This window comes from Pinus tabuliformis, chromosome 2_1, assembly GCF_031772625.1.
Source record: "Pinus tabuliformis cultivar Carrire ecotype Pingquan chromosome 2_1, CPIR1, whole genome shotgun sequence".
Taxonomy (NCBI): Eukaryota; Viridiplantae; Streptophyta; class Pinopsida; order Pinales; family Pinaceae; genus Pinus; species Pinus tabuliformis.
The window spans coordinates 610,754,397-610,826,485 of record NC_142299.1 but is presented as its reverse complement, the minus strand read 5'-3'; the positions used below and the strand labels follow the sequence as shown (position 1 = coordinate 610,826,485).

The 72,089-nt window shown below is 34.3% G+C and overlaps 2 protein-coding genes across 2 annotated transcripts; both read right to left on the bottom strand.

The window, feature by feature from the left end:
* Positions 1–23,791: 23,791 nt before the first annotated feature.
* LOC149201992 (uncharacterized) lies at positions 23,792–24,281 on the bottom strand. Its single transcript, XM_089399876.1, has 2 exons — positions 24,129–24,281; positions 23,792–24,040 (listed from the first exon to the last, which is right to left on the bottom strand). Exons 1-2 carry the CDS (start codon positions 24,276–24,278, stop codon positions 23,864–23,866), a joined length of 327 nt encoding a protein of 108 aa, XP_089256002.1. The 5' UTR covers positions 24,279–24,281; the 3' UTR covers positions 23,792–23,863.
* A 6,709-nt stretch (positions 24,282–30,990) lies between these two features.
* LOC149201991 (uncharacterized) lies at positions 30,991–32,226 on the bottom strand. The gene is made up of 4 exons (XM_089401431.1): positions 32,115–32,226; positions 31,905–32,059; positions 31,741–31,816; positions 30,991–31,604 (listed from the first exon to the last, which is right to left on the bottom strand). The coding sequence occupies exons 1-4, from the start codon at positions 32,224–32,226 to the stop codon at positions 31,564–31,566; spliced, it is 384 nt and encodes a 127-aa protein (XP_089257557.1). The 3' UTR covers positions 30,991–31,563.
* Between the last annotated feature and the right edge of the window lie 39,863 nt (positions 32,227–72,089).

The window sequence follows — 72,089 nt, the reverse complement described above, 5'->3', positions numbered from 1 at the left end:
AATGTTAATATAATTTGAATGGACAGAAATGGCTACTTACCTCCAGCCTGATTAGAAGTAGTGTTATGAAGTGACAAGGGCCTTGATCGTGGATCGAACACATGATCCTTATATATTCAGTCTGACTCTATCAACAAAGATACAGATCGAACACAGGATCTTCATATATTCAGTCTGACTCTCTCTAAACGAAGATATAGATCGAACACACGATCTTCAAAGATATTCAGTCTGACGCTCTCCCATCAAAGATACAGATCGAACACACGATCTTCGTATATTCAGTCTCACGCTCTCCCAACAAAGATACAGAGGCAACAACATTGGCGTTACCAATGAAAACACTATCGTCGAACAATTGGGCATGACCATAGTTTCGAAATCATCACATATTGGCATATTGGCTGGGAGAGATTGCGATTGTGAAATCCGCCTATGAGAAAACGGCTATGAAGGGAACTGCTCGAATTCAAGAAGACAACCCACAGAAAAGCAAAAAGTTACCTAAATTTAGAAAGTATAATAGAAAAAGCAAAAAATAACTTAAATTTAAAAACATAATATAAATTACATTCGCGTTAAATTTAAAAAATACAAAACAAAATAATTTACTTTTAAATTTTAAAGAAAGCAAAGTAAAAAATTAAAGTTACAAACCAAAATAATTTACCTTTAAATATTAAAGAAAACAAAGTAAAAAATTAAAGGTTAAATTTAAAAAATTGCTTTTGAGGTAAAAGATTGGCGATTTCGCTATATCTCCCAACCCGTGTTTCGCTTGGATGATATCAAACTCAATAAGATCTCTCTTTTGAGTATGGGAAGGAAGAGGGAACACAAGAAAAAGAGGATGTGCTCATTTCAGAATTAGGACCTCAGGAAAAGGTAGGTTTGGCTAGTGATGCAAAGCTATATGATATGAAAACTAATTTTAATGTTAGAAAGAGAAAATAGTTGACGGAAAAGTAAAAAAATAAAAGTTAAATTTCAAAATAACATTTATTTTGTTTTGAAGTAAAATATGAATAGTTTCAAAGTTAGAAAGACTACCTATTTAATTGTTTTTGTAGTAAAAAAAACACAAAATTTCAAAGTTAAAAAAGTAATGGTGAAATTTAAAAAGGCAATGTGTAAATTGCTTTCTTCAGAGTTGCTTTCTTTCAACAGAATATGCACAAAGTTAATGCTTAAATATGAAATGTCAATCTTTATCTCAATGACTCACACTATCCAACCGCGTTTGAATTCACAATTACTAAAATGTGGTGAAAGTCATTATACATATTTTTTTGCTAAATAATAAAATTGTTAAAATAAAATTTGAAGATAAGTTGTTAAATAAGAAAAAAATTATTAGAATTCATATGGCTTAACAACATTTCTCACTAATAAAATAACTTTTTTAACTAATAAATAAAATCACATAGATTAATAATCCTCTTCATTAAAGTCATATGGATTAATAATCCTCTTCATTAGTAATTAAAAAATAATTAATTTATATTTTTTTCTAAATACTTTTAGGTTGGAAAATTTGAATGATAAATATATAAATAAAATATTTATTTCAAAGTTTGAGATAACCTATTTTTTTCAATATTTCTAAGAGCCTTGCAAAACTCTAGGAGTATCAAAAACTTAGCTACTAAATCACTGAGGGTTTTTTAAGTACAATCAATTAGTTATTGGATTAAAACAATGAGGGAAATCATAAGGAAACACACATTGGGTTTCATAATAATATTTTGATCTATAAAAATACATATTAATATATGTATCTATAAATTCACTAATTATAATGAATTTATTATTATATATTTCAATATATTGCACTATATATTAACCCCCACAAAATTGTTTCCCTTATTTAATGTAACCGTTGACCACTCTGACCATAATATCTTATACAATATGTGCCCCTTAACCAAAAACAAATATGAATGTCAAAACACTAATATGACCCATAACCACTAATTTATTGTGATCACTCGTACTCTTAGATAATTAAAAACCCTTCAATAATGCATCCTCTAACAACTATTACAATTAAAAAACAATGACAATGGTCAATTGATAACTCTTAAGGGACTAACTCTAAAATTAATTAACACAAGAGGACCTCACAAGTGCAGATCACCAGGAGATCCTCCAAGAAAAATGACACACTAGCTTCACATTAATCTCCAATATTAAATAGATACAATTTGTTAAGGACTGCAAATCATATCCTTGAATAATAGGAACTGAACGACTAAGAAAAGTATAATGCACAACTATGTAAAAACAATAACCTATTCTCCATTAATTCTAACACTCCCCCTTAATGGAGAAAGGGTTCTTAAACACACCTAACATGTCCTTAAACAACTCAAACTTCAGTCTTCCCAGAGGCTTAGTAAATATATCAGCCATATTATCACAAGAATTACAATATTCAACACAAATCTCTTTGGACTGGACCTTTTCCCTAACAAAATGAAGTTGAGTGTCTTTCTGTGTAGTTTTCTTATGGAACACAAGATTGTAAGCCAGTTTGATGGAACTTTGATTATCGCAATTGATAACTGTAGCTTCTACCTGTTCTTCTCCTGCATCTTGGAGAAGTCTGCGCAACCAAACTGCCTCACATGCTGCTGCACACATAGCTTGATATTTTGCTTCTGCTGAGGATAAGGCTATAGTATGCTGCTTCTTGCTACACCAAGAGATGACCCCGGACCCAATTCTAAAAGCGTAACCTGCAATTGATCTTCTATAATCTAAATTTCCCGCCCAATCAGAGTTTGCATAACCTGTCAAGCTAACATCAAATGAGTAAGAATACAAAATACCGAAGTCTGAAGTTCCTTGCAGATACCTCAGTACTCCTTTTGCTGCAAGCCAGTGGTTCTCATGAGGTTGAGTCATGAACTAACTCAAAACACTCACTGCATAAGCTAGATTTAGTCTTCTTGTAGTCAAATAGATAATACTACCAACTAACTATCTGTACAATGTTGCATCTGCATATTTCGAACCATCATTCACCTGAAGTTTGTGGTTTTGTTGTAAAGTCAAAAATGCAGCCTTACACTCATCCATTTTGTATTTGGTCAACAAACTCATAGCATACTTACCTTGGGACAAGAAAATTTGGCTTGAGTCTCTCCAAACTTCTAGACCCAAACAGTAATACATTTCTTCGAGGTCCTTCATCTCAAATTTTTGTGATAACTGCTGCTTGATTTCTTCAATGTGATTGTATGCACTCCTTATCATGACCAGATCATCTACATATAAAGAAATCAACACTATCTGCCCCTCATCATTAAACACAGTATACAAATTAGGATCATTTTTTCTCCATTTATAACCATGCATTAGGAAAAATGAATCAATTTTGTCATAGTAGGATCTAGGAGCCTGCTCTAAACCATATAAAGCTTTCTTTAATCTACATACTAAATTCTCCTCTCCCTTCTTAACAAAGCCTTCAAGCTGCACTAAGTATACTTCTTCTTTTAAATCACCATTTAAGGAAGTAGATTTAACTTCGAGTTGATTTATTTTCCAATGATTCTTAGTGGCTAAAGCAATAATCAATCTAGTAGTGTTTAATTTTGCAATAGGGGAAAATGTTTCCTCAAAATCAATACCTTATTTTTTGGAATACCCCTTTTCAACCAACCTTGCTTTAGACTTATCAATAGACCCATTTGATTTAAATTTCAATTTAAATAACCATCTGCAACATATGGGTTATGTACCATGAGGAAGCTTTAGTAGATCCCAAGTATTGTTCTTAATAATAGATTCATATTCCGCTTTCATTACTTCCTTCCAGTCACAACTCTTACTAGTTTCATGAAAATTAGAAGGTTTTGCAATATTTAACATACCAGTTATGAGTGGACAATCCCTTTACCGAGCTGGTAATTGTTTCGGCCTGCTAGATCTCTTGAGTGGTGGGGTGTCAACTATTTTGTTGTGTTCTTCTCTTTGTGGACTGAACTCAATTTCCTCGTCTTTATCCTCTTGTTGTTGTTGTTGATGTTGTTGTTCTTGCTGGTTGATCCCTGTTTCAACATCCTCATCTAAAAGTAACGGTACATGGCATTCTTCATTACCTTGAACATGATTTTCGTCATCAACCTGTTCATGGAATATTACGTCTCTACTAAAAAACACCTTGTGAGTAGAAGGATCAAATAATCTATAAGCCTTATCCTCATTGTAGTATCCAATGAAGGTACATTTAATGGCCTTTGAATCTAACTTCTTCTTGTTTTCTTTGGGAAAATGTGCAAAATATTTACAACCAAATACTCTAAGGTTACTTACTATAGGCTTGAAGCCAAACAACGCTTCAAAAAGAGTTTTCTAATCAATACTTTTAGTGGGAATCCTATTGCTCAAATACACTACAGTATTGACCACTTCTACCCAAAAACCATTAGTTAGATTCTTACCTTTCAACATACTGCGAGAACACACCACAAGTGTTTTGTTTTTCCTCTCAGCTACTCCATTCTGATAATGAGTGTAAGGTGTGTAAACTACTGATGTATCCCATGCTCCTTAGAGTATTTGTTGAAATCCCCTTTCTTGAATTGTATGCCTTGATTAGATCGAAGAATCTTGAAGAACTTTCCTATCTTCTTCTCAATAATGTTCTTGAACTGCTTGAAATAGTCAAATGCATGACTCTTTTATCTAAGAAAATACACCCATGTGAATCTTGTACAATCATCAACAAAGATTAGAAAATAATAGGCCCCACTTATTCGAGTGTATCCCTCTGTTTCCTATATTTAACAACAGGAAATTCATCTCTATGCTATTTACTAAAAACACATGCTTCACAATCAATATGCAACTTTTTCAAAATAGGAAGACCATCTACCATACCTTTTTTTGCAACAAAGAAAGGTCATTGAAATTGATGTGCCCAAGTCACTGATGCCACAAATTTTCAGTAGACTTATCTGATGACATTAATGCTTGCTATGGTGTACTCTTTAGATCTAGTTTGTAGAGTCCTCCTATATGAATACATGTAGCAATAGGCTTCATCTAGTCCAACAAGTCTTTAATAATACAATAAGATTTAAACAATTCTACCTTGAGATCCTGATGTGTAATCTTTGATACAGAAATCAGGTTCTTATTAATACCAGGAACATACCATACATCAAATATAATCTTGGTCTTTCCATCAGGAAGAGTGACAAGGACATCTCCGTGTCCCTTGATCTCATACCCTCCATTATCTCCAAGGTATACTTTAACTCCATTGTTGGATTCTCTAAAATTTGTGAACCATTGTTTTTTACCTGTCATATGTGAGGAGGCTCCAGAATCTATGAAGCAAATATCTGATTCATCCTCCTCAGTGGCTAGTGTAGTCTCAACCATAAATAGTCTCACATCCTGGTTCTAATTTGCATCATCCAAATGACCTGCATGTCTTCTCTGCGTGTACCTCTCCCCATCTACCATTTTCTTATGGAAAAATTTAGCAATATGGCCTATCTTATCACAACAAAAGCATTTAGTAGCAGAGTCATGTTTATAAGAGGTCATACCTTATTGTGTCCTTTTTCGTGATATGCTACCCTTCTTGTGATCAGCCACTGCTTCCCCCTTTGGCTTCAAATTTGTCATCAATGCAAGATCTGGATTTCGAGGTTTGAGAGAAAACCTCCTTTATTCTTCTTGTAGCAAGATCTTAGTAAGCTCTTCAAAGCCTGGAGGCTTTTATCTTACATTCAATAGCATTATAAAAATTTGATAATCATTTTTCATGGTGTTCATGATAATTATCACCAGATCATCATTCGCCATGGTCTGACCGATATTAGTTAGTTTATATTTGGCCTACTTTATCTGGGATATGCATGAAGAAACAGACTCATTCTCCTCCATCTTGATGGAGGGAATATTCTTCCTGACGTACAAAGTTCGACTGGTGTTCCTAATCTCGTACATTTCTTTGAGAATCATCCATATATCATTCACTATCTTGCAATCCTGAATGTGAGGGATGATGCAATCTTTGACTGATAACTTGAGGAGAACCTTTGCCTTCATCTCCCTTTTATCCTAGTCTTTAATTGTTGTATTCGATCCACATGTTGTAGTAGTCAGCTTGACCTCATCACCAGTGGCAATGCCATAAGCATTCTATCCCTCAAGCAGTGTCTAGAGCTTAAACTTCCAATTGGTGTAATTGGAACCATCAAGCTTATTACTGTCATTGAGATAATCTTCAACAATTTGATTATTCATCTTAAATGAAAAAATATTCAATAATTTAAACAAACTCCAAAAATAGCCTGTGCGAATTTCCTTTAAAAAAAATGACTCCCTTAGATCAAATAATAATTCCTTCAAAAATAATGCAGCACAATTTCTTTTAATTAAATAAACTCCCCTTATTTTTAATTAAAAAAAACTTTTAATTAGAAAAACTTCACTTATAGAAAAAAGACATGAGAAAAATGAATGAATAGCACTCTCCTACAATCTTAACAACATTAATGCTCCCCCTTGCGATATTGAAGCTTTCTGCACGCTGAAAAATGCAACACAACTCTCTAGGTTTTTTATCTCTTTAGCGATGTTGCCTTCTGAAAATTTGGCAGTAGTTCTCCACTCCACTGCAGCCTCCTTGCAGCCTTCTTCACAACCTACGATAGCTACAGCGACTCAAGCAGTCATGCTGCCACCATACACCCAAACGTGATCTCGTTTTGGTTTCCTCCATGCTAGCTGATCGTTCCAACTGTGATTCGGCAGCGATCCAACAATAGCCTCACATTGTAGCCTGAATCACTTGCTTTGAGGTTGGATGCTGCCACAACCACCAAACTCCTCTAAGTCAACACACTTCCTCTCCACAGATGGCAGAGCACCAAACCAAATCACACGTAGTGTTTTTGTTTTCCAGATGAGAAGAGAATTAAAAAAAATGCATGGCTCCCAACACGTAGTGTTCGAATGCCTCCATGCAACCTTTTGCACAGTGGGCACTTTTATCCACAGGAAGTTGTGAAGATCTTCGCAATTGTACACATCGGAGTCATGACAATCCACCAAAAACTGTCTTGTCACACTTTTCAACCCAAATCTCGTGACAACTCTACTACAGTTGTGCCCTCACTCAACTTACAGGATTAATATTCCTACAACTCTGATACCATTTCAAGAGTTGCACATGGAAGACATGAAATGGAAAACCGACACAAGGGGAGCTCACAGGTGCAGATAATGAGGAGCTCCTTAAAGAAAAATGGCACAATAGCTTCACATTAATCTCCAATATTAAATAGATACAATTTGTTAGTGACAACAAATCATATCCCTAAATAATAGGAACTGAATGACTGAGAAAAGTAGAATGCACAACTACATAACAACAATAACCTATTCTCCTTTAATTCTAACAGTTATGATATTGAACGAAAAAGCAATTTTCGTGAGTCAACATATGGTAATGATCTTCACGAGTACTCGCATTTCACCCATTAGATCATACAATGGTGGTGTATATTTTTTATATGTTTAAGGTATTAATGTTGGTGTCTGAAGTTCATTTTCACTATTATTCCTTCCATCAATTAATATTAATCAAGTATAGATATGTTTTTCCTATATTTATTTATATCTATTTCAAAATTAAAAAATTTCTAAATTTCTAAATTATGTATTTCTATATGGTTTTTTCCTATTTCCACTTTTCAATGCAATATGAATAATAAATATTCTTTATTCGATTCCTATTTATTCATGTTTATGTTATTGTATATTTAATTTTTTTTTCTTATTTCTAAATATTTCCTAATGAGAGAGAGTCATTTTGCATCAATAAGGAGAGTCTCTAACACTAAACTCACTATTCTACAATAAATTGGTCAAATGATCATGATGGGAAAAATATAGAACTAGGAAAAACACATTGGTGACATGCTGAATATGAACCGGTATGAATGTGAAATTTCTAGTACGTCCATTTGGTTCCCCCCTTTAATAATTTGGCTACACATGAAACAAACATCACTAGTTAGTCCCCCATAAATCTTTAAAAATCTTCCAACAGATGGAAAGTACCTCAACACATACAAAAAATGAATCCTCCCTCATCGCACATTCAATTGTCCCTACAAATAATTCAAGTTTGGTATGTTTACTCTTTAGATGTAGACCCGCAAGGGATTTTTCATCAGCCTACAATTAACCAAATATATATAGGATCAGTTAATAATGTAACATAATATTCCAAATTCCAGCACAAGCTTGAAGAGAACAAGGGGATATAATTTTTGTCCTTCTAGATGATGAAAAAGAAGAAGAAAGGGAAGCATAATTATACACAACCATTTAAGTTTGACCTTTTAGTACTTGTGACATAATCTCATAAGAGTATTGTAAGCGAAGACTCATGAAGTTGGAAAACAACAAGGACGTAAACATAGACAATAAATGGAAATGGAATATTTCTAGGTACTCAACTAGAAGACACACAACAACAATAGGATCTATGCTCAATTGCATGAAATTTTTTGGAGGATGTCATATAAAGGGTAGAAAATAAAATAAGCCTAGAAAATTAGAACAATTTCTAGAATAATGTTTTGGGCTTGACGTCTTGCAATTGCTTGGACATGGAGAATATGTATTCATTGAAACAAAACTATAGAAAATGATGGTAGTTCATAAAAAACAAAAACATAAAAAATCGACTCCAAACAAACTCAACATTGAAAGCAGCTCATTTTAGGCATAGGACCAGGTATAGTTGACTAAAAAAATATGAAAAAATAATAATTGAACATCAACTTGACTTGTGATTCAACCCATGTTACTACGATAATAATTATAGAAGAAAATGATGTTCAGGATAACACTCGATCCAAGCAGACTTATAGTGACAAAGTTTCATTCAAGTATTCTATGTTTGATGACATATTAAGCTAGATAGTAATAAAATTTAGTAGAGAGAAGAACATGAAATGGAGATTTGGTTGGAATGTTATAACTATGAAATAGAACACCATAATATAAAAATTCCAATAAGAATTAATGATCCACCTTTTGCAGTGCAATAATTAGTACATAAGTCGGTCGACCACACGTTATATATGCCTATAATTATGCTCATTTCCATAGTTATAAGTTAATTATTAGGTTGATAGAATATATCTAAATGCCATGGAATATGTTGGAACATTCATAGTAATATTGACATATTTCACTGCTAGAATTTTCCACTAAGATTTTTTGTTGTTTTTGAAATATGCATGCAATTTTTTTTTATGTAACATACCTCCATGGCCTACCAGGAAATAACCCCTAATTCCACATAATTTAAAAAAAAATCCTTAGTTATAATTAAGATTCCCTGTCCTCTTCTTCTAGTTGGACGGTCACATCACGTTCAAGAGATAACCTTATACCATAGACCCATTAATTCCTCTTCATCAAATGATTTGATAAATACAACAACAGTTGGAAAAAAAAAGGAACCCTAGCATGCAAGCATCAAGCCCCGCATGGTATCAATATCCTCGACCCTTAGATATACGATTATAATTTACTTCGTACTTGCTCTGCATGCCTCTATGCCAATAACTTGTCTCCACACTAATAAATCCTAGTTACTATAATGCGTGCAAAAACTTTATAAATTAACTCAGATAATAACATGTAACACTTTCCTCACATCTACTCTTTAATCAGATTGTTCAAAAGTGTTTTCATCCATTTAATAGGCCCTTCTGCTACATAAGGATTCATTAAGAACACATGCATAGTAAGAATCCATCATTTCCATCATAAATATTACTCTTACCTACATTATACTATGATAATCTATGATCATCTACCACTATCTTCCATGTTAGCTAGAGGCTTTATATAACAATAAAATCTCCTTCACTGACATAAGAATATTTCCATTAGATTCATTCTGTATCATACCCATTCATGTGTATAGAAAATAAAATAAACCAAGATTAATAACATATCCAATATTTAACCAAATAAAGTAATCACATGAAGGGAAAGTGACCGACATACAACCATTCCATGCAAATGACACCAACTAGATCTCACTTGGAGGGAGGATCACCACCACCCAGCCATGAATCACCTCTAATTCCCCCCGAGCCGAAGATCTTGCCAAGGATCAACTATCTCAATTGATCGATGCACTCAGTATTTAATACCCTCTTTCATGATTTAGTTACCATTAAAAACATCCCACTTTATGGATTTTTCGATTTTCCTAGATCTTATCCAGAAAAGCTTGTCTTTATCTCCCACGACGCTTTTCCACATAAAAGATTTCCTTTATCTCCCCCAAAGATTTTATGTCCAATGGATATTTATCTCCCATCCATCCGATGGATATCCAATCGATCGAAGCTTATCTAGAATCATATCTCGAAGCTTATCATGAAAGATTCATCTCTATCCCATTCCTTATGGGATTTGGCAAGCATCTCTTCTCTCTTGGTGCTCCACCCTCCAAGTGATTTATTTTATTGAAATATTTGATAATACATTTGCTTTTCATATTACATATTACATAGAATTCCTCAGCTTAGGTGTAGAATTATTTAACCCACAAAGGAGGGTATCAAACCTAGCTTTCCTCATCTTAGGTCTACAACCTTTAACACACAAGGGAGGATATTATACCTAGCTTGAACTTGTCTTAGGTTTACAATAATGTAGTACAGAAGGGAGGGGTGTTACATACACCACCCCTTATATTTTACACCATCCTCGATGTATCACTGCATCATATCCTCATACATAGGTAATTGGTTTCTAAATCAATAGCTTTCATGGCTCTGCCATCTGATGAAAAATTTCCCATGTACATTTGCCACAAGGAGTGCTCCCATCATCTCTCCTTCCATAGATACAACGGTCTCAAGGAGTGCTCCCAACATCTCTCCTTCCATAGCTACCTGTCACACATTCTTTTCAAACCATTTGTGAGAATTTATCGATGCAAAGTTTAACTATGATAAATATGATAATCTATTATTATTAAAGCAACTATTGCTTGTCTCTCTACATACAATACATCAATTAGCATATTTTCCACATTAATGTGCCTGCAAAGTTATAACATATTATTTCACATCACAATATATATTCATATACATATATTCATCATAATTGTATGTACGCCAAACTGCGATTAACCATAGTTACTTATACGAGACTTACTTTCCTTTTTCTGGGTAATCTTGAGGTTTCTTTACCTGGCCATACATCCATCCAATGACTATTGTATACCCTACACACAAGGTATGTTATACACACCAATACACATTTCATTTTAAAACCTTGTAGCATATGTAGTCATACCGTCACATACGTATTATTCTACATAGTCTAGGTGTGGTACAGCCTATAATACCATCCTTATGGTATCACCTACATGACATAAACTTTATCAACATATTTTTCCACCATGTTACTATCATACCAACATTCATTTTTCATGGTTCATCTATGTAATTAAGAACTTTTTTATGTCATGTGTAAGTCAATTCCAGATGTCATGTGGTTACAATATTAGATGCATTTTATTGGATTCATGCATATTTTCATATCAATCATACCTTCTTCTTAATGTTCTAAAGTAGATTATTAACCTGTAGTTGTTGAAGTTTAATATTCATGAGATCATTAGTTCGCCTCGTATATTTTACTCTAGTATTATTAATGCCTCAAAAACCAGTTGACCATACATAATTCCCTATAGTTGTACATAAAGAAAATTTAATACTTACGATCCTACACTCCTTGTAGTTGTAAGTGTTTATGATCTCGGGGTATTGACGTGTTAGCTCATTCTTAACATTAAATAACCCTTTACCAAAGTTGAGTTATCTATTTATGAATTCTTGTTTGGATCACACAACATTTCCTTATGTTGTCCAGACACCTTACAATTTCCATACAACTATACTTTCAAGGGCATCAAATGCTTTTAAATATTTCAAATATTGTACCTTGTTGGCTAGTGATATGTGTTGTAACAATTGTTGATCAACTAGTATTTGATGTCCTAATAGTTTCTCTTTATTAATAAGTCCATGAAAATAATCAATATAGTTGCACTTTATTAACAATTCCTTCTCTAAACCATTGTCTCTACTCGTGTTGTACTTGGGATTAATATTTTTCTCCTATAAAACGTAATTCTCATTGGTAGACTTTGCTCAAGGTTGAGTTACTTGTCGGGAGTAAAATTCTCAAATTAGAAATTATTGAGTTTATATCTAATCACATTTGGGTGATAAATATTTTGGGAAAATATTAAAAACATTGGGCTCTGTGATATAATGTCTCTTCTAACTCTTCCTTTTCTTAGGAAAATTCTTGGTGGGCCTTTCGAATTATAGTGGATATTTTCATTCCCTTGAACTATCACATTATCTTGAAATTTATTTACATGTGTGAATCATCAATTCTTCTTCGATTTTTGATATTAATTTTTTCTATTTCTTGGTTCTAACATTCTAACTAAATCTCCCTTTATTGTTGTTGTCTCTACGAAATTTGGCTACTATCCAACATCCTTCTTTTAAATTTTTTCTTGGTTGGTCTCATAGAATTTTCTGGGGCTTCAAATATTTGTTTATATCAAGCATGCCTTAGGTCAAGTTTCTTACTAGATGTTTCTTTTAGCCTTTCTTTATTTATGGAGCTCAAGTGTTACCTGTAGTTGACTCTACTAGAGGAACTTGTTTGTCAGTTCTAGGTGAGGTTGAGGTAACATCTATTTATAAATTAATTTTCTCAAGAATTTCCTTTAATATATCTTCTGACATAGTATTCTTGTATGGGACTTCCTGAGTATCAGCCTGCTTGGATGACCTTTTACCTTGATAATCATTTTATTCTGCAATTGTTGTGGTAGTCATAAAGGGTGAATTAGAAGTCAATTTGATGTCTAGCGCTCATTTTTTTTATCTCATTGCATTCACTCAATTGTCGTCAGTTCTATGTTTGTGTCGAACTTCCATTTTCTATGCTAACTTTGGTTGAAGTGAATAGTTGATGTTCCTATATTTTCTGATCTACCATCATTTTATATCTTTTTATTTCAATGAATACATATTTGACATGTCCAACTTACTACAAGGTGTCTCGTCCAATAGATGATGCTATAAATTGTTGCAATAATATGCTTATTTTCTATTTTACCCTTTTCTTGGGTATGCTCCAACACTTCTCACGAAATTGAGTCTAACTTTTATAGGTATTGTGGGGTTTTTATTTAAATACCATCAGAATTTCTTGTCAATCGGTTTTATATGTTGATTCCTGAATCTGTTTCGAACACTATGAGTCTTAACTTGCAATTTGCTTAGGAGATTCTATGATAGGTACTTAGATGTAAAATTTAAATGGCTTTGTGTATAATTTTGCTTTCCTTTCTTCTTCTTTTTTAGTGTCTAAAAAGGGTAAAATTATATCCCCCGACACTTCTCAAGCTTGTGGTGGAATTGGGAATATTTTGTTAGCCTATTGACTTAGTTCTATAAACATATGGTCAATTGTAGTCTAATAGAAAATATCTTGTGGATCTATATATAAAGAGTTTGTTGAGATTTAGTAGCTAGGGATGTACTTGAAGCCCTAGCGATGGGTGTTTGTATGGAGAAGCACAAAAAAAGTCATGTGGAATTGGAACCCAAGCTTGGGGCTTTTCACGTAAATGAATTGGGAAAAAACAATTGGACTTTGACTGATTTGACACTTGGAGGTGTTATATGACACTTAGAGGAGAAAACGATAGCGAAAGTCACTCAAAATAGAGGTCTCTAATAAGAGATATTAATTTTTATATGTGGTTGGTGGTTGATTTGTCTCGTTTGGATAAAGTATGTCTCCACGAAAAAATTTTGGAGACACATTTGTGCATATAGATAGAAGTTAATTGTTGGAGGTTTAGAGCACATCCAAAGTGAAAATCAAATTAGGTATACCTTTGAGATAGATAGTGAACTTGAGGCAACTCGCAATCTAGAAAGTAAGATGACTTTGGCACAAGATGTGGAGGATTTTCTCTTATGTTTTAGTGTTGATATCCTTGATGAACAATTCTGAAGTTCTAAGGTAAGTTTGGGTGATTTTTTGTGCTATGTTTGTGTGGTGTTTAGATCTCTATTCAGGCCATACGAAAGTTTTACTACAACATCAGTCTACAGACATAATTTGGAGGGTCGAGAGGGCTTGTAAAATATCTCTAGCTTAGCCACAGTTACTCCAAGGAGAAACTTAGCTAGACATTGGTGTCTTCCCTTCTAGAGAACTCAGATCACTTGTTGTTGTGAGACAGAGCATTGTATGGTATTTTTAGGAGGTTCCTTATGCCCAAAATAATGATCTAAAAGTCTAGAAAGGAAATTAAAGAAGATCATGTGTTTGGAGAAGGTAAACATAGTTGGGAATAGCCATTTAGGGTTGTTGGTGTGCCCTAACTAGATCTCAAGAAGCTTAGGTCTTGAGGACAAGAGGACAAGGAGTGTGGTGGAAAGAAAGGTATGTGTATCCTCCTCTTGATGTTAATTTTCTAGTTGAATCAGAGTTCGAGGTTGCAAATTTTAGTATTGGAGACATGTTGACTATTGGAGGGAAGCATGAGATTGGACCAAGTTGGCCCTAAATACATCACCATCGAAGGACTAAGGTGACTGTTACATGAGGCATAGATCAAAGGAGCTTAAGGTTTGATCAATGAGGAAGAGAAGTTGTACAACCCAAGTTCATTGTGGGATAAGGAAGTTCAATTTAATTATTTATTTATTTTCTTTAAAGTTTCATTGTTCATTCATTACCAATATCAATTTATTTAGACAAATTATCACCATTTTTTAATTTTTACTACATTCCACAATCTTTTTCTATAAATTTCTTTAAGAAGACAGAAAAAAATAATAACAAAATAACCATAATCATACTGGACATTCCTCACAGATAGTCATAGCCATAGCTATCTTGAGGTCTTAGAGAGAGGTAAAAGGCATTCCCTCAAAATAAATAGAAATCTTATTAATAAAAATTGTTATTGTTTAGAAATAATAATATAATTTACATATAAATAAACAAAAAATAAGAAATTATAATTCTGAATCATCTTCATTCTCCATCTCCATGCAAAAAAAATTAGAAAATAGGTATTAATATTAAGATATAGAGAAAAATAATTACATTGTTAAAATTTTGAAAAATAATTTACAATAAAATGGGGAAAAGAATAAAATAAATTATATCACATTATTATATGCAATGAGAAGAATTAAAATGACTTTCACCTAATATTTATAGAGATATTAAATTGAAAATATAAATAACATAAATTCCAAAAATTTTGAAATAAACTTAAATAAAATTTAAACAGAATATTAAATTTTCTTAAACCCTTTTACTAAAATTCAAACTCAAATATAAAATCTACAAACAAAAAAATTACACGAAGCTATCAACCTAATATCATCAAATATGCGGAAAAAGTTATTATAATGCGATTCGTGAAACAAATTGTTAATATAATATTTAATAAAACAAAAAAAAAAAATAATAGGGGAAAACTCACTTTCAATGGCTCAAAACCCATTCTCCATAATGGCCAGTGGCAAGTAAACTGTCCCGAAAGTGGAAAATTCCAATTCCTTTGGCCTCATTTCTTGATTCCACCGAAATTCCTTCGGCAATTTTATTTAATTGTTTAAAATCAGCGCGTTGTGGAGCTTTTGAATTTTCTGACAGATGAGGCAATGATTGACGACTGGGACGTTGAGCGATTGAGCTATTCAGAAAAAGCTTTCCGTTGTGGTCCTCACTCTATTCAGAAAAAGTTTTCCGTTGTGGTCCTGACTCTATCCGTTACGAAAAAGCTAAGGTAATGATGTTGTGGTCCTCACTCTATACGTTGGGAGAGTGTTGAGGAGAGTAAACGTTTACTTACGCCTCAGTAAAAATCCACAAGATATATGTAAATATTTATTTACACCTCCGTAAAATTCCAGCATACATATTGTACCTCACCTTGTTGGTTCGCATACATATTGTACCTCACCCTCACCACAATCTGTTATTGTTGGCAACATGAATTGATTTTAATTATGTGTGTGTCACCCTCACCACAATCGGTTATTATTGGCAACATGAATTCATTTTAACATGTGATTAATTATTATTTTATAAAGTTGTAGTATAAAGTGTTCTATAAATTATTGCCAATTTTATATATATAATTTTTTAAAATTTATATAGATATATATATTCTCATTATTTTAACTCTTATATATATATTTTGCAACATTTTTTTTTTTAAGTTTTATTTAAATTTTAGGAAATAATTTTCTATTATTGTAAATGTTTTTTTTAATTATAATTTAGTAGTAAATATTATATTTCAGTAATAAATAACTAATTTTAAATTTAATTATAATTGTATTTCGTATGGTTTTTTGAAGGTTATATTTTCTTCTAAAATGAATGTATATCTTCTTTGACGTTTCAAATAGTAATATTTTAAAGTTTATATATACATATATATATATATATATATATATATATATATATATATATAGAACCATGCATTTTAAAATTTTATTGTAATTAATTTAAACTTTTAATATAGAAACATTTCCAACATAACAAGAAATTTAATAATTTAATAATTTCTTTAAATAAACTGATATTAATAATGAATGAACAATGCCACTTAAAAAAATAAATTAATTTATTAGTTAATTAATTTTTTATGGTACATAATCTGTGGATTTATAACTTGTTATAATATCCCAAAAATATATGGCTATGGATTTTCTTTGTAAGCATCATCACAATTTTTTGTAAGATTGAAAATCACATGTTTTCGTGATTGCTTTTAATCAATATATACTTTTCAACAATACAAATAATCACAACATCACAAGTGACTATGACCATGATTTTTTTAAATCCACAATCATTCAATGAACATTTAAAAATATATCAAAAGTGGCTCGTGATGTTGATAAAATACAAACAAAATAAACATAGAATTTAAAAATTAATTTACAAATAGATGTTTATGATCATATAATTTTAAATTTATGTGCTTTTTGTTTATGCTATGTATTTTTTTTTGTTGTGCTCTTGTTCACCTTTGGTTGTTTCTTATGATTGTATGTGTATAATATTTTCACACATATGTAATATCATATACAATAATTATTTTTCCAATGTGTAGAATTTGTATACTAGAGTGTTGACATTTAATTTGTAGTTGAATTTAATAAAATGTTATTTTTCCTACAAATGACAACAACATCATGAATGAATTTTAATTTTTGTGAGACTCTTCATTAAACATTCTTTTTTAATTAATCATTTTTTATAATTAGATAGAATTTTTATGATAATAGAATTTTAAATGTTTGTGTTTTCATTTTATGTAATGTATGTGTTTGATTGTTTATGTTCTTGTTTGTGTATAAACTTTAGAACACGAGAAAGACTTTCATTAGAATATGCCGTATGGATGGTCATTGCCCAAATTGACTATTGACTTGATACAAGTCACATTTATCATGATTTTACACACATAAAATATAATATCCAAGAATTACACTTCAAATTAATTGAGTGTGTATTAAACTATATACTTTCACATTAGCATTTAGTTTAACAAAATTTCATTTATTTTTGCAGATTACCATGGATTTTTTTTGTAATTATCATTATTCAATGCATCTTTGAGAATCAAATTATTCTATAAGTATTTTTAATTAATATATCTATATCTATATATATATCTATATATATATATATATATATATATATATATATATATATATATATATATATATATATATATTATAATTAGTTACAATGGATGTTTCATGATGATAGGGTTTTAAATGTTTGTGTTTTTATTTTATGTAATGTATTTACTTGTTTGTCTTTGCTCTTGTTTGTGTTTCTATGTCTATGAATTCCAGAACACACAAAAAACTTTCATTATCATATCCTTGATAATGATAAGTTTTAATTAAGTGTTTATTAAAAGAATTTACTAAATTGTTATAAACCTTAAACCATATACCCTAAAACCTAATCCCCAAAACCTAAACCCTAAACCCTAAACCCCAAGCCCTAAACCTTAAGAATTTTATAATAGTTTAAGAAGAATTTTGTATCTTTTATTTAAGTGTTTATGAAAAGCATTTAATAAAGTGTTATAACCCTAAATCCTAAACCCTAAGAATTTTATAACATTTTAACAAGAGTTTTGTAACTTTTATTTAAGTGTTTGTTAAAATAATTTACTAAAATGTTATAAACACAAAACCCTAAACCCCAAACCCCAAACCCTAAAACCTAAAACCTAAGCATTTTATGATCTATTGAAAATAACTTTGTAACTTTTATTTAAGTGTCTACTAAAATAATTCACTAAGGTGTTATAAAACCTAAACCCTAAACCCCAAACCCTAAACCCTAAACCCTAATCATTTAATACCATTTTAACAAGTGTTTTGTAACCTTTTTTAAGTGTTTATTAAAAGCTCTTAATAAATTTTTATAAACACTAAACCCTAAACCACAAACCATAAACCCTAAACAATAGACCCTAAACCCTATAAACTAAACCCTAAACACCAAGCATTATATAACATTTTTAAAAGAATTTTGTAACTTTTATTTAAGTGTTTATTAAAAGAATTTACTAAATTGTTATAAACTTTAAACCATACACCCTAAAAACTAAACCCCAAAACGTAAACTCTAAACCCTAAACCTCAAGCCTTAAACCCTAAACCATAAACCCTAAGAATTTTATAACAATTTAAGAAGAATTTTGTAAATTTTATTTAAGTGTTTATTAAAATAATTTACTAAAGTTTTATAAACCCTAAACCATAAACACAAAACCCTAAACCCTAAACATGAAAACATAAACCCTAAACCCCAAAACGTAAATTGTAAAAGCCAAACCCCAAACCCCAAATGTAAACCCTAAACATTGGATGACATTTTAACAAGATTTTTGTAACTTTTTTTGAAGTGCTTATTAAAAGCATTTACTAAAATGTTATAAACCCTAAATCCTAAACCCCAAGCCCTAAACCCTAAACCATAAACCCTAAGAATTTTATAACACTTTAAGAATAATTTTGTAACTTTTATTTATGCATTTATTAAAAGAATTTACTAAAGTGTTATAGACCCTAAACCATAAACACAAAACCCTAAACCCTAAACACAAAAACATAAACCCTAAACCCCAAAACCTAAACACTAAACCCTAAACCCCAAACCCCAAAGCCTAAACCCTAAACCCTAACCATTTTATAACATTTAAAAAAATGTAACTTTTATTTAAGTGTTTATTAAAAGCATTTACCAAAATGTTGTAGACCCTAAGCCGAAAACCCCAAACCTTAAACCCTAAACCCTAAACCCTATAAACTAAACCCTAACGCATAGGCATTTTATAACATTTTAAAAAGTGTTTCGTAACTTTTATTTAAGTGTTTATTAAAAGAATTTACTAAATTGTTATAAACCTTAAACCATATACCCTAAAACCTAATCCCCAAAACCTAAACCCTAAACCCTAAACCAATCCTTAAACCCTAAGAATTTTATAACAGTTTAAGAAGAATTTTGTAACATTTTATTTAAGTGTTTATTAAAAGAATTTACTAAAGTGTTATAAACCCTAAACCATAAACGCGAAACCTGAAACCCTAAACACAAAAACATAAACCCTAAATGCCAAAACCTAAACCATAAACCCTAAACCCTAAACCATAAAAAAAAACCCTAAATCCTAAACACTAAACCGTAAACCTAAACCTAAAACCCCAAACCTTAAATCCTAAACCCAAAACCCCAAACCCCAAACCTAAACCCAAGCATTCAATGACATTTTAACAAGATTTTTGTAACTTTTTTTGAAGTGTTTATTAAAATAATTTACTAAAATTTTATAAACACTAAATCCTAAGTCTTAAGCATTTTATAACATTTTAAACTGAAAACCCTAAATCCTAAAGCCTAAACTCTAAACCGTAAGTATTTTATAACATTTTAACAAGTGTTTTCTTACTTTTTGTAAAGTCTTTATTAAAAGTATTTACTAAAGTGTTATAAACCCTAAAACCTAATCCATGAGAATTTTATAGAATTTTAAATCCTAATCCCTAAAGCCTAAACATTTTATAACATTTTAACAAGCGTTTTGTAACTTTTTTTATGTTCTTATTAAAAGAATTTATCGAAGTGTTATAAATCCCAAACCCCACAAACCCTATCCCTAAACACTAAGAATTTTATAACGTTTTAAAATACATTTTCTAACATTTTATAAACCCTAAACCCTAAACCCAAAGCATTTTATAACATTTTAACAAGAGTATTGTAACTTTTATTTAAGTGTTTATTAAAATAATTTACTAGTGTTATAAACCCTAAACCCCAAACCCTAAACCGTAAACAATAAAACATAAACCCTATAAACTAAACCCTAAACCATATGCATTTTATAACATTTTTAAAAGCGTTTTATAACTTTTATTTAAGTGTTTATTAAAACAATTTACTAAATTGTTATAAACTTTAAACCATATACCCTAAACCCTAAACACCAAGCCCTAGACCCTAAACCATAAACCCTAAGAATACTATAATAGTTTAAGAAGAATTTTGTAACTTTTATTTATGTGTTTATTAAAAGTATTTACTAAAGTTTTATAAACCCTAAGCCATAAACACAAAACCCTAAACCATAAACCTTAAACCCTAAAGTTTTTATAACATTTTAAAATTTGTTTTGTAACTATTATTTAAGTGTTTATTAAAAGCATTTACCAAAATTTTGTAGACCCTAAACACTTAACCCTAAACCTAAGCCCAAAATCCTAAACCTTAAACCCTAAACCCTAAATCCCAAACCATGAACCCTAAAACTTAATAATTTTATAACATTTTAAAAATAATTTTGAAACTTTTATTTAAGTGTTTATTAAAAGAATTTAATAAAGTCTTATAAACCCTAAACCCTAGACTCTAAACCCCAAACCCTAAACCCTAAACCATAAACCCGAAACCCTAAACCCCAAACCGTGAACATTAAACCCTAAACCGTAAGGATTTTATAACTTTTAAAAAGAATTTTGTAATTTTTATTTAAGTGTGTATTAAAAGAATTTACTAAAGTGTTGAAAACAGTGAACCCTAAACTATAAACCAGAAACCCTAAACCCTAAACCCTAAACCCTAAAACCTAATCCCTAAACACTAAACTCTAAACCTGAAATCATAAACCCTAAACCCTAAACCCTAAACCCTAAACCCTAAACGCTAATAATTTTATAACATTTTAAAAAGCATATTGTAACTTCTATTTAAGTGTTTATTAAAATCATTTACTAAAGTGTTATAAATCCTAAATCCTAAACCCTAAACACCAAATTCCAAACCATAACCCCAAACCCTAAACTCTAAGCATTTTATAACATCTTGAAAAAAAAAAAACTTTTATTTAAGTGTTTATTAAGAGGATTTACTAAATTCTTATAAACCCTAGACTCTTAACCCTAAACCCTAAGCAATTTATAACATTTTAAAAAGTGTTTTTTAACTTTTATTTAAGTGTTTTTTATAAGAATTTAATAAAGTCTTATAAACCCTAAACCCTAAGCATTTTATAGCATTCTCAAAAGACTTTTGTAACTTTTATTTAAGTTTTTATCAAAATAATTTACTAAGGTGCTATAAACACTAAACCATAAAAGCTAAACTGTGATGACCCCGTAAATGTAATTATTTAAAATTTTACTGTGGTAAAAACTGAATGACATTGAGAAACTTATTTTCTTTTAAATAGTAATTGTTAATTTTAAATATGCATTAAAGTAATGTTTAAAGAATTACTCAGAAAATCATTGGGGCTCCCAAAAGGGAAAGCAGTTAATGAAACTGAAAATAACCACCTCCCTTAACTGGAAGGATTTCCAGGAAAAAGGAAAATGGGTGGATAGTTTTCTTTCTGTGCTGTAGAGACAGACAGAAGAGGAAAAAGGAAAAACCTTGTTTTGGAGAAAGTCTGGTAGTGACCAGATAGTCAAGCACTGAGTGCTGTCTTACTAAGGATTGTGATCCGGTAAGGATAAGCTCGGGGGGAGGCTCAGGTCCCAGAGGACAAGTCTCACGGTTGGGTGGATAATGAGCTTGACATAGAGATTTAAAGGAGGTTCCCTGAAGAGATTTCCTACCAGCAGTAACAGGTAAGTAACTAGAACTCTGAAGTATCTGTAGTTGTTTATACAGTACAGGTAATTTAGAATACCAATAGCTAACAGCGACAGAATCTCTATAATATTGGTAGATAGTATAACTGTAGCTGCTTATGCAAGAATCAGAATGCAGACTGTTATGTTTGGATAAATACCATAGTTACCCGCATAACTGTAAAGGAAAATAAACTGTTGCAATAACATGAAATACGTTAGCTAGAGATAGGGTTAGAGTATGCAGGTTGGGTAACATGCGAACAGGCCCGAGGTCCTGTAGGAGGATCAACCCTACCATATAAGGAACATAGAAGGTCAAAGAACTATTAGCTGTATAACTATAATCTGGAAAAGAACCCCTTTAGATAATTCTTAGGTGGTTAGACCAGAGGGTCGGAGTGTCGAGATCAAACCCTTATGACTCAATTTGGGGTCGAGTCCGTGACAGGATTGACTCTGTGGATTCCTGTGGCAGGCCGTAGCCGGTCTCTGCCAATATTCCTTTCAAAGATAAACAGTTCGAAAACCTAGCTTAACCCGTGCATGGCTTGCAAATAATAATCAAATCTGAGCGGTAATACTGTAGACAGATTTTCATAGCCTTAAACCTGAATATGCGACAGCGTGATACATCAACGTATAGACCGTATTCGATCTTTAACAATGAAACAATATTACTTCCTCTATAGATAAACAACATTATTTTATCAACAGGTAACCAGTACCTTTCTATAAATCAACAGACAGTATCGTGTATTCGGACGGTTAGAGTCAAGCTATAACAACCAGAGGAATCATCCTACCCTAGTTCACGGGTAGTCATGTGTTAAATAGTGTAATCACGAAGAAAACCAGAACTGTTGTGACCGAAATAAAAGCTGGCTAAACCATAACATTCATAACAAGAGCTATAGAGCAAATCTATATAAGCGCACCGGATCTATTTCTCAATAATAAAGGAACAACATAAAGTTTATATCCAAAGTCTGAATGTAAGACCGAAGGTCTTTCTCTTGCCAGAACTCAACATCGAGTTCGTCCTTACATCTATAGAATGAAATGCAGGGCGAACTCGTTTGAAACCCTTAAGTCCGGCTGTAGAAAGGGACAAATGCCGTCATAAATCAAAGATATGGTAATACGAGATTAGAACCCAGAACGAGAACTTAAATAAGCAAACTGTATAATGTTCAAAGCCGACCCTTACTGGGAAATTTCATGTGGAATATGAAAATAAATTGTACAGTTAACATGGCATCATATTTCAATAAAGGACCGTCAAAACCATATGGTTCAGTTCCAAATAAATTAATACAATAGAAAACTTGATGGGTATGTAAAGTCCGCCATCGATATAAATGAGACATTACAAAGATTGTGCAGTAGTTACACAGGCACAGTCGAGCTGTATAGTCTCATGGACTTGAGACTCAGACTCAAACCGCCGTGGAAAGGAGAAAGATTAACCAGCTTCCACCAAGATCAAACCCTACGCATGGACCCGTAACTCATAAGGCCCTTGACCGCCATCTGCGTCAATGGTGGAGGAATAAGGCGGCTGGGGTTTACACATAAACCCGGAAATATAAAACACAGAAGAAATATAACCTGAAAAACGTGTAACCTTGAGCAATTACCGTAAGGTAAGTTGGGAATGACTGTGTACTTGTAATCATTCGGGAGGTAAACGCCGGCGAGGAGACCATACCGCCAAAGGAACCCTGATAGAGGATTACCTCCATCTGTCAAGCAACAGTATGCAATCGTTACTTCATGTATTAACTAAACTGCTCTAAAATCAATGAGAACAATTAGAGGTGTAGCTCTTACCCCGCAAATCCAGAGATTTACATCCACGGAGCGAAGACACCTTGGTGAAGATGCATGTAGACAAGAAGCGGCAGCAGAGGAATGGCGCCGGGATATGAGACAGACATTCAGATGCAATGGAGAAATGCTCAGAGCGTCGGAGCGCTGCATAATGACCAGCCAAATCGCAAAGAATCCAGAACATAGGGTTTATAAACGTGAAGTCTAAACCCTGAAACATGGAGCCATCTCCGCCCTCGATCCTTCCCGGAAATCTTACACCGCCGATTATGGCGGTAAGATCAAAGTGAAGGCGCGGGAAGGTTCCAGCCTGTAAAGCCATGCCAAACCACGTGATCCGGCTAGCAGTCTTAAAGGCAGGTCCAAATGTCCAGCGGAGGGAGCGCCAGCGTATATGTTGGTTGGATTATTGATAAACATATAATATATATTAACCTTGGCATAGTACCAACACAACACGGTACCATTATGATGATTGACATATAGGTTATACCATAACTTAAACCGTTGATTTGATAACAGAGGTAACTACATGCCAATTATAAACGATAATAGTTTATGTGACTAAGCTTATGATGGTGTAGATATCATAGTAATTGTTATGAATGACATGATTGCATACGATTAAGTTAATGGTGGTATAGACATCATAACGAAAATTTTTTTACATGCTTAAAGACAGGATAGATATGTGACAATTGGTATCAGAGCCCGGGTTGCCATACTGTGGCCTTTGGGATATGTATAGCATGTTTTCCTTTAAAAGAAAAAAAAAAAAAAAGTCCTTATAGTATTGATGTTTCTTGATTTGAGGTGGTAAAATTGTGCCAGAAGCTCACAATGTTGACTGTTTTATGATTAGAACAGACCAGAGAATACAGGGAAAAATGAATCCGGGGAACAACCCAGAGTTGTGGATACAGTTGGGAGAGGAGACCCGTAGTACAAATCTGGCCATATTATAAATAGTTCAAGAGCTGAAGAATGAAATGGCTCGGTTGCGTGAAGACAATGCACATTTGACAATGGAGCAGGAAAGGATATTAAAAAGTTTGTCTGACAAACAGAACCCGCCACTGGCCAACCCTAGTGCAGAGAAACAGAGAATGACAGAGGAGCAGCATTATCACGCAGAATCTGAGATTCCGGAAGATGGAGAAGATCAATCCGATAATGCCTCAGAACAACAGACTTCAAAATGACAGAAGGTGGAATTGCAGGGAGAATTCCAGAAAATCAAACCCCCGCACTACGATGGAGAGCAAGAGGAAGCAGCTGAAGCATGGCTGATTAACATGAATAAATATTTCCAGCTATATGAGTATGACCATAACCTGAAGGCGAGATTGGCCATTTTTCAGTTGTAAGGGAAGGCAACATTGTGGTGGGAAGAAGTTAAAATCGTAAAAGGGGTAAGTGAGTGAACCATAACATGGGAAAAATTTCAAAAATACTTTAAAGAGAGATATTTGACAGAGCGCTTTTATGATGAAAAAGCAAAGGAATTCCATGATCTGCGATTGGGACAGCAGACTATGGATGAGTTCATCAACCGTTTCACCTCCTTGCTCCGTTATGTACCCTACCTTAAAGAAGAAAAAGCAAAGGTGCAAAGGTTCGTTAGCAGCTTGCCCATGTATATGAGAGAAAGGATTGAATTTGACAATCCCAGAACCATGGACGAAGCTATTCGTAAAGCCAGAATGTGCTACCAGCAGAACAAACAGAAAGGGGACAGTTCCAACAGGAAATGGAATGAGAAAAAAGGTAGTAAAATTGTGGGAAACAATAGAGGAGGCCGGGTTGGTGGAGCTAAAGGAAGTGTCAAAGGGCAGAGTAGCAGAGCAGCACCAAGAAGCTCATTCAGGCCCAAGCCTGTTAGTGAAACTAGAATGGGAGAGCCATCCATCAAATTGGATAATAAGGGAGTAACCAGACCCCCAATACAATGCTGGGGCTGTGGCGGACCACACTATGTCAATAACTGCCCGTAGCGGAAGGGAACTGATCAGATCTCTCAGATTCATGAGGCATCAACCGTGGGCAATGTGGGACGAAGTGTGCACAAAATTAATGCAGCCTTGGACGACCGCCAGGCAGAATATCAGCCCACCATGGTAGAATTTGAAGCCTGAAAAATTCAAGAATCCGTGGCTGGTACAGCTAGCTACAGGGGCTAAAAGACGAGTAATGGCAAAAATCAGAAACTGTCCCATAATGGTGGCAGGACAGCCGGTGGTAGCAGATCTGAACATGCTTCCACTTGGGTCTTATGACATCCTGATTGGGATGGATTGGTTAGAAAAGCATTGGGCTTTAGTGAACTGCAAAATGAAAGCTATACGATTCAAGGATGACTCGGGAATGGAACAGGAGATGCAGGGAATTAAAAGGCCAGTGCAGGTCCGGCCAATCACTGCATCCCAGTTAGTGAAATGCATTCGGAAAAGATGCCAAGTGTATGCCATTCAGGTAAATTATGCAGAAACCAAAGATAAAGGGAGTCCGCTAGACCATCTTCCAATAATAAAAGAATTCGTGGATGTGTTTCCGGAGGAAATTCCTGGATTACCTCCGAAGAGGGATATTGACTTCACCATTGAGTTAATACCAGGTGCTGCCCCAGTTTCGCGGACACCTTATAGGATGAGTGTACCTGAGTTGACTGAGCTGAAAATGCAATTACAAGAATTGTTGGATAAAAATTATATCCTTCCCAGTGTATCTCCATGGGGAGCACCGGTGCTGTTTGTCAAGAAGAAAGATGGAACCTTTCGAATGTGTATTGATTACCGGCAGCTGAACAAACTCACAATCAAAAATAAATACCCCTTACCTCGGATTGATGAGCTTTTTGACCAGGTCAAGGGGGCGACAGTATTCTCCAAAATCGATCTGCGATCTGGTTATCATCATATCATAATTAAAGAAGAAGATATTGCTAAAACAGCCTTTAGAACCCGATATGGGCACTACGAATTTGTAGTGTTGCCTTTCGGATTGACTAATGCACCCGCCACATTCATGTGTTTGATGAACAACGTGTTCCATCAGTTTTTAGACAAGTTTGTACTAATATTCATTGATGATATTCTGATCTATTCTCGTTCCAGGGAGGAACACGAGGAGCACCTCCGGGTAGTGCTGCAAACCCTGCGAGAGCATCAGCTGTATGCTAAATTCAGCAAGTGCGATTTCTACAAAGAAGAGATTCAGTATTTAGGCCATGTGATCACCAAGGAAGGGATTGCAGTGGATCGTGAGAAAATTAAAGCCATAATGAATTGGCCTGTGCCTAAAGATGTGGCAGATATCAGATCTTTCATGGGGTTAGCAGGGTACTACAGAAGATTCGTGGAGGGTTTCTCGAGGGTGGCATATCCTATCACATCTTTACAGAAGAAAGGAAGGACATTCAAATGGACTTTGGAATGTCAGCAAAGTTTTGAACGACTTAAACACTTACTCACTACGGCTCCCGTTCTAAGCATAGCTGATCCTAATAAGGATTATGTTGTATGTACTGATGCTAGTCGGGAAGGTGTTGGGGGTGTACTAATGCAAGAAGGGAGAGTTATCGCATATGAGTCGAGGAAGCTGAAAGAACATGAGCAGAAGTATTCTGCCTACGACTTGGAGTTGGCAGCCGTCATACATGCCCTTAAAATGTGGTGACATTATCTTCTGGGTAAGAAATTTCTGTTATTAACAGACCATCACAGCTTGACAAACTATTTCAGTCAGCCCACTCTGAATGAAAGGCAAGCCCGTTGGGCAGATTTCCTAAGTGGATTCGATTTTGATATCAAGCATCTGAAGGGAAAGGAAAATCGCGTAGCAGACGCTTTAAGCCGAAAAGTACAATGTTTATATGAAGTTACTCTCAGCAAGTGGGAAAACTCCTTGCAAGAAAAGATTAAAACAGCAGCAAACCTGGATGCCGAATATCAGCAAATGAAGCAACAAAAGTCACTTTCCAGCCAGGAAAACCAACAAGGGTATGAAGTGAGCAAGGATGGAATGTTGTTTTACAAACAAAGACTGTTTGTACCAAATGACAATAATCTTAGAAACTTAATTCTAAATGAGTTTCATACCAGTCACTACTCAGGTCATCCTGGATACCAGAAAATGCTTGCTGCACTTCAGAAGGAGTACTACTGGCCAGGAATGAAAAGACATGTAGCTGAATATTTAGCGCGATGTTTAGAATGCCAGCAAATCAAAACAGAGCATCAGCATCCAGCTGGCTATTGCAACCCCTACCAATTCCGGAATGGAAATGGGAAATTATATCCATGGATTTTATAACTGGGTTGCCTAGAACAGAGAGGAACAATGACTCTATTATGTTGGTCGTTGATAAATTGAGTAAAGCAGCCCACTTTATTCTGGTGCAATCGACCCACAGGGCAGTCCAAATTGCACACATATTTATGCAGAATGTGTTCAGACTCCATGGGCTTCTGAAGATTATAATCTCAGATCGGGATGTAAAGTTTACATCTGCTTTTTGGAAAGCATTATTTGCAAAACTGGGTACACAGTTGAACTTTAGTACAGCATACCATCCCCAGACTGATGGACAGACGGAGAGAGTAAATCAGGTGTTGGAAGACATGCTGAGAGCATGTGTAATGCAAAAACCGACTCAGTGGGAAGATTATCTACACCTGGTGGAATTCGCTTATAATAACGGATATCATACATCAATCCAAATGTCTCCATTTGAAGTCTTGTATGGACGCAAATGTCGGACGCCCTCAAACTGGAGTGGCCCGGAGGATAAGTTAAGGTTGGGACCTGAAATGCTCAAAGAAATGGAAGACATGGTCAAAAGAGTGCGAGCTAACTTGAAAGCCGCTCAGGATCGGCAAAAGAACTTTGCAGATCGAAAAAGAAGATTCAAAGAGTATCAGGTGGGCGACCACATTTATATAAGAATACAAGCGAAGAAGAGTACTCTGCAATGGAGCAGTTGTGCCAAACTCGCGCCTCGTTATCTTGGACCTTTCCAGGTCTTGGCAAGAGTTGGGCCAGTAGCATATCAGCTAGCCTTACCAAGCCACATTAGAATTCATAATGTCTTCCATGTATCCATGCTTAAAAAGTATATTTATGACCCTAAGCATGTGATCAAGTGGCAAGATATACAGGTAAGAGTTGCTTTCAATTGAACTGATTGAAGAAGTGTCAAGAGATAGAAAACTGACACTGTTATTGTTTGCAGGTCGAACCGGAAGGAGAGGTCTTGGTCGAGCCGCTGAACATTCTTGACCAGAGAGAAGTACAACTGTGGAAGCAGGTTATTACCCAAATTAAAGTGCAGTGGCAGCACTATGGGCCGGATGAGGCTACTTGGGAGGATGAAGAGCTTTTTCGGAAAGCTTATCCGGAGCTGTTTGAGGACACTAGACATCGGGACGATGTCCAAACTTAGAGGGGGGAGATGTGATGACCCCGTAAATGTAATTATTTAAAAGTTTACTGTGGTAAAAACTGAATGACATTGAGAAACTTATTTTCTTTTAAAGAGTAATGTGTTAATTTTAATATGCATTAAAGTAATGTGTTTAAAGAATTACTCAGAAAAGCATTGGGCTCCCAAAAGGGAAAGCAGTTAATGAAACTGAAAATAACCACCTCCCTTAACTGGAAGGATTTCCAGGAAAAAGGAAAATGGGTGGATAGTTTTCTTTCTGTGCTGTAGAGACAGACAGAAGAGGAAAAAGGAAAAACCTTGTTTTGGACTAAGTCTGGTAGTGACCAGATAGTCAAGCACTGAGTGCTGTCTTACTGAGGATTGTGATCCGGTAAGGATAAGCTCGGGGGGAGGCTCAGGTCCCGGAGGACAAGTCTCACGGTTGGGTGGATAACGAGCTTGACACGGAGATTTACAGGAGGTTCGCTGAAGAGATTTCCTACCAGCAGTAACAGGTAAGTAACTAGAACTCTGAAGTATCTGTAGTTGTTTATATAGTACAGGTAATTTAGAATACCATTAGCTAACAGCGACATAATCTCTATATATCGGTAGATAGTATAACTGTAGCTTCTTATGCAAGAATCAGAATGTAGACTGTTATGTTTGGATAAATACCATAGTTACCCGCATAACTGTAAAGGAAAATAAACTATTGCAATAGCATGAAATACGTTAGCTAGAGATAGGGTTAGAGTATGCAGGTTGGGTAACATGCGAACAGGCCCGAGGTCCTGTAGGAGGATCAACCCTACCATATAAGGAACATAGAAGGTCAAAGAACTATTAGCTGTATAACTATAATCTGGAAAAGAACCCCTTTAGATAATTCTTAGGTGGTTAGACCAGAGGGTCGGAGTGTCGAGATCAAACCCTTATGACTCAATTTGGGGTCGAGTCCGTGACAGGATTGACTCTGTGGATTCCTGTGGCAGGCCGTAGCCGGTCTCTGCCAATATTCCTTTCAAAGATAAAAAGTCTGAAAACCTAGCTTAACTCATGCATGGCTTGCAAATAATAATCAAATCTGAGCTGTAATACTGTAGACAGATTTTCATAGCCTTAAACCTGAATATGCGACAACGTGATACATCAACGTATAGACCGTATTCGATCTTTAACAATGAAACAATATTACTTCCTCTATAGATAAACAAAATTATTTTATCAACAGGTAACCAGTACCTTTCTATAAATCAACAGACAGTATCGTGTATTCGGACGGTTAGAGTCAAGCTATAACAACCAGAGGAATCATCCTACCCTAGTTCACGGGTAGTCATGTGTTAAATAGTGTAATCACGAAGAAAACCAGAACTGTTGTGACAGAAATAAAAGCCGGCTAAACCATAACATTCATAACAAGAGCTATAGAGCAAATCTATATAAGCGCACCAGATCTATTTCTCAATAATAAAGGAACAGCATACAGTTATATCCAAAGTCTGAATGTAAGACCAAAGGTCTTCTCGTGCCAGAACTTGACCCCGAGTTCGTCCTTACATCTATGAAATGAGATGCAGGGCGAACTCGTTTGAAAACCCTCAAGTCCGGCTGTAGAAGGAACAAATGCCGTCATAAATCAAAGATATGATAGTATCAGTTAAAACCCAGAACGAGAAACTTAAACAATAAGCAAACTGTATAATGTTCAAAGCCAACCCTTACAGGGAAATTTCATGCGGAATATGAAAATAAACTGTACAGTTAACATGGCATCATATTTCAATAAAGGACCGTCAAAACCATATGGTTCAGTTCCAAATAGATTAATACAGTAGAAAACTTGATGGGTATGTAAAGTCCGCCATCGATACAAATGAGACATTACAAACATTGTGCAGTAGTTACACAGGCCTAGTCGAGCTGTATAGCCTCATGGCCTTGAGACTCAGACTCAAACCGCCGTGGAAAGGAGAAAGATTAACCAACTTCCATCATAAAAATCAAACCCTACTCATGGACCCGTAACTCATAAGGCCCTTGACCGCCATCTGCGTCAATGGTGGAGGAATAAGGCGGCTGGGGTTTACACATAAACCTGGAAATATAAAACACAAAAGAAATATAACCTGAAAAACTTGTAACCTTGAGCAATTACCGTAAGGTAAGTTGGGAATGACTGTGTACCTGTAATCATCCGGGAGGTAAACGCCGGCGAGGAGACCAGACCGCCAAAGGAACCCTGATAGAGGATTACCTCCATCTGTCAAGCAACAGTATGCAATCGTTACTTCATGTATTAACTAAACTGCTCTAAAATCAATGAGAACAATTAGAGATGTAGCTCTTACCCCGCAAATCCAGAGATTTACATCCACGGAGCGAAGACACCTTGGTGAAGATGCATGTAGACAAGAAGCGGCAACAGAGGAATGACGCCGGGATATGAGACAGACATTCAGATGCAATGGAGAAATGCTCAGAGCGTCGGAGCGCTGCATAATGACTAAACAAATCGCAAAGAATCCGGAACATAGGGTCTATAAATGTAAAGTCTAAACCCTGAAACGTGGAGCCATCTCCGCCCTCGATCCTTCCCGGAAATCTTACACCACCGATTATGGCGGTAAGATCAAAGTGAAGGTGCGGGAAGGTTCTAGCCTGTAAAGCCATGCCGAACCATGTGATCCGGCCAGCAGTCTTAAAGGCAGGTCCAAATGTCCAACGGAGGGAGCGCCAACGTATATGTTGGTTGGATTATTGATAAACATATAATATATATTACCCTTGGCATAGTACCAACACAGCATGGTACCATTATGATGATTGACATATAGGTTATACCATAACTTAAACCGTTGATTTGATAACAGAGGTAACTACATGCCAATTATAAATGACAATAGTTTATGTGACTAAGCTTATGATGGTGCAGATATCATAGTAATTGTTATGAATGACATGATTGCATACGATTAAGTTAATGGTGGTACAGACATCATAACGAAATTTTTTTTACATGCTTAAAGACAAGATAGATATGTGACATAAACCCTAAAATGTAAACCCTAAACTGAAAAACCTAAACCCTAAATGCTAAACCCTAAGCCTTTTATAACATTTCAAAAAGTGTTTTGTAACTTTTATTTAAGTGTTTATTAAAACAATTTACTAAAGTGTTATAAACCTTAAACCCTAAACACTAAACCCCAAACCCTAAACCCTATACCTTATACCCTAAAACCTAAACCCTAAGCATTTCATAACATTTTAAAAAGTGTTTTGTAACTTTAAACCCTAATCCCTAAAACCTAAACCATAAAACCTAAACCCTAATTAATTTATAACATTTTAAAGAGTGTTTTGTAACTTTTATTTAAGTGTAACTTTTATTTTATAAACCTTAAAGCATAAACCTGAAATCCTAAACCCTCAAACACTAAAACCTAAACCCTAATCATTTTATAACATTTTAAAAAGCATTTTAAACTTTTATTTAAGTGTTTATTAAAATAATTTACTAAAGTGTTATAAATCCTAAAACCTAAACCCTAAACCCTAAATGTTATTTTTTTTATATTTTAAAAAGCATTTTGTAACATTAGTGTTCTAAATCATAAACCATAAACCCTAAACCATAAACGCTAAAACCTAAACCCTTAACTTGAAACCCTAAATCCCAAACAGTAAACCCCAAACGATAAACCCTAAACACTAAGAATTTTATAACATTTCAGAAAGTGTTCTGTAACTTTTATTTAAGTGTTTATTAAAAGAATTTACCAAAGTGTTATAAAACCTAAACCCCAAACCCTATATCCTAACGCTTAAAGCCTAAAGGATAAACCCTAAAATCATTTACTGAGGTATTATAAACCCTAAAGCCTAAAGCTTGAAAGCATTTACTAAGGTCTTATAAACTCTAAACCTTAAACCCCAAAACCTAAACCCTAAGCCCTAAACCCCAAACCCTAAAACCTAAGGATTTTATAACATTTTAAAAAGTGTTTTGTAACTTTTATTTAAGTGTTTACTAAAACCATTTACTAAAATTCTATAAACCCAAACACCTAATCCCTAAACCCTTAACCTTAAACACCAAACCCTAAACCCTAAAAAACCCTAAACCCTCATACCCACACCCCCAACCTAAACCCTAAACCATTAAAACTTTATAACATTTTAAAACCCAAACCCTAAACCCTAAGCATTTTACAAAAATTTAAGAAGCATTTGTAACTTTTTCTTAAGTGTTTATTTAAATAATTTACTAAATGTTTATAAACTATAAACCCTAAGCATTTTATCAGAATTTAGAATGTTTTTTGAACATTTTAAAACCCTAAACATTTTATAGAATTTTAATAAGCATTTTGTAACTTTTTTTAAGTGCTTGTTAAAAGAATTTACTAAAGTGTTATAAACCCTAAACCCTAAAACCTACACCCTAAGAATTTTATAAAATTTAACAAGAGTTTTGTAACCTTTTTTAAAGTGTTTATTAAAATAATTTACTAAAGTGTCCCTCAAACCTAAACCCTAAGAATTTTATAACTTTTTAGCAAGTGTTTTGTAACTTTTTTCCAAGTGTTTATTAAAAGGATTTACTAAATTTTTATAAAACCTAAACCCTAAACTCTAAACCGTATGAATTTTATAACACTTTAAACCCTAAACCTTGAGCATTTTGTAACATTTTAAAAAGTGTTTTGTAACTTTTTTTAAGCGTTTATTAAAATAGTTTATTGGAGTGTTATAAGACCTAAACCCTAAACCCTAAACCCTTAACACTAAGCATTTATAACATTTTAAAAAGAAATTTGTAAATTTTTGTAAGTGTTTATAAAAAGAATTTACTAAAGCCTTGTGAACCCTAAATCCTAAACCTTAAGCATTTTATGACATTTTAAACCCTAAACCTAAACCCTAAGCATTCAATGACATTTTAGCTAGCTTTTTGTAACTTTTTTGAAGTGTTTATTAAAAGAATTTACTAAAATGTTATAAACCCTAAATCCTAAACCGTAAGCATTTTATAACATTTTAAACCCAAAACCCTAAAGCCTAAACCCTAAACTCTAAACCCTAAGTATTTTATAACATTTTCACAAGCATTTTCTTACTTTTTTTAAAGTGTTTATTAAAAGCATTTACTAAATTGTTATAAACCCTAAATCCTAAACCATGAGCATTTTATAGAATTTTAAATCCTAAACCCTAAAGCCTAAGCATTTTATAACATTTTAACAAGTGTTTTGTAACTTTTTTTATGTTCTTATTAAAATAATTTCTCAAAGTGTTATAAATCCCAAACCCTAAACCATAAACCCTATCCCTAAACACTAAGAATTTTATAACATTTTAAAATACATTTTTGTAACTTTTTTAATTGTTTATTAAAAACATTTAATAAAGTGTTATAACCCTAAACCCTAAGCATTTTATAACATTTTAACAAGCGTTTTGTAACTTTTATTTAAGTGTTTATTAAAATAATTTACTAAAGTGTTATAAACCCTGAACCCTAAACCCTAAACACTAAACCCTAAACCCAAAACCTGAAACCCTAAACCCTAAAACCTAAGCATTTTATGATCTATTAAAAATAATTTTGTAACTTTTATTTAAGTGTTTATTAAAAGAATTTACTAAGGTGTTATAAAACCTAAACCCTAAATCCTAAACCCTAAACCCCAAACCCTAAACCCTAAACCCTAAACCCCAAACCCTAAACCCTAAAAAATAAACCCTAAACCATAGGCATTTTATAACATTTTTAAAAGCATTTTGTAACTTTTAGTTAATTGTTTATTTTATAAACCTTAAACCATACACCCTAAAACCTAAACCCCAAAACCTAAACCCCAAGCCCTAAACGCTAAACCATAAAGCCTAAGAATTTTATAACAATTTAAGAAGAATTTTTTAACTTTGATTTAAGTGTTTATTAAAAGAATTTACTGAAGTGTTATAAATCGTAAACAATAAACACAAAACCCTAAACCGTAAAAGCAAAAACATAAACCCTAAACCCCAAAACCTAAACCCTCAACCCCAAACCCCAAACACCAAACCCTAAACCCTAAACATTTTATAACATTTTAAAATTTGTTTTGTAACTTTTATTTAAGTGTTTATTAAAATAATTTACCAAAATGTTGTAGACCCTAAACACTAAACCTGAAACCTTAACCCAAAACCCCAAACCTTAAACCCTAAACCCTAAATCCCAAACCCTAAACCCTAAACCCTAATCATTTTATAACATTTTAAAAATTATTTTGAAACTTTTATTTAAGTTTTTATTAAAAGCATTTATGAGGGTCTTATAAACCCTAAACACTAACCTCTAAACCCCAAACCTAAACCCTAAATCATAAACCCTAAACCCTAAACCTTAAACCCTAAACCCCAAACCATGAACATTAAAACCTAAACCCTAAGCATTTTATAACATTTAAAAAAAAAATGTAATTTTTATTTAAGTGCTTATTAAAAGAATTTACTATAGTGTTAACCCTAAACTACAAACCATAAACCCTAAAGCCTAAGTGCTAAACCCTAAACCCTAAATGCTAAACCCTAATAATTTTATAACATTTTAAAACATATATTGTAACTTCTATTTAAGTATTTATTAAAATCATTTACTAAAGTGTTACCAACCCTAAACCCTAAACTCTAAACCATAAACCCCAAACCATAAACCATAAAGCCTAAACCCTAAGAAATTTATAACATTTTAAAAAGTGTTTTTTAACTTTTATTTAAGTGTATATTAAAAACATTTACTAAAGTGTTATAAACCCTAAACCCTAAATGCTAAAGCATAAGAATTTTATAACATTTTAAAAACTATTTGTAACTTTTATTTAAGTGCTTATTAAAAGAAATTACTAAAATGTTATAATCCCTAAATCATGAACCCCAAACCCCAAACCCTAATCCCTAAATAATAAACCCTAAGAATTTTATGAGTATCTATAATAAGGGAAGACCACACCTAGGTATGTGAGTGTAGGAGGGAGAAAAATGTGGTACATGAGATACCCTTCTTCATAAACGTTTTTCCTTTCATTTATTTTTCTTCATAACTCCTCGAGGCTCCATAGGATGAATGCATTATGTGTAATAAGTAGTAGCGGATACCTCCTTAATGTGGGGTGGTTCATCCCTACACCGTAAACCATAAACCCTAAACCCTTAACCCTAAACCACAAACCCTAAACCATAAACCCTAAACCCCAAATCATAAACACTAAACCCTAAGAATTTTATAAGATTTTAAAAAGTGTTTTGTAACTTTCATTTATGTGTTTATTAACACAATTACTAAAGTTTTATAAACCCTAATCCCTAAACCATAATCACTAAATCCTAAACCGAAACCGTGTAACCCTAAACGCTATACCCTAAACCCAAAACCCTAAATTCTAAACCCTAAAATCTAAACACTAAACCCTAAACCCTATGCATTTTATAGCAATTTTAAAAACGTTTTGTAACTTTTATTTAAGTTATTACTAAAAACATTTGTGAAAGTGCTATAAACCCTTAACCCTAAACTCTAAACCATAAACCCATGACCCTAAACACCAAACTGTAAGCCCTAAACTCTAAGTATTTTAGACCATTTTAAAATGTGTTTTGTAAATTTTATTTAAATGTTTAGTAAAAGCATTTACTAAAGTGTTATAATCCCTAAACCCTAAACCCTCGTCTTAAAACCATAAACCCCAAACCATAAAACCCAAACCCTAAACCCTCAACATTTTATAGCAATTTAAAAATGTTTTTTTCGCTTTTATTTGAGGGTTTATTAAAAGAATTTACTAAAGTGTTATAAACCCTAAAACATAAACCCTATACCCTAATAATTTTATAACATTTTAAAAAGTGTTTTGTAACTTTCATTTAAGTGTTTATTAAAAGCATTTACTAAAGTGTTATAAACCTTAAAATCTAAACCATAAACCCTAAACCCTAAACCCCAAACCCTAAAGCCTACACACTCAACCCCAAACCCTAAACCCTAAACCCAAAACCCCAAACCCTAAACCATAAATGCTAAGCATTTTATAACATTTTAAAAAGTGTTTTGTAAATTTTATTTAAGTGTTTATTAAAAGCTTTTACGAAAGTGTTATAAACCCTAAATTCAAAACCCTAAACCCTAAACCCCAAATAATAAACCTCAAACCATTAACTCTAAACCATAAACACTAAGAATTTTACAACATTTTAAAGCATTTACTGAGGTGTTATAAGCCCTAAACCCTAAAGACTAAATCCTAAATCCTAAGCATTTTATTAAAAGCATTTACTAAGGTGTTATAAACCATAAACCATAAAGCCTAAATCCTAAATCCTAAGCATTTTATAACATTTTAAAAAACGTTTTGCAACTTTTATTTCAGTGTTTATTGAAAGCATTTACTAAAGTGTTATAATGCCTAAACCCTAAACCATAAAACCTCATGACAATTGCAAATATCAAAATTACTTTTGTAAATATTGAACCTAGTTACATTTTCTTCAACGCTCCCTCTTAACTATGAAGGTATTTATAATGGTACTTGTTAATTCTCAATCTGAACAATTTATCATAAGAAGAACCAGATTGGTAACCCATATGTATAACATCATAGTAGTGAACATTATTTCCACAGTAAGGCCTTGACTGACAACTCTATCTCTCATTATGTCAAGAGCACAATGTTGGAAAGACCAATGATTATAGACACATTAATAATCATTATCTCTCAAGGTACATACTGACCTAGGTGTTCACTGAGTATGACCTTATAGGACTATTCTTATCTTTGGCTCCAAGGCCTAAAATAATATAGGTCCTCTTTCCTACTATCAAGTTGGATTTCGTACAAATACTCAAAGAGCCTGGGGTGCCAGATGATTACCCAATCCTCCATTATTTCTTCCAAAGTAAATACAAGAATGTTGTGCTTAGATTTCTCTTCATGGCCTTCACCTAGACTTACAATTTTTAGTCCTGGTCTAGTGCATGCCACATGAAATAGAAAAACACAACTGTCACTCCTTTTTAATAAGGGGTGATGTAATCCAAGCTCCCTCTTAGCGAAGGTGGTATTGGTGGCAGTGAAGGCGAAGTAGAAGGTAGAGGAGGAGGCAGAGGAGGAGACGGAGTAGGAGGAGGCATGGAAGGAGGCGCTAGTAGTGGAGGATGTGGAGGAGGAGGATGAGGAGGAAGAGGTGGAGGTAGAGGCAGTGGAAGTGGTGGTGGCATTGGCAGCGAAGGATGAGGAGGAGGAGCAGGTGGTGGTGGTGGTGGTGGTGTTGGTTGACACAAAGGAGGAGGAGGAGGATGCTAAGGTAGTTGAGGAGGAGGTGCAAGTGGTGGTGGAGGTGGAAAAGGAGAAGGAGGTGGAGGGTGTGGTGGAGCCAAAGGAGGAGAAGGAAGAGGACGAGGTCATGTTGTTGGTGGAGAAGGTGGTGGAGTTTTTGGATGAGGAGGCATAGGTGGTGGTGGATGAGGAGGTGGACGTTGAGGTGGTGGAGGAGGTGGAGGAAAAGGAGGATGAGGGTGTGGAGGAGGAGGTGGACGTGGAGATCGAGGAGGAGGAGGTGGACATGAAGATGGAGGAGGAGGAGGAGGATGAAGCAGAGGAGGAGGAGGAGGTGTTGGAGGTGGATAAGGGGGAGGAAAAAGTGTAGGGGGAGGAGGAGGAGGAGGTGGATGAGGGTTTGTTGGTGGAGGTGGTGGTGGAGGTATAGGTGGAGGTGGAGGAGGAAGAGATGAAGGAGGAGGATGACAAGGGTGTGGAGGAGGGGGATGAGGTCGAAGAGGTAGAAGAGAAGGAGGATGTGGAAGTGGAGGTGGGGGTGGGGGTGGAGGTGGAGGATGAGGTGAAGGTGGTGGTGGAGGTTGAGGTGGAGGAGGAGGTGAAGTTGGAGGTGGAGGTTTAGCTAGAGAAGGATTAGGGAGAAGTAGAGGAGGAGGAGGAGGTGGTGGAGGAGGTGGAGGTGGAGGTGGAGGAGGACAAGGAGGACAAGGAGGAGGGGTTGGAGGAGGTAGAGGTGGAGTTGGAGGTGGTGGTGGATGACGAGGAGGTAGAGGAGACAAAGGTGGAAGTGGAGGAGGAGGAGGAGGAGGAGGATATGGATGATGATGAGGAGGAGGTGGATGTGGACGATTAGATGATGGAGGTGGAGGTCGAGGTGGAGATATGGAAGTTAATTTAAGATTGATGTTTTATATTTAAATATTAAATTGTCACTCTCTTCTCCACTCTTGGAAATGAAAGCTACAATTTCATGAATCCAGAACATATCTCTTCACATACATAATATCCTACTATTAAATGATAAGTAATTCATTTAGAAATATTTCCTCTATTCACAAATATAGTCATTCAAGTACATGAAATTTCTTTTATGTTTAGATCTGATATCTTGGCCAAGAATTTGAAGCATTTATCAAGATCAAAATTTTGTGTTTATTTTGTTTAAACATTTTGTTTGTCTATTAGACACTTATCCTTGTAGTTTTATTGTTCAATGAACCATTTGTTTTGGAATGACTAGTTTCATCTAATTATCATTGATTTAAAAAGCATTGGGTTAAATTTAACATTGTTTCATGAATAAGAAGCCTTATGTTCTTCTTCTTTTATGTTTACTTGAGAAACATAGGATATTAGGAATCATATATGGCTTTGTTTATTCCTTTGGTATTGCACATATTTTGCGTAATCATATAGAGCTTACATGAATATATAATGTGTACTCATATAATATAAATAGAAAAAATATTATAGTATTGTAAACTTTTAATGGAATCACTTCATTAAACATAGTAAGAAGTAAATACATTGTATAAATTGTCCTTATGAATGAAAACAAATATTTACACTGTTTGGGCCATAAGACAACCAAAACTACTTTATCATAATTAAATATTTTTATTAACGAAGAGAGGGTAAATCTATTGAATTGAAATCGATATACATGCATTTTTTTGAGTGTCATGCATTTTTGGAAAAGCACTAGCTATATAAGGGTTTTATTTAAACTCAAACAACATCAAATTTCCTTGTAGCCAACATCAAGTGAAAATGGAAACTGATATCGAAACCCTGTAAAGAGGAAGCGTTTGATAAGTACTTGAAGGCTAAAGTATAGGCGGAAAACATGCATGAATTTTAACCCCAAAACAATGTCACCAGATAACCCACGTTGGTCATAGACTAACCTACACACACAAGAAAGGAATTCCTTTGTTTGAATTGGAATCACTTTAAATTAATTAGGCAAAGAACATTATAGAAGGTTTTGAGATAACTAGAGTCTAGCCTTAGTAATATAGATGGCATCCTTCAATCCGATGATTTTTTATAAATGAAATAACATTAGTATTGTACATATATTCTTGTATAAAGAAAAATTATATTGAGATGAGAATCAAGTTACAATTTAATCATAAAGTGAAAATTCTAGAAAGATTGTACAATATTGGAAGGAACTCAGTGTATGAAGGGTAGTTCATTTTGAAATCATTGAGAGAAGCAAACATTACCCTGAAATCCTTTGAGGAAACCATAACCAACTTATGACACATCACAACCACAATGTAAGATGTAAAAACTTACAATAATATACTGAATATGCAAGAATGGCTATACTATAACAAACATGAGTGAGTGTAGAGGAACCAAAGACATTGTGATGGCTTACTAAAGGATTTCATCCATACCACATTTTACAAGGAATCTTTTTCTAAGAGCGTGAGATGGACATAAGTTTTTCACATACATTGCACATAGAAACACATAATCCCAAAACATCAATGTTATGTTTTTCAAAAACCTCATTGAGAGAACTATATTCAATAGAGTACTATTCATTCTTTCATTAGATTACATTATATTCCATTAATGGTATGAAGAGAGCCAATGTGTGATTATGCTTCATATCCAATCCATACATGAAAATCCTTAAATGTTTTGAAAGCTTGAGATTTACTTTTAGTAAGTACACCCAACACATTCCAGTGTAATCATGAACATAATATTTCATACATTTATTTTCATTATCATAGCTAAAATCCATAGGACCGCACAAACCAAAATATGTATGTCCAAATTTTCTACATGAATGAAGGGGCCTTGCTAGCGATTGTGAACAAGGAGCAAGTGGAAAATGATTATGCATAGTTATAGACCCATATAAATAAGAAAGTGGAAAATCCCACATATATTTAGTAGGATACTCAATTAACATATTTAATGCTTAAAGTAGTTAGGTATAACAAAATAAACGTGTTGAGTTATCATCCTCTAGGAGTTAAATCACCCTTGACGAGGAAGGGGTATGACTAAGTAAAGCGAAAAATGAGATAATATTGACGGATAGTCTATGACCTCTTGGTAAAATAAATAATGTTCCAATGCAAATAAGCCTAGTAATTTTCCACGTAGTAGAGAAATTTATTGGGGGTAATATTCAAGGGTTTTTCAAAATAAAAAATAAAAAATAGTTGTCAATTTTGACATTTTTTTTAATTTATTTGCTCAAAGTTTATACTTTAAAATTATTTTAACTTAAAAATAATTAGAACTCTCAATATTTTTACGAAAATATCATTAAACATTTAACATTATGGATATTAGGGAGTACTAATGTTAGGCAAGGTTTATAAGCTTTAAAATAAATTTCCATCCTTGAAAGTTTTGCTACTAGATAGAACCCTTTGAGAAGAAAGAAAAAACATGTCATAGTTGTGCAAAATATACAAAATAATTAAGTGATTAAAAGAGAAGATCACATGAGAAATTCTTGAATAAAACTAACATATGGGGAATAACTAACAAGGAATAAAGTTGTGGATTATTTAATGTTTGCATGTTGTGAGGCTTTGCGACATATTACTCATGAAAATCCTCAATGCTAAGGGTGTGTACATTTCATGATACTTTTTTGTTTGAAATGATTAAAGACAATTTAGGATGCATAAATGTAATTATATTATAATTTAGCCAAAGAAACATTGTACTCTTCTTTTATTTCGTTCAAGTTTTTTATGCATGTCCAAGTTTATCCAAGTTTATCTATTTTATTATATTTCCATTTATTTTAATGTTTTTCCTAAAATATATTTATTAATTTGTCAATAAGATCAAAAAATATATTTTTATATTGTATTACCATTCGCTTCCAAATCACATGGAAGGCGTCTTGCATATCTACCTAGATATTTGTATGGAAAAATGACCTATGCTCTAGCTTCCTATGTGCTCATTGTAGGGGATCTATTGTCATGGGAACAACATTCCGTGAATGAAATTATTCTTTTGAGGGAAAGGCTAAAGGAGAAATACATGTAATTAGTGGAGATTGAGAGACTGTTTAGTGTATTATCATTTTTGAAGTTGAAATCCTTTGATGATGCTTATTTTGTAACATGTTATACTAAGTAATGAACATTTTTCTTTGTGGGTTGTCTTTTTGAACTAAAAAATTGTGGCTTTATATGAGTTTTTTTTAATTTATTTTCTTATCAAGTAGGAAATTAACTTTCATGACATATTTTCTCTTTTAGCCAATCTCATCGAGATTTTTGTGTAATTTCAAAAAATTGTGTATTGATTAACAATTATTAGAGTTTTGGTTGAAGAAGAAAACACAATAGTTACTATAATAGTTACACACCAAGTAGTTGAATAACATATAGATGGCGATGAACCACCAAGTCCTAAATATGTTGGTTTATTTGAAGCGAAGTAATTGGATAACTATTTTTCTTTTAGAGAATCAATCCATAAGAAGGAAAAATGACTTGATGTAATGATTGAATGACGGATTCACCAATATTTTACAAGATTTTAAAATTAATTGAATGATTCACTAATATGTTACAAGATTTTAAAATTCATTGAAAGAACCACCAATATTTTACAACATTTTATATTTTAGTAAAATATTCCATAAAATGATATAGACTAGACAATGACCATTGGTTAGCAGTAGAAAGGAAAACAAGTAATCACATGAAGATAAGGAACATAGGAATAGAAGAGAAATGATGTAGTAGAGAACCAACAAAGTGTCACTTTATATTTAATTGTCAAAACCAATTCAGCCTATCTAATTTAGACTATTGACTCGACTAGAGAGGTGACCGGCTTTATAATATCAATTCTAGAATTATTTTGGATGGTCAACTAAGTCAACTAGCCCCTCCAACATCTCCCCTACCCTTAATTCATTCTTTGCGACAATTAAGGGAAGATTTGGAGTCTTATAAAAATTGTAAAAAATTTGATACACCATAAATAAAAAAATGTAAATGCTTATAGTGAAATAAAAGTTTTTCCATAAGGATGGTTGGCTAATTAGCAGATCTAGTATCATGGGAAATGAGAACTTCTTGAATTACATCTGAAATATTTAAAATATGAATTCCTCTTCTTTTCCCTTCCCTAGGCCACTAGTTAGAACATTCAACTTCAATTTCCTAATTGTAACGTTGTTGTTCCAAGGAGATACCACATCCTAAAAGCTTGGCTTAAAGAAATTGAATTTATGTTGTGAGAAAGATGATTGAAATGATTGTGCTATTGCAGGTGTTGGTATTGAAGTCAGATTGAATGTTGGTTGATAAGTAGTTGGTGCAATCACTTGAATATGTTGATCAAATATAGACCATTTTCCTACGAATATAATTTCATGGGCATCAAATTATTTTAAATATTTCAAATATTGTACCTTGTCAGTGAGTGATATGTCCCATGACACTTGTTTATCAACTAGTAACTCATGTTCTAATTGTTATGCTTTATTAACAATTCCATGGAAATAATCAATAAAATTGGTACACTCTACTTTTACTCTCTTCCCTTCTCTAAACCACTCTCTCTCCACCTATTGTAGTTGGGATTAAGATTTTTCTCTTATAAAACCTAATTCTCATGGGTAGAATTTTCTCGAGGTTGAGTTACTTGTTGGGAGAACAATTCTCAAATTATAAATTATTGAGTTTATATGTGACTGCATGTGGATGATAAATATATTCGGAAAATATTAAAAATAGTAGGCTCTGTGATATAAAGTTTGTTGTACCTCTTCCTTTTCATGGGAAAATTCTTTGTGAGCCTTTTGAATTATACTGGATATATTTCCATTCCCTTGAACTATTATTTTATCTTGAAATTTATTTACATGAGTGGTTATTTGCTCACTCTCGTCAACCAATTATTGTACAAACTATTGGATTGCAATAAGTTGATCATAAATTCTACTTGGATAGTTGATATTAAGTTTTCCTATTTTCTGGTTCTAACATTCTAACTAAATCTCCCTTTGTTATTGTTCTCTCTGCTAAATCTTGCTACAATCCAGCATCCTTCTTTTACATTTTTTCTTGGTTGCTTTCATAAAATTTTATAGGGCTTAAAATATTAGTTTATCTCAAGCATGCCTTACGTTAGGTTTTTTACTAGGTGTTTATTTTAACCTTTCTTTATTTATGGAGCTCAAGTGTTGGGTGTAGTTGACTCTACTAGAGGAAATTGTTCGTTAGTTGTAGGTGAGGTTGAGGTAACATCTATTTTCAAATTAATTTTCTCTAGCATTTCCTTTAATATATCTTATGACATAGTATTCTTGTATGGAACTTCTTGGGTGTCAGTTTGATTGGATGAGGTTTTATCTTGACAAAATTTTATTCTAATTTTTTTAGTTACTCACACAGAGTGAATTAGAAGTCAACTTGGGCTAAATTATACTTGAAGAAAAGATTCATGGAGCCACGTGTGTGCATATAAATAGGAGTTAAGTGTTGGAGGTTTAGAGCACATCCAAAGTGCAAATAAAATTAGGTATACCTTTGAGATAGATAGCGAACTTGAGGGAGCTAGCAAGGAGGATGACTTTGGCACAAGATGTGGAGGAGTTTCTCTTATGTTTGGGTGTGCATATCCTTGATGGAAAAGGTCATAGTTCTAAGGTAATTTTGTATGATATTTTGTGCTACGTTTGTGTCTTGTCTGGATATCTATTGAGGTCACAGGAAGTGATGCTACAACATCCTGTTGGACACATAATTTGGAGGGTCAAGAGGGCTCGTAAAAGATCTCTACCCTAGCCATAGTTACTACAGGGAGCAACATAATTGAACAAGGGTGTCTAGCATTCTAGAGAGCTAATATCACTTGTTTTTGTGAAACAAAGCATTGTAGGGTGTTTTGAGGAGGTTCCTTATGCCCGAAATAATGCTTTGGAAGTCTAGGAACGAAAACAAGGAAGAGCATGTGTTTGGAGAATGGAAACATCGCTAGAAGTAGATATTTAAGGTTGTTGATGTGCCCTAACCAGATCTCAAGAATCTTAGATCTTGAGAACAAGCGAACCAGCAGTTCGTTGTAAAGCAAGATATGTGTATCCTCTTGTTGATGTTTATTTTCTAGTTAAATCATAAATCTAGGTAGCAAAGTTTGGTATGGGAGACGTGTGGACTATTTCGAGGGAAGTGTGACATTGGATGAAGTTGGCCCTAAATGCATCACCATTAAAGGACTAAGGTGACTGCTAAATGAGGCATAGATTGAAGGAGATTAAGGTTTGACCAATGAGGAAGAGAAGTTTTACAACCCAAGTTCATCGTGGGAGAAGTTGTACAACCCAAGTTCATTTTGGGAGAAATAAGTTCAATTTAATTATTTATTTATTTCATTTAAAGTTGCATTGTTCATTGATTACTAATATCAATTTATTTAGAGGATGTGGGGGGGAGGGGAAGGACAAGGAGATAGATGAAAGAAGAGGTTCTAGGGTTGCAGGGGTGAGCAAGTTCTTGGGTTGAGGATGGTGGATGAGGAGGACGATGTGGATGGAAAAGTGGAGGAGGCAGGGGTTGGGGCAAGGAGGTAGAGGGTGGGATGGTAGATTCAATTGTAGGAGTTTAAAAATGAGGAGGTGGAGGAGGAGGTGTTGGTGAGAGGTAATAAGATGTGGGAATAAAATGTGAAGGGAGAGGAAGAGGTGGAGGAGATGGTGGAGGAAAATAAGAAGTGGGGGAAGGATAGGAGGGATGACAAGGAGGTGGGGGTGGAGGAGGAGTAGGAGGAGGATGTTGTGGAGGGTGAGAGAAGGGGGTAGGGAGGTGTGCTAGTGAGTTGTGGGAGGATCAATTGAATGAGGAGGAGAGAAATGAAGAGGTTGGGGAAGTAGAGGAGGTAAAAGGGTGAGGCTAGGGGGAGGAGAAAGAGGATAAAGAGGGAGGTGGTGTGAGGTGAGCTGGAGCTATGAGGTAGTGTAGGGAAAGGGACAAGGAGTAGGGTAAGGATAGGAAGAGTAAAATTGAGGTAGATGAGGAGACACAAGAGGAGGAGTTGATGGGTGGGAGAGGAAGGGGGTGTGTGAGGAGGAGGAGGAAGGTGGAAGGGAGATAGGAGAGGAAAGAAGGAGGAGGAAGAGTGGTAGTACGGTGGTAAAAGGAGGAGGAAGTGAAGGAGAGAGAAAAGGGAGGATCATTGAGTGGGGAATAATAAAAAGAAGAGGAGTAGGGGGGAGTAGAGACAAGGAGGAACATAAGGGAGAGGGGGATGTGGTGGTGGAAAAGGACAAGAGTAAGAGTAGGAAGTGAGGAGAAAAAGAAGATGTGGCAGGTAGGGGAAGGAAGAGCAACCAAGGGGAGGAGAAGACTGTGGGGGAGGGTGGCAAGGGGGGTGAGGAGGAGGTTGAGATAAAAGTGGAGGAGGTAGAGGGTGGGGGGTACAGTTGGGCGAGGAGGAGGTGCAGGAAAATGATGAGGAGGTAGAAGCCAGGAGGGGAGAAAGGGTGGGGAAATTGTATGAGGAGAAAAAGGATGAGGAGGACATGGGAGAGTAGGAATGTGAGGTGAGAGTAGGAGGGAGAGGAGGAGACTGAGGAGGATAGGGTAAGGGGCAAGTGGGGTGATGGTAGAGGAGGGAGGAGGAGGAAAATGAGGAGGATTAGGGGGATGAGGTGCACGTGGAAGGGAGGACAAGATGTGTATGAGGAGGTGGGGATGAGAGGATGAAGAGGAGGAGAATTGGATAGGATAATGAGGCAAAGGAGGTTGAGGAGGAGGAAAGGGGAAGAGGTTGAGAATGGAGGAAGGAGGAGGAAGAGGAGGTAGTTGAGGGGATGGGGAGGTGGATGATGGTAGGAAGGTGATTAAGAGGGTGCATGGAAGACATGTGCAGGAGTAAGAGGAGAAGGAGGAGGAGGAGAAGGGAAGAGGATGAGGGAGAAAAGTGGGTGGAGGTGGAGGAAAGAGGCAAAGGTTGAGAAGGGATGAAAGAGACAAAGAGGGAACATGGCATGAATTTGGAGGAGTAAGAGGAGAAGGAGGAGAAGGAGGAGGAGAAGATGTGGAGTTAATGGGTGCAAGAGGAAAAGAGTGCATGAAGAGGAGGAGGAAGGAGGAAGGGATATAGGAGAGGCAGGGATAGTGGGGAGGAAAAGAGGAAGAGGAAGAGGTGGGAATGAGGAGGAGGTGGAAGAAAAAGTGGAGGTAGAGGGGGGGAGGGGGAGGAGAGGAAGGAGTTGTAGGAGGATAAAAATTAGGAGGAGTTGGAGGAGGTGGGGGAGTGGGAAGGTGAGGCGAGACGAGGAGGGAGAGGAGAAGGCAGAGGAGGACAAGGGAAGTGGGAAGTTGGTGAGGGTAGAGGAGAGAGGACGAGGAAAAGGTGGAGGATGAGGGGAAGGAGGTGGAGGTGGAGGGGAGGACAATCTGCATAGTGGGAGGTGAGGGGTTGAGAGGGTGTTGGGGAGAGCATAAAGAGGAGGAGGAGCATATGCATGGTGAGGTTGGGGAGACAGAGGAGGCGGAGGTGGTTGGTAAAAGGAAATATGTGGAGTACGATGATGGGGGTAGAGGGGTATGGAGAGGAGCCGTAGGAGGAAACATCTGTAAAGGGGGAGGAGTTAGAGGAGAATGTGGAGGAGTAAGAGGAGGAGGAGTAGTAGGATGAGGTAAACGAGGGGATGGTGGGAAGGGGGAGCAAGAAGTAAATATTTCAAAAAAAATATATCATAAAAATTAACATTACAAATGCAATCCACGTCATCGAAATCCAAAATGTCATGTATTTCAAAATCCTCCTCATAAATATAGTGAGGGAATTTCTCCAAATGCACCTACAACTTTATTGTGAAATACACATATAACTATTGAGTGCTTTTAAAACCTTCCACAACAACATATATAATCTACTCTTTAACACAAAAATGGGAAAATACAGTTGCCTAAAATAAGTTAATATAACTCAAATTGACAAAAATGACTTCCTTAACTTGATTCTGATACCTTGATAAAACGATATTAGCATTAAATGATCAATTGATCATGATTTTAAAATAATTGAGCATGATCATCATTTTTTTATCCACAACTCAAAGGAATCAGATTCCTTGTCATATAATTACATCTAAATGGAGGATATGGATTTGTGCAAGGAAATTGTTTGAGGAATTCCAACAAGGCAAGAAAATATACATCTTTTATCCACTCACAATGTGTGCTTTCTACAATTTTGTTATGTGCTTTTTCTTTTCCTGAAAAATAATAGAAGATAATGGGTAATTCCCAAAGGTTAAAGGGTTCGCTTTTGATTTAAATAAATGAGTACAAAATCTAAATATGAATTCAAAGAAGAATATAGTTGTGCAGTTAGGAAAAAGGTAGTAACGTAACTCTCAAATTCAAAATGTTAATTCCATTCCACGACTTGTCCCAATATTTTTCTTCATATTCCCCCAGATGCAGGTGGTTGTTAGCTATACAGGGCCCATGGCTTGTCAGCAGGATAGGTGTCTGCCTGGACAAGCCACGTACACCCAAAGGACATGCCTTAACCACTCCGGCATGCAGCATTCAAGGAGGGCAGTTAAATCTTGTTGCAGAGACGTCCCCTCGACATTCACTACGTGCATTGAGAAGCTAACCATGGCTCTTCATAGCCGGAAGCTCTCGGACATTCTCCCGCATTTCTCGTCTGCACCTGTTCTGGTCTTGAAGGAAGTGGCAGAGGCTCACTGTTTCGGCTCTCCGTCAGGCTCTGAGAGCGACTGCGATGGTTCAAGAGCCATAGACTGGGGCAATTGGAAAGCTTCCACGTAGTTTGGTCGTGAACCTGGTAGATTGGCGGTGCTGCAAACCTTCCATCCGCAGTCTGGCTGGGGGATTAGGCGTCTGGTTCGGGGGGACAATCTGTGTGTGCACGCTCGACATCTGCTCACTTTCAGAATGCAGCGTGAACGGCAACGGGGCACCAGTAGGCGGGGCAGTTACAGTGGAAGAGCCCCTTCTCCCTCCTCCTCAATTGAAGATTCCTTTGAGAGTAGAAGACCAAGAGGAAGGCCTCCGGGCATAGGAAGAGTCGCGGATCCTCCGGAGAGAATGGAGTGCGGGCATACTGAGCATCCAATGGTTAGATACCGCCTACCGTGCACTCTGTCCAATTCTACCTTCTTTGTCACTGTTTCAGTGGACCATTGCCGAAATCCGTGGGGTGACGATGATGCTCCTCGTGCTGACCCTCCGTGGATTCCTGGGGTTGTCCCCACTGTGGAAATGGAATTTACGGCCGTTGATATGCTAAGGCCTATTCATGATCCTGGAGCTGGTCCAAGCGAGCCTGAGCAGCGCAATGCTGGTAAGGGTAAGGCTATTCTCCAGCCTCCCTGTTGCAAGATGGAGGATGAGCCACAGACAATGGAAGAAGACTAGTTCGCGCTCCAGGTTTCTCTGCATGAATTTTCTCTCTGTCAGCTCTCTTCGCGACCACATATGTATCTGCACTCAGTCATTTTGTACTTCTGTCCATCTTTGTTATGGTGTCGGTTATCTGTTACTTCTGTTATGGTGTCGGTGTCCTCTATGTGTCTATGTTGTCTCAGTCCATGTGTCGGCTACATAAGTGTCACTCTGGTTCCAGCTTTTGTAATCCTGGTATGAATACTCTCGTGTTTACAGTCGGTCCCAGGACCAGTTTTACAGGGCCGCGGCCCTGGTGTAATACTGATGATGTAATTTTGCTCTCGCTGTAATATAATTTAGCTCAGTCTTATTTAGAAAAAAAAAAAAAAAAATCTTCATATTCACAATGAAACGAAATGAAAAAATAAACATAGGAAATATATGAATAACATACATTTTCCTTGTTAACTATTTTGTATTACTAACATCATATTGGAAATTAAAAAGGAGTGTTATGATTAAAAATTAAAAGAGTAAACATTTTCCTATTAAAAAGAAAAAAATAATCTCTTACAAAATATGACAATGTTGGGTCCCTATAATACTAGTGATTACCCCCATTACTATTGTAGTTATACCCCTTATTTATATTGTTGTGTCCCTATTACACCCATATTGTTATTTCTATGCCCCATAGAATCCCTCTATTGTTATTTTTGTGGCTTTATATTATTATTGTTAGGTCGGCTGGATTATATTGACTCCTTAGACTCCTATATATAGAAAGGAGGTTTTTTCATTTGTATCATCGAAGAATTGTTCATTTATGTAATGTAAAGGAGGTTGCCCCCTCGAAGAGGCTGAATTCTAAGGCGTTGATCTATCTTTTCTATCTTTTCTTGAGCTGGTTTCATAACATTTGGTATCAGAGCTTTGGATTCTAGGGTTTCGCTGCTCCAAACAGGTCATCGTGGCATTTTCGCTATAACTTTTTTTCTGTGACGTTTCAGAAGTCGCAAAAAAAAAACCCATTTGAGAAGAATTCGCGCTGAACCTTGGGTCCCAATTTCAGAGCTTTTCGCGCAATATTTTCGGAGATATGATCTGAGGAAGTTGGTCTTTTTGCAGACTCCTGAATTACACTCAAAACAGGTGACCTGGGGAAAATCGTCATAACTTTCTTTCTGAGAATCGGATTGAAATTTCGTAAGAAGGTACAGAAAGAGGACGGACTGTAGTTTTCATTTATATATTTTTTAGAGTCAAAGGTTGAAACAGTGACACGTGGTACTTCATACAAGTTCGCTCTACTGAACCAGTCTATAATCAGGTCACTGCGGGAGATTGTGCATAACTATTTCTTGGAGAATCCAATTTGGCTCAGACTTGTGGCATTGGAAAGAGGACGCAGAGGGCTACTACAGGTAGCAATTTCAGAACTAATGTTTCAAAATTACAGAGATACATCAGATTCAATATCAGGCTTTTATAAAGTGAAAAAAGGTGTGTAGTTTTTTTAAATTTTTGTGTAAGCTTGGTTTAACGGAATTCAAAGGGCATAGTAAAGCATTATTATCGGTAACTGATGCCCCGAGGAAAGAAAATGCAAACACCTAGTAAGGAACCTGAAAGCTCTAGCATGACTCATGAAGAAGAGGAAGAAATGCTACATGATATATCAAAATTACAAGAACAAGTGCAACAAATGTCACGCTCACAAAAGCTAACAGAAGCTAAGATAAGTGGTGTGGAATCTAAGATAAATGGTGTGGAATCTAAGGTAAATGGCGTGGAATCTAAGATAAAGGGTATGGAAGCTAAGATGGAGGATTCGATGGCAAATTTGAATATAGATTTGAAGACAGACATGGAAGAATTGAAGAAGTTGCTACAAGAAAAGGTCACTAATGGTGAAAAGGTAGTAAAGGAAACTCATGATGAGAACAAAAGAAATGTTAATCATGATTCCATAGACACTAATGTTGGATCAAAGAATCACCATATTCCAAAAATCGATATGAGGAAGTTTGATGGCAAGGATCCCGCCACATGGATATTACAGATGGAGCAATTCTTCGATCTCAATAATGTGCAAAACGCACAAAAGGTACGTATGGCAACTATATATTTGGAACCAAATCAGTTTGTATGGTATCAATGGCTTTGCTCTCGTAAACAATTTATCACTTGGGCAATTTTTACGGAAGAATTGATAGCACATTATGAAGATACAAAAAGCAACACTTTTTTTAGCCAATTGATAAGTCTCAAACAAAAGGGTTCAATAATGGAGCACATTGAGGAGTTCCAAAAATTGAACATAAGGGTAAAAGATATTCCAGAGGAGCATAGGATTGATGTGTTCATAGGGTCTTTAAAGGATAATATCCAACATGATGTTCGCCTTTGGGAACCTGATTCATTAGAGAAGGCATTCAGGTTAGCAAGAAAAATGGAAAGCAAAATTATGGCAACCAGGAAGCATACCACTCACAACTATAAAGACGGAAGTGTTGTTGCCCCTAGTCTTCCACAACCTATAAGGTTGACACCACAACAATTGGAAGAAAAAAGAGCAAAAGGGCTTTGTTACAGTTGTGATAGCAAATACACTAAAGGTCATAAGTGTGCTGAGAAGAAATTATTCTACATAGATTGTGAAGAGGAAGAAGAAAAGGAGCAAGAAAGGTCAAAAGAAGAAGATATACTCCAGGAACAAAGCCTAGATGAAGAACAAATAAATCCGACCATATCTTGTAATGCATTGGCGGGAATTACCACTCCTCAAACCATCAAGATAGAAGGACAAATCAAGAAGAAAAAGGTAATAGTGTTGATTGATTCAGGAAGCACCCACAATTTTATTCATTGTAGGGTAGCAAAAGAATTGAATTGCTTCCTATATCCAGCACCAGAGTGTCAAGTGATGATTGCAAATGGAGGAACAATAAATTGCTCTGGAAAGTGCCATAATATCAAGCTATCCATGGGAGAATATGTATTGACTAGCCCAATGCTTTCCATTCCAATGGGAGGTGCTGATGTTGTACTAGGAGTCCAATGGCTACAATCCTTGGGTACAATAGCTTTTAATTTTCAAGAACTTTTCATCAAATTTTCTACGGAAGGAAAGGAAGTTGAATTAAGGGGTATTGCAGGGAAACCAGGAAAGATAATCAGCTCTAATGGCATGACAAAGCTTCTTAAAAAGGAGCAAAGAGGTGTAATTGCACAATTATGTTCGCTAGATGTTTCCACATTGGAATCATCTATTTCTCCAGATCTCCAAAAAGTCCTGGACAATCATTCCAAGGTATTTGAGACTCCCAAAGGTCTCCCACCTATGCGTGATCATGATCATGCTATTCATCTGATTCCAGGAAGTGTTCCTCCAAACATCAGGCCGTACAGATATCCCTATGTCCAAAAAAGTGAAATTGAACGTATGGTTGCAGAAATGCTAGAGGCTGGTATAATTCAACCAAGTCAAAGTTCTTTCTCAGCTCCAGTAGTATTGGTGCACAAGAAGGATGGATCATGGCGCATGTGTCCAGATTATAGGGAGCTCAACAAGCTCACTATTAAAGATAAGTTCCCCATTCCTGTTATTGATGAATTACTGGATGAATTGCATGGATCAATTTACTTCACCAAGTTGGATCTTCGTTCGGAATATCATCAAATCAGAATGAAGATTGAAGACATTCCGAAAACGGCATTTAGAACTCATGAGGGTCATTATGAATTTTTGGTCATGCCTTTTGGCCTTACCAATGCACCTTCAACATTTCAAGGTTTGATGAATTCAATTTTCAAACCATTCCTTAGAAAATTTGTGTTAGTATTTTTTGATGATATACTAATCTACAGCAAGTCTTGGAAGGATCATGTTGAACATGTTGACAGGGTGCTACAACTATTGGAGGAGAAACAATTATATGCAAAAAGATCCAAATGTTTCTTTGGAGTCCAGGAGGTGGAATATTTGGGTCATATTGTATCTCATGAAGGAGTTAAGGTAGACCCTAGCAAAATTAAAGCCATTAAGGAATGGAAAATCCCCACATCCATAAAGCATCTGCGAGGATTTCTTGGGTTGACAGGGTATTATCGCAAGTTTGTTAAGAATTATGGGAGAATAGCAGCACCTCTAACAACATTATTGAAGAAAGATTCATTTTCATGGACTCCGGAAGCAACAAAGGCCTTTGAACATCTTAAAGAGGCAATGTGCCAAGCACCGGTCTTAGCTACACCGGACTTCACAAAAACCTTTATTGTGGAATGTGATGCTTCAGGAAATGGAATTGGTGCTGTTCTAATGCAAGATGAAAGACCCATTGCTTTTGAAAGTCGTCCAATCAAGGGAAAGTTTTTAAGCAAAGCTATTTATGAGAAGGAAATGTTGGCAATACTCCATGCACTTAAGAAATGGCGACCCTACCTAATGGGAAGACACTTCAAGGTAAAAACGGATCATGATAGCCTTAAATACTTTTTAGAACAAAGATTATCCTCTGAAGAGCAACAAAAGTGGGTCACAAAGATGTTGGGTTATGACTTTGAAATCATCTACAAAAAAGGGAAGCAAAATGTGGTGGCAGATGCACTCTCAAGAAAGGATGAGGATGTGGAAGCATTGTTGTGTGCCATTTCTATTATCCAACCAGATTGGATAAACGAAGCAAGGGAGGAATGGAAGAATGACGAAGAAGTGTGGGCACTTATTCGAAAGCTACAACAAGATTCCAGTACTTCTGATACATTTAGCTGGAAAAATGATTCGTTATGGTACAAAGATCGCTTATACCTCTGTAAGAATTCCCAGCTAAAACAAAAGATTCTTATGGAATTGCACACTTCTCCCTTAGGAGGGCACTCAGGATTTTTAAAAACTTACCACAGGGTTAAGAAGGAATTTTTTTGGGATGGCCTTAAATCAGATATTCAAAAGTTTGTGGCGGAATGTTTGGTTTGCCAACAAAATAAAGTTGAAACAATTAAGACACCAGGTCTATTACAACCTTTATCCATTCCAAGCCAACGTTGGGAGGAGGTTTCAATGGATTTTATCACAGGTTTACCCAAGTCTGAGGGAAAGAGTGTCATCATGGTGGTAGTTGACAGACTTACCAAGTATGCACACTTTTGTGCATTATCACATCCATTTAAAGCCAGTACAGTTTCTACTGCATTTATGGAAACAGTTCAAAAGCTACATGGAAACCCAAAGATTATTGTAAGTGACAGAGATCCCATTTTCACTGGAAATTTTTGGACAGAATTATTTTCTTGTCTTGGTACTCAGTTAGCTCATAGCTCATCTTATCATCCTCAATCTGATGGGAAAACTGAGATAGTAAACAAATGTTTGGAAGGATATCTTCGTTGCTTTGTATCTGATAAACAGACACAATGGGTCAAATGGTTGCCTCTGGCTGAATGGTGGTATAACACATCCTTCCATACAGCAACAAAAATGACCCCATTTATGGCACTTTATGGGTATCAACCACCATCCATCACATCATATTTAAGAGAAAATTCTAAGGTTCAGGCAGTGGAACATCACATCGAACATCAACAACAAGTCCTCCAACTCTTAAAGGATAACCTCGTGTTGGCACAAAATAGAATGAAACAACAGGCAGATCAACATCGCAGTGAAAGAAGTTTTGATGTAGGTGATTGGGTATTCCTACGGCTACAACCATATAAGCAAATGTCCCTAAAGCAAGCTAAGAAGGATAATAAATTATCACCAAAGTATTATGGTCCGTACAAGGTGTTGGAAAAGATTGGTACTATGGCATACAAATTGGAGCTTCCTGCAGCTTCTCGATTGCACCCAGTTTTCCATGTTTCATGTTTAAAGAAGTTATAGGTGACAAGCTCCCAATTCAAACAATATTGCCAGAACTTGACGAGGAAGGAAAAATTATATTGGAACCGGAAGCAGTCACAGAAACAAGAACTCGACAGCTACGAAATCGATCAATTTCAGAGTATCTTATCAAGTGGAAGAACTTATCTGCTGAAGATTCCACATGGGAGGATGAGAATTTTATGCAGAAGTATCCAGAACTACTCAAGCGTTGAGGACAACACTTTTTTGAAGGAGAGGGGCATGTTGGGTCCCTATAATACTAGTGATTACCCCATTACTATTGTAGTTATACCCCTTATTTATATTGTTGTGCCCCTATTACCCCCATATTGTTATTTCTGTGCCCCATAGAATCCCTCTATTGTTATTTTTGTGGCTTTATATTATTATTGTTAGGTCGGCTGGATTATATTGTGACTCCTTAGACTCCTATATATAGAAAGGAGGTTTTGTCATTTGTATCATCCAAGAATTGTTCATTTATGTAATGTAAAGGAGGTTGGCCCCTCGAAGAGGCTGAATTCTAAGGCGTTGATCTATCTTTTCTATCTTTTCTTGAGCTGGTTTCATAACAGACAACTTATAATCAGATTATCTAATTATATGATAACATTTCAAAATAATTTATTTTATATATTTATTTACTTATCCCTTAAAAAAACTAAAGCTTTATTAGAATATATTTAGTTATTTGATAAAATTTGATGATAAAAATTTATCTCTATGAAATTACTTATCGAAAAATAATTTTAATTACCAAGTGGAGATTAAGGGATTATGTTGTGAAACATAGATATAAGAGAATTATTTGTGTGGAAATCACATAGAAACATGCATGCAAGTAATTATTTTTAAATTAATGAAAAACTCTATGATTTTATTTTATCTTCTACAAATTCATCTCTATTTTCCTTCGTGGTTTTATTTTCCTTACAAACAGAGGTTTACACAACTTCTTCTCTCTTTATTTCTATATATAAGTAGATTCTAAGTGGATGCCTATTTGGAATAAGTTTGCAAGGTAGGTGCTGCATGTGTTGAAATACTTCTAATTAGGATTATATGGGGTCATAACGACTAAAAAAAGATGAATATTTTGGATACACAATATAAGGGAGTAAAGGACATATTCAAATTTGTTAGGTAGAGTGTAGGGAGAAAAGAAAAAAAAATCCTATATAGTACTTAGATGGAAACTATGGTTAGTTGAAAAGAATATTTCAAATTATGTGATTACCAAAGAATGATCCAACATTGGAATTAATACGTACATTGTATTATGTGGTTGGAATACATATGCGTAGGTGGTAAATAGCGATCTAGTAAAAAGGATTTAACAAGGTGTGGATTCAAAATATAGATGTCATCGAAGGTACCTCTAACCAGTGAATGACCACAAAAAATTAAGTCAAGGAGAAATAACTCCAATTAAATGAATTTGTAGGTGTAGATATTTCTAAAAAAATATAGTTCCAATACGAAACGGCAAGGGCTCTGAGTGAGGAATAAATTTGGAAAATAAGGACCTACGAATCTGTAAAGATTTCTTGTTGAGCACTCATGTGTGACCATGATGAAGAGAATGATCTAGTTGAGAGAGGAGAGGAGATTGTAGAAGAAATGATGGTGTATACAGAGAAGTGCAAGGGCTTCCTGCACATCTAGCTTCTTCAAAGAATCTCCAAATTGGAAGAAAGATGAAGGATTTACCTTATGATAGGTGGGATAACTTGGAAGAAAGGTGTGACTAAGGGACATAAAGATGCTATAATATTTATTTGAATATCTTGTTATCCTAACAATAATAGGAATAAAATGATGACGATGAAATAATTTGAAACAATTATGTATCAGTTTAGACACATACAAAGAAGCAAATGCTGAATCACACATAGATTTGGTAGGGTACTAAATTTTCATATTTAATGCTTGAAGTTGTCATGTATAACACAAGAATGGTGGGGAGTCCTCATTCATTAGGAATTTAATAAGCCTTGAAGGGGAAGGGACATGAGTATGTGGAGATAAAATCGAGAGAGTAATGAAGAATAGTATAAGATCTCTTAGTAGGACAACCATTTCTCCAAAACCAAGAAGATTATAAATTCTTGAAGGTAACAAATATCCATTCCAATGTGAGGAAGCTAATTAAGAGGAGCATTAAATTATAACGTGGATAATATATAAAATAATTAAATAGAAATTAATAAGAACATGAGATATTGTTTAATAAAACTAACATATTGGGAATAACCATAGAGAATAAAGTTCTACCTCATTGAATTTGGCATGTTGTGAGACAATATGAAATTGTATTGATGGAAATCCTCAAAGCTAAGGGTGTGTACCTGTCATGATATCTCGTATTTGAAATGATGAAATTTACAATGTGTGGATGTAATTATATTATAATTTGGTAAATGAAACATTGGGTTCTTATTATATTTCATTGTATTTGTTTATGAATGTTCGAGTTTATTTCAATTTCATGGAATTTTATTTTATTGGAACATGAACTAAAGAATTTTTCTTTGTAACTATATACTACAAATATGACCTTTCCCATTAAATTTATGTGTATTTTGTGATATTTAAATATATTTTAATGTTTTTCCTTTTTTTTTTTAAATATGTCATTAACCATGTAAAATTTTATTTTGATATCACAATATTCTTATCGTTCAAATAACATGGAAGGTGTCCCCCATATTTCACATTCATTAAATGGGGGGTTTTGGTGAGTAATGAGGTTAGTGAAACATAAATATATGTATTGCGTTTTATTATATGTTTGATTGTATCTTTAAATCCAATTCATAAGAGACAAATGAGAATGTATTCAAGTTTTTCATAATTTTAATAGAAAAATATTTCATAGACTAAACATATCAATGAAAGTTCTTGAAATTTAACTCAACATCACATTAGATTTTGATGCAGCCCAGGCCGCTCCTACCAGGATCCTAGACAACCGAGCACATAAAACATGCACTTCAACACTCTCCAGAGTGTACACTTGAATTCATTTCTGAAGCTTACTTCAATCGTAGTAATCTCAGGACAAAAAAAAACCAAGCTTGAATTTAAACACACGGTATTATGATAACTATACACGTTTACACACAACGATCTTCAAGAAACTTTCAAAAGAAACCTGCCATGCGCCTACCGTGTATATATCTTCACTTACGCACATAAGTTCTCCCCTTTCCTTGATTCCGACACTGGTTATCTTCACATTCGGTCTTATGCAACATAATAAACATATATATGTTACCATATATGTGCCCACGGCCTCCCATTTATGCAACACCAGGCTATATATATATATATATATATATATATATATATATATATATATATATATAACAGTTATGTTTTGTAATTGAACACCGGCATAACAGGTGTAACAAAGAACAAACCTCCAATTGGATTTTAACCGTGCGCATCCAATATACATAGACATCCACTTACGCCAACGGTATGGCCTCCTTGCTTCTTTCTGATCGGCGGCAATTATAGGAACACATGCATCAGCTTACAATCGATAAGGTGTATACATACCTCTGCTCCTCCATACACTTTTCGGTCAATGCATATTCAATCGCCAGACAAAGATCCGTAATATATATACAACGATATATAGATTTATATCTTTTCGCCTCGCTACAATTTATATTAACTGGGCACGCAGGGCTTCAAAGAGTAGTCGTTGTACATATGTGCGTATTAACAGAATCCGGCCATTAATTAAATTTTTAACAGCGACTATCCTTACACAACCGCATTCAATCTACAAATGCTGAACATGCATAACAATTTGCTCTCGGCGCTATATGAAAGGCAAGCGGATTCCAAAATGATTAACAACCATAGCAATGGTGCGTGGAGGAAAATATAACCACCGCACTTCACGCAAATTCAACATTATCAAACATCGATTTCTGCCATTATACACAGAACCATATCTCAGAATTTATTAACCCAAACATGTTCATACATAACTGAATCATACTCATGTTTACCTAAAAACAAGCATTCACAAAAGTTCTATTCATGGCCAGATATGCAATTCTATGGCCTTTTTACAAACTGCCCGAAGGCTCCCAAGGAGAACCTTGCTCACTCCCACTCCTCCACACACCCCTCCTTGCCTTCCATGCCTTTGAGGCTCCCTAATTTATTAAACTTAGCATGATAAAAAAATCCTAAAATCACTCAACTAAAGCTCATGCAATGCATACATATGGCAAAAGCATCTTTTCATCTTTTTCCCTGTTCTAAAATAGAAAAGCTATCCTTATCACTTAAAGGTCCACATCCACTCCTTTATGCCTAAAAGCTCTCCTAGTTTTATTTATTTTGAGAATATCTAAGTAACTTGGAATTTAGGAAACTAATGCATGACCCCTATGTCTATTATTTACAATAATTTCCCTTTGGGCTAGATGCTCCCGCATCATACTCCCAAGGTAGAAAAATTTCATGATCTCCTGATCATGTGTTCAGCTCTATGTTTGCCTGGATCCCATATCTTGTATTGTAACTTTCCATTTGTCGTTGCTTCTATCTGTTGTTCTTCTCCAGGTCTCCACACTTTATGCTGCTTTTCTCCAATAGCTGTACTCTTGCAATCTTCTGTTGTCTTCCTCTTGCTGCTTCTCTTTTGTTTCACTGCTGTTGGTCTCTTCCGGAATTCCTTCATCATCATCCGCCTCATCATTTCAATTTCTTTGTCTAGCAGATTTTCTCCAGCTTCTTCAATAAGACCTGTACTCACAAAAAAATTGTTAGAATAAAAAATATAAGGCATCAGTGCCTCTTTTGTTGCTAGTGTTGTCTCAGCTGCCATCATAAATGTCGCCCCACATGTTGCTCTAGCTATCACTATGAATGTTGCTGCCTCCCAAACTTCCTGTCCCTCTGCAACATTCGTTTAGTTGTCACCTGCAATTTCATCTGCAACTTTTTCCTCAGCTTTCGCTGGGAACACTTCAATATGCTGCTCTGAGTTTCTTCCCAACTTCTCTGTCATCACATCAGTATGTTGATTCATATTCACCATGAGACTGTCAGCTAGTCTCGCCTTCTTATTATCTATCTCCAGGATGTCTTTCTGCTCTCGTTCACTATACTGAACTCTTTCATCTGCTGGAATCTCCTTGTCATACTTTGGATTCTCCAACCAATATTCCAACAATGCAATTTCTCTGTAGCATATCATCATCACCTGCATTCATACATAAACTTCCAGTTTTAACAGACTCTTGACTGTTGCTTTACTTATCCGTGCTACAGACTGATACACTTCTTCTGCATCAACATCCTGATTAGACCCCTTCCCCATCTGCTTCTGAGATCTTGCTAACTCATTATCGATCTGAACAACCTTCATGTTCAATTCTTCTTGCACAAACTCTAAAGCTTGTTTATCTTCCTGTTCTGTACCTGCAAACATGCGCAACTCATTAGTTTTTAAATCATGAGACTTTTCAATCTTGATTGCTTTCTTCAACATTTTTCTTTTAATATATCTGCATGTGGGAATTTCAAACTCCAAGTCTGGCGCAAGAACTCTAAGTCCCTTTTTCAACAAGGCAATCACAATTTGCCTCAACCTTCTCTGCAATTGTTTCCAAACCACTCTCTTTTCCTTCAGTGGAAAGATCCATTTTCTATTTTGATTTTTCTGCTCTTGTAGCCGCTCTTCCAGTACCTGCAATTGTACCTTCATTACTGCAATCTCTCTTTCTCGAACTCCTGTAGTCATCCCATTTTTGTGCCATTTCTCTAGACTTCTTCTCTGATTCTCCATGATCACATTCTCCAGCTGTATATAAGGCCTATCTACCTTCTGCTTTTCCAGAACAGAATTTTGATTCTGCTGGTCTTTTTCCTTCTTCGTGACAGTATCAGCCAATTGTCTTTCACCTGCAAACATCCACAAATTTTCAGACTTAAAAATATATGACCCTTTGGTCTTACTTGAAGTTTCAGTCTTCAAGCCTTCATCTTTACTATCTCCCAGAAATTCTCCTTGTTCTGGTTCACAAATGTATTCTTCCATTTCAACTTCCTCTGGACTCATCTTCTTGCCATTCACCTTGGCATCATCTTTCTTATGTCCTCTACCGTGGCTTTTCCTGAACCTCTGCCATGACTATCAGTAGTCATCTTCTCCTTCGCCATGAGTTCCTCACCTATGAGTTGCATGAAACCTCTACCACAACAACCTCTCTTGCTGCCACTTACCTCACCAATCCTTCCCTCTGGATCTGGTCTTTTGGTAATCATTGGTCCTCTGCTGGAACCTTTCGAGCATCCTCTACTGCTCCTGTAAGCTTCTCTCATCTGCAACTTTATTCAACCTCTGTTGATTCTCCTTTGCAATAAGCCTCTGCAACAACTAGTTCTCATGGCTGCAATCTTACCTCACTAAGCTTTCCTTACTTAGTCTTTTGGTAAGCACGGTCCTTTGTCTGGAACCTTCTCCTGAGCAACACCTTTGCTCCCTCTAGGCTTCTGCAATCTCCTTCTCTCTCCTGAGAACACTTCAGTTGTCTTCTTTATCCAATTCCTTATTGGATTCTTCAGGTTCACTGCCACTTCTCTGCAACCATAAACTTCAATTCACAAATTTCAAATCAGAAATCATCTTACCTTTAAGATCTTGCGTGATCTCGTCCTCCCTTTATTTTTGCAATCCTGAAACACACTTCAGTTCTCGACTGTACTCATTCAATAAAAACAAACTTTCTTCAACAAAGTATTCCCGCTCTGATACCACCTGATGCAGCCCAGGCCTCTCCCAGGCCGCTCCTACCAGGATCCTAGACAACCGAGCACATAAAACATTCACTTCAACACTCTCCAGAGTGTAAACTTGAATTCATTTATGAAGCTTACTTCAATCGTAGTAATCTCAGGACAAAAAAAAACCAGGCTTGAATTTAAACACACGGTATTATGATAACTATACTCGTTTACACACAACGATCTTCAAGAAACTTTCAAAAGAAACCTGCCATGCGCCTACCGTGTATATATCTTCACTTACGCACATAAGTTCTCCCCTTTCCTTGATTCCGACACTGGTTATCTTCACATTCGGTCTTACGCAACATAATAAACACATATATGTTACCATATATGTGCCCACGGCCTCCCATTTACACAACACCAGGCTATATATATATATATATATATATATATATATATAACAATTATGTTTTGTAATTGAACACCGGCATAACAGGTGTAACAAAGAACAAACCTCCAATTGGATTTTAACTGTGCACATCCAATATACATAGACATCCACTTACGCCAACGGTATGGCCTCCTTGCTTCTTTCTGATCGACGGCAATTATAGGAACACATGCATCAGCTTACAATCGATAAGGTGTATACATACCTCTGCTTCTCCATACACTTTTCGGTCAATTCATATTCAATCGCCAGACAAAGATCCGTAATATATATACAACGATATATAGATTTATATCTTTTCGCCTCGCTACAATTTATATTAACTGGGCACGCAGGGCTTCAAAGAGTAGTCGTTGTACATATGTGCGTATTAACAGGATCCGGCCATTAATTAAATTTTTAACAGCGACTATCCTTACACAACCGCATTCAATCTACAAATGCTGAACATGCATAACAATTTGCTCTCGGCGCTATATGAAAGGCAAGCGGATTCCAAAATGATTAACAACCATAGCAATGGTGCGTGGAGGAAAATATAACCACCGCACTTCACGCAAATTCAACATTATCAAACATCGATTTCTGCCATTATACACAGAACCATATCTCAGAATTTATTAACCCAAACATGTTCATACATAACTGAATCATACTCATATTTACATAAAAACAAGCATACACAACAGTTATATTCATGGCCAGATATGCAAATCCATGGCCATTTTACAAACTGCCCGAAGGCTCCCAAGGAGAACCTTGCTCACTCTCACTCCTCCACACACACACCTCCTTGCCTTCCATGCCTTTGAGGCTCCCTAATTTATTAAACTTAGCATGATAAAAAAATCCTAAAATCACTCAACTAAAGCTCATGCAATGCATACATATGGCAAAAGCATCTTTTCATCTTTTTCCCTGTTCTAAAATAGAAAAGCTATCCTTATCACTTAAAGGTCCACATCCACTCCTTTATGCCTAAAAGCTCTCCTAGTTTTATTTATTTTGAGAATATCTAAGTAACTTGGAATTTAGGAAACTAATGCATGACCCCTATGTCTATTATTTACAATAATTTCCTTTTGAGTTGAATGCTCCCGCATCAGAGTTCAACAAAAGGCCTCTAGATATAACTTAGCATTGATTACACAAAAAAAATGGAAAATGAAAACATTAAATATTAAAAAAATAATATTACAAATATCTATTAATGCACATCAGTATAAATATTAGTGATTAAGAAACAAATATTAGAAAACATAATTTACAAATTTAAAATACATATAATTGAATTTGTGACAACATATTTATGCTTTCATAGTTTCACTATGTTGGTAGGTGTGTATACCTTTGAATGTGAATTCTAGAATTTTAATTTAATCATAAACTGCTAATAGATTGATGCCACGATTATTTTTAATATTAGTCGTGAATACATAGTTGAGATTTATTTAAAATGTGGTTTTGACACTTTTTCATTTTCAGTTTAATTAAAAAGTTTGTTGCAAAGCTTTTGACTAGAAAATGATTTATTTCTTTTATTATAATCAACACAATCATCTACTAAATGGTTTGATAAATACCTATAGAAATCAATGTGTGATAACAAACAAAACCCTAAACCCATTATACACGTGACATTGCCCAAATTAAAAAAATCATAAAAGTTAACCGAATTATAACTTTATTATTATTATAAAAAATATTAATGTAAGATTTATAGAAAATATAACTATAATTTTAGCCATGTAGATCCACTTCCACTTCCCATGGATACTCTTAGATAGTAAATATATCTTCTTACAATACCATGTGGTGATACCATGGCTTACGAATACCAGATTCCCAATGTGACATGTATGGTTATGAAATTTTCTGAAATTAATTAATTCGAGATAAATTAATTAGAAGAGAATACCTAAATTGCACACAAATCTTATCATCATATATCATTACTACTATGTATATTCCAACATATTCCATGGAAATTAAAAGTCGACAACCAACATAATAATTAAGTTATTGCTATGGAATATCTACTTTGTCTATTAGCATAATAATAGTCATCTCTATTTTGGAATATATTTTCATTTTAATTAAAAAAAATCTTAAAATTAAAATTAGAAAAACTATGGAAGAAAAATAAATAAAATTAATGGTAAGTGTAGATTGACATCCATCGAAGATAAGTATCAAAACAGGAACCCCATAATACCTCTCTCATTTCATGGGCTAAAAAATAAATAAAAAGAAAATACATTATAAATTTACTATATATATATATATATATATATATATATATATATATTGTTATTTATAATATTTTTTTTCGTTACTAATAACTAATCAAAATTTATTTTATAAAAAAACTAGGTATGGAGGTTGTCATAACCTTATTCCAAGGGAGACTAGAAAAAAATAAATTAGCCCTTGAAGAGCTACAACTTTCCATTCACCCCAATTTGCAAAAAAATGGGGATTGGGATAGCTATTTCTCCCTCATTTGGATTAAAATGATATTCTTGCTTTTGTTGGCCATTATATCATGTTATTGGGATTAATTTGGAGATATCGGATCACATTTAATGATTCAATAATATTATTTCCATTTTCTTAGTTTCCATATGCTTAATGATAATCATAATAGTCATATGTAATACAGGAGACTTGTTTGCAAACTGTCATAGTTTTTGAAGTTAAAATTCATGAATCCCCACACAGTGTTATAGGTAACTCTTATCATTATTCTTTATATTTTTTTTACATTCCATTAACTCACGAATCCTTTCCTTCTTGATTTTTTTTGCTTCATTTTTGGGAAGTGTAATAAATTTTGGTTCAAAAAGTATCGATTTTGGTTTTGGGATTTGAAGTTATATTTTCAGTATTAAAAGTCTCAATTTTGGTCACAAGATTTGAAATTATAGTTTCACCATTATATATATTACCATATTCCATTATTATATATTTTGTATCTACCTGTAGTAGTAGAATATACTTTGATTTTTAGTTTGCGGCAACCATATTGGTGGTGTTGTCTTTATGTTCACTAAAGCAACCTCAAATGTTTTTCTATTATTCCTGAAGTCTACATTTTTCTACAACACATTTATCAATAGTATTGCTAGTTGAAATTTGTTTATAGTCTAGATTAATGCCTTGAAATTTTTGGGGGAAATGTGTTTCCCATGGCTAAAATTTAAGGATTCAAAATTTTGAGGTGTTAAATTTTTATATCGAAATAGTGATTAGTAATTTTTATCCAAAATATTAAATTAAAATTTGTATATGTTATATCATTATCCACTATAAAAGAAAATGGAAATCCATAGAAACAAGGCTTTCCCTCCCTATATAATGATGAAACATCCAATTGGCTTTCATGTTTAGAGTCAAAATGTTTTACTAAGTGATTTGCCCAAATATCTCAAAAAAATGTTGGTTTTTAAGATAATTTCCTATAGTTTATAGAATAAATGTTTTATGGAAATGATTTCTCACATTCTTTTAATTTACGGGACCTTTTTTTCAGTCTCCCATAGAATTTCAATTTCTCTCATGTATTTCCTTAGACGTTTTATCAGTTTTTACAAGAATAATTTCAATGACTACTTCAAGGAATTATGGGAATTTATGGATTGAGGGTAACTTGTATACATTACATACACATACCTCATATCAATTACATGATTTCTACATGGCTATATTGTTGATGAATCAATTCTCATGCTAGTACACCTAATTGAGTATGAGAAGATTGTGTTGATAGTAGAATTCTAGAGTATCCCTCAATATCTGTGGGTTAGTTTTATTTTTTTTCATTTCTAGGCAACAATTTTTTATCTAATCGAAATAAGTCAAAGCATGGTTTTGAAATGATATGTTAATCCTATTTTTTCACTATCTTCTAAGATATTCTACATTTTCTCCATTGTCTGCTACTCACAAGTTCTTTTATTTGGAATGAAGTATATATATATCTATATATATATATATATATATATATATATATATATATATATATATATATATATATATATATGAGATCATGTGTTTCAATAATTAAAATTTCATCTATAGTTATTTCCATGTCTCCCTTATTCCAACATAATGGAAATTCCATATAATGTTTTCATTTGGATTTTCTATTTGGTTCATCAAATATTTTAAGTTGTCTTGTGGAGCCTTGAATTCTAAAATTATTGTCTTCCTTTTATTTGTGCTATTGTTGACATAGACAAAGGTTTTAGCCTATTTAGTTTTTTAACTACACTAATCAATTTTCAATAGTAAGGGCCATCAATATAAAGCCATCATTTCAATATTCTTTTGGCCTTATGTGGAAGAAGGAACGTTTCTACAAATAGGATTGCTACTAAATCCATTAATATAAAGTCAAGGACTACTATGTGGCACCACATTTTTCAAATAATAGTTTAAAGTATTAGGATAAATATATTTTCTTTGAAGAAATTATCTGTAATGTTAGAAGTTTGGTAACCCACATAGATGTTAGTTCCCTAATAGATAAACAACGATTTTCTTAGACCAATTCCCATGTTTATTTTTGTCATATTAAAATAGCATTGATCACAAGAATCGTTCCATTATTTTTTTGTATGTTGCATTATGTTATATAAATATTCATGAGGGTTACATATATTAAAATAGCATTGATCACAAGAATCGTTCCATTATTTTTTTGTATGTTGCATTATGTTATATAAATATTCATGAGGGTTACATAAAATATCATGAATATGCTCTCATTTTTTATGAAAAATAAAATTTAAAATGTAATTTTGATAAGCTTAAATATACCCCACTTTTTCAAAAAACAAGGGGACTTTTATAAGCGCTCAAATTAGTTTTTGGTTTTGCAAGGATAAGGATAATCGTAAGAGGTTCCTTAATATGAACTTGTCTAGGGTAATATTGGACATGTGTGGTATAAATTGAAGATAGTGTAACGTAAATCTAAAAGAGACTATCCATATGAATTTGTGTGAGAGATATTCAAAGACCTTGAGAGTATCCTTTTGGAAGCATTGTCAAAATTTTATTATATGGAATTATTATAGAATTCCAAAACATATCATGATGGAGAAAAATACCTCTATTCTTTTAACCCACACATGATCCTAAATGCTATAATGCTCAAATTCACCATTTCCTTAATGTAGTTAAATTTACACATGCCAAAGAATAGGATCTTAAAGATAATTAATATATTTAGTATTTATATACAACCATGGTATTAAATTTCAAAAGGATTATGTTTTGTTACAAACCAAAAATCTAGGGAATTTAAAAAGGACCATGCTTATCTTTGAAGTCTTTCTTTCAATATTCATTCTTCAAGAAGAATCTAGATTTAATTCCATATATTAAACCTTTTGAATATTTTCATTGCTCTAGATCACTTGAATAAAATTGTTCTTCATTAGTTACACATTTTCGTACATTAATATTGCATGATCTCTTTTAATACCATGGCTGAAGCTTATATGATCCTATGAAAACTTATCTTTGATTAGGTTGTGAAAATTACATAAATATATTGCACTATATTTTACATTATTGACGAGTTACGAAAGCCTTACAATTTTTATGTAAGTAAGGATATCAATTTATGTCCCTATTAGCTCCTCATCATAATAAGTATAGTGTTGCTTCTATCATCTATTTCTTGGTTTATTCTCTTTTGAATGAGGTAATTTCTCTTTCTGGCTATTTTTCTTAGTTGATATCTTCCACTTCTCTAATTCTCTTTTTATGTAAGACAAAAATACTTTCCGCAATTGAAAATTGAGACATACATTTAAAAATTGAATGCTAAAAAATAATGTAAGAAAAATCCTCAACACAGTTACTTTAGTGAATCTAGCAAGTCTTTATAGACACACTGAAACAACAATTTCAACTAAGTCATACCACCTCCCAAGATAATTCAGATTTCTACTCAGAAAGAGGTCAAATGTAATGATAATCATAATGTGTACCTTCCGGAAGACATCAGTTTTGGTATTTTTGTAGTGTGGTCTTCCCTTATTATGGGTTCTCACAATATTATTAGGTTTTATTATTTAGGGATTAGGGTTTGGGGTTTAAGGTTAAGGATTTACGGTTTATAACATTTTAGTAAATTATTTTAATAAGAACTTAAATAAAAGTTACAAATAGTTTTTTAAAAGTTATAAAATTCTTAGGCTTTAGTGTTTAGTGTTTAGGGTTTATAGCACTATAGTAAATGTTTTTAATATACACTTAAATAAAAGTTACAAAACACTGATTAAAATGTTATAAATTAATTAGGGTTTAGGTTCTAGAGTTTAGGTTTTAGGGTATAAGGTATAGGGTTTAGGGTTTAGGGTTTAGGTTTTAGGGTTTATAACACTTTAGTAAATTGTTTTAATAAACACTTAAATAAAAGTTACAAAACTCTTTTTGAAATGTTATAAAAGGCTTAGGGTTTAGCATTTAGGGTTTAGGTTTTTTAGTTTAGGGTTTGGTTTTTATTGTTTAGGGTTTATAACATCTTAGTAAATTATTTTGATAAAAACTTAAGTAAAAGTTACAAAACTCTTTTTAGAATGCTATAAAATGCTTAGGGTTTAGTGTTTATAAGACTTTAGTAAATTCTTATAACAAACACTTAAATAAGAGTTAAAGAACATTTTTAAAATGTTATAAATTGCTTAGTGTTTAGGGTTGAGAGTCTAGGGTTCATAAGACCTTAGTAAATCCTCTTAATAAACACTTTAGTAAAAGTTATAATTTTTTTTAAGATATAAAATTCTTAGGGTTAGTGTTTATGGTTTATGGTTTGGGGTTTGGTGTTTAGAGTTTAGGGTTTACGGTTTATAACACCTTAGTAAATGATTTTAATAAACACTTAAATAGAAGTTACAATATGTTTTTTAAAATGTTACAAAATCATTAGGGTTTAGTGTGTAGGGTTTAGCACTTAGTGTTTCAAGTTTAGATTTTAGGGTTTAGGGTTTAGGGTTTAAGATTTAGGGTTTAGGGTTTAGGGTTTAATATTTAGGGTTTATGGTTTATGTTTTAGGGTTTACGCTTTGGGGTTTAGAGGTTAGGGTTTAGGGTTTATAAGAAATTAGTAAATTCTTTTAATAAACACTTAAATACAAGTTACAAAACAACTTTTTAAATGTTATAAAATGGTCAGGGCTTACAATTTAGGGTTTAGGGTTTAGGGCTTGGGGTTTAGGGTTTAGGGTTTAGGGTTTAGGTTTTTGGGTTTAGGTTTTATGGTGTATCATTTAAGGTTTATAAAAATTTGGAAAATTCTTTCAATAAACACTTAAATCAAAGTTACAAAACACTTTTAAAAATGTTATAAAATGCCTATGGTTTAGGTTTTAGTTTATAGGGTTTAGGGTTTATGGTTTACTATTCAGGGTTTAGGGTTTAGGTTTTATGGTTTAGGGTTTGGTGTTTAAGGTTTAGGGTTTATGAAACTTTATTAATATTTTTTAATAAACACTTAAAGAGGTTGCAAAACACTTTTTAAAATGTTATTCAATGATTAGGGCTTAGCATTTAGGGTTTTGGGTTCAGGGTTTAGGTTTTATAACACCTTAGTAAATTCTTTTAATAAACAATTAAATAAAAGTCACAAAATTATTTTTAATAGATCATTAAATTCTTAGGTTTTATGGTTTAGGGTTTGGGGTTTGGGGTTTAGGATTTAGGGTTATAACACTTTATTAAATGATTTTAATAAACACTTAAAAAAGATACAAAAATGTATTTTAAAATGTTATAAAATTCTTAGTGTTTAGGGATAGGGTTTATGGTTTAGGGTTTGGGATTTATAACACTTTGATAAATTCTTTTAATAATAACATAAAAAATGTTACAAAACACTTGTTAAAATGTTATAAAATGCTTAGGCTTTAGGGTTTAGGATTTAAAATTCTATAAGATGCTCATGGTTTAGGGTTTAGGGTTTATAACACATTAATAAATTCTTTCAATAAACACTTAGGAAAAAGTAAGAAAACACTCATTAAAATGTTATAAAATACATAGGGATTAGAGCTAAGGCTTTAGAGTTTATGGTTTTTGGTTTAAAATGTTATAAAATTCTTACAGTTTAGGATTTAGGGTTTATAACATGTTAGTAAATTCTTTTAATAAACACTTCGAAAAAAGCTAAAAAAGCTTGTTAAAATGTCATTGAATGCTTAGGGTTTAGGTTTATGGTTTAAAGTGTTATAAAATGCTTAAGGTTTAGGGTTTTGGGTTAATAAAAATTTAGTAAATTCTTTTTATAAACACTTAAAAAAGTTACAAAATATTTTTTAACATGTTATAAAATTCTTAGTGTTTAGGGTTTAGGGTTTATAACACCTCAATAAATTCTTTGAATAAACACTTAAAAAAAGGTTACAAAACATTGTTTTAAATTTTAAAAAATGCTCAAGGTTTAGGGTTTAGAATGTTATAAAATGATCAGGGTTTAGAGTTTAGGGTTTAGGGTTTCGTGTTTATGGTTTAAGGTTTATAACACTTTAATAAACGATTTTAATAAAAACTTAAATAAAAGTTACAAAATACTTTTTAAAATGTTGTAAAATTCTTATGGTTTAGGTTTTAGGGTTTATAACACTTTAGTAGATACTTTTAATGAACACCTAAATAAAATTTAGAAAACACTTTTTAAAATGTTATAAAATACATAGGGTTTAGGTTTTAGGTTTTGAGTTGTAGTG

What these genes read in the sequence shown, in the direction of transcription:
- LOC149201992 (XM_089399876.1), bottom strand. Translation starts at nt 24,278, where the DNA reads ATGCAGCGCTCCGACGCTCTGAGCATTTCTCCATTGCATCTGAATGTC. An exon ending in TAAATCTCTGGATTTGCGGG is followed by an intron (nt 24,041 to 24,128) that starts GTAAGAGCTACA and finishes GTTGCTTGACAG; the next exon opens with ATGGAGGTAATCCTCTATCA.
- LOC149201991 (XM_089401431.1), bottom strand. Translation starts at nt 32,226, where the DNA reads ATGGCTTTACAGGCTAGAACCTTCCCGCACCTTCACTTTGATCTTACC. An exon ending in AGATGGCTCCACGTTTCAGG is followed by an intron (nt 32,060 to 32,114) that starts GTTTAGACTTTA and finishes CGATTTGTTTAG; the next exon opens with TCATTATGCAGCGCTCCGAC. An exon ending in TAAATCTCTGGATTTGCGGG is followed by an intron (nt 31,817 to 31,904) that starts GTAAGAGCTACA and finishes GTTGCTTGACAG; the next exon opens with ATGGAGGTAATCCTCTATCA.